Source organism: Lates calcarifer, linkage group LG10, assembly GCF_001640805.2.
Source record: "Lates calcarifer isolate ASB-BC8 linkage group LG10, TLL_Latcal_v3, whole genome shotgun sequence".
Taxonomy (NCBI): Eukaryota; Metazoa; Chordata; class Actinopteri; family Centropomidae; genus Lates; species Lates calcarifer.
This window is the reverse complement of record NC_066842.1, coordinates 21,785,255-21,857,343: the sequence shown is the minus strand read 5'-3', so window position 1 is coordinate 21,857,343 and position 72,089 is coordinate 21,785,255. Positions and strand designations below refer to the sequence as shown.

The window sequence follows — 72,089 nt, the reverse complement described above, 5'->3', positions numbered from 1 at the left end:
TCCTCCCTCTCACCTTTCCCACTCTCACTCTTACTTGCACATCTCAAACTCACTGGCTCATGGCGTTTATCGCTTCCTTTTTATTCTCTCCTGTTCCCCCACTGCTTGTTGTACCTCACCGTGTCTCTTCTATTTTGAAGCTTGTCAATGTCAAAACTAAGGAGAAAGCACAAGGCACATGTTTCGATTTGAGTGTGGACAGAAACATATTTTTGAGTTTGGAGCTAGTTTCTTCCTAACATCCTAATTATTTAATTGGCCCAAATTTCCACTTAACAGCCTTAAATGGGAAAACACTTGGGTAGTCGTTAAAGAGTAAGTACACCCTTGAATTCAGGAAGAACCCTACCTCCCAACATATTTTTAAAATGCAGCAGAGCAGAGGTGGGTTGGCAGGGGGTTTAAATAACTGTATGATGCATGGCGTAATGGCTGGGTAGTGTGTAACCAAGCAGGTGGTGTGGGGACACATGGACACAGTGAGCACCTGCAATCAGTTTTCAGTGTGAGACACAGAAGTGTGGTAGTACTTTAACCATCTCTATAAGCATGTTTATGCCCCTTTGGAAACATTAAAATTTCTGCAACAGAACACAGATGCAAACACAAGCAAAAATAATGTAAGAATACATTATTAGGAGGAATACATAATAAACACATGGAGGTGAATTTCAGTAATGATAAATCACATGAGCTCTACTGATCCCATTTAAAAAACAGGTGAAACAAGAAGAAAGAAGAAGCTGAGGTCTCAAAGAGAGAGAAAAAGACAACTTTTCTTTTCCTCTTCTGCATAATTGACACTTTTAATTTAACTACAATTTGTTAAAAGTCCACTCATATAAATACATTTAATACAAAAACATTAAACAGTCCTCATATCCTAGATTCATATCCAGAGATTAGTTGGTATTTAGAAAAATGTACATGAGCATTTATCATCAAATCCTGGTGTTGTGTCCAGAGGTTTGAAATAGTTAAAGAAGGTGCCTGCACTGTGCCAGATATACATAAAGCATGCAGGATTTTGGAGAGATGTGAATGTTATCCTCTGTTATCAATTTGGTTCAAGTAGAAAGAAACACAGTAATTGAACATATTCAAAAAACTGGGTCCTGTTCTATAAGGCAAGTTTAACAAACTCTGACTGTGAGTTAAGTGAGTGTGTGGTGAATGAAAAAAAGCTATCATCAGTGGAGCGCAGTTACTGTGATTCACCATGGCAACTAGTAAATAAAGAACAGAGCTTCCTTTTGATCCAGTGGATCCAGAAAGAATAATTCATGACAATGTACATCTATCTTTAAAAAACAACTTCAGACATGGAAGAGTCTGAATTGGAGAAAAGAGTCAATAAATTAACATTACATTGTATTTAGTATAGTCCACTAGACCAGATTTTTAGCAGCCTTTAATTTCCTTGATGGATGCTAAACTGGCAGCTTAAAATTAGATTAAAATGTAGATCAAACAAATAAGATTTTAGTTTATAGATCTATGATTGTAACCTCTGACCCTGATCTGATAGCTTCATGATTTTGAACTATTTTACACTTCTTATCCATCTTAATCAACAGCATTTAATGGTTATATTTAAACATGTAGTAAATTTAAATACATAAACTGACACTAAACTGTAGATGGGCAGTGTTATTCTGAGCTGAAGATGAAGCCACAATTTGTAATAGACTATCCGAATGTAAGCGATCACTGTCTCTGTCCATACACTCATGATTGATTGATCATAAAAGAGTAGTAATGTTATGATAATAAATGTGAATGTCTATCCTGATATGTGGAGGAATTTGTCAACTCTTCGGCCAGAGAGGAGACATAATCAAAACCTGCTAGCAGTGGCCAAATGGAATGCTGATCTCCTAAATCAATGCACTATCTGTTGATATCGAGCTAGATATAGAATGAGGACAAGTGAAACACATTGGTGTATCAGGAGTACAGGTCTTCTTCGGTGTTCAGCACGAGGGCAGCATTAGAGGACATCAGAAAATACAGAATGATCACAGCAACAAATGGACATCAAACTGTACAGACTGCCTAGCGTGAGCACACCCAAAGAGACATGCCAAACCTTTCTAGATAACCTTCCCCACCCCTGTAAGTAGGATGACATAGTTTAGGTTGGGTTTAGGCACAAAAACTACTAAGCCGTGGGTTAAGAAAATATCATGGTATGGGTTAAAAATAGTTTATTGTTGTATTGGGAATGGTTAAAAAAGAAGTACTTGGTTAAGGGAAAGATTGGTTATTTTTAAAAAAGAAAAAGAAAGAAAAAAATGAAAAGATTGTCGCAAATAGCAGTCTCCCATGCCCAAGTCATTTTTCTTGTAAAGACTGGAAGTGCAGTAATGAAACACTGCCCTCAGCCTGTCCACAATAAAGATTTGACAGTTTAATTATTTTTAAAGATACTGAACAAGACACTGATAATTTTCTGAAATCTAGTTTAAAAAATCTTGTCATGAATCTGTCCTTACATGCTCTAAAACCTTGATTTTTAGACTGATAATTTTTCAGATATATTTTAAACATTGTCAGTAGTTTTCATTGAACTTTCATAGATTTTTCTTCTCAGCCAAAATCTGTCAAAATCTGTTTTCCCTCCCCTTGTATTTCTCTCTCACTCTATTTCACACCTTTTTTTTGGAGAACAGAATGAGCCAAAACGCAAAAACCCTGCAAATCTGTGCATGTGTATTAGAAAAGGACACACAAAAATTTTGTTGTAAAGGATAAATGATAATTATTAAAGATGAGAGGGGAAAAGTGTAGAAGACTGCATCTGTTAGCATGACAGTTGGAAGGCAGAGGAAAGATGGGACTTGTGAGACGAGTGTGAGAGTGGGAGCAAGGGTGGTAAATTGAAAGAAGAAACGTGGGAGAGGTGAGAAATACTAAGATATATATAGCTGTAAGGCAGGTGCAGCTTTGCTAAAAAGTGATAAGGGTGGAGGAATTGTTTTCCGGTTCCAAATGTGAGAAGAAAGCCAGCTGTGTCTGAACAGAAGATTGAATGGCATATGAAATATATGACATGAAGACCTTTGACTGATTGACTGATGGACTGATTAGCTGACTGACTGAGTGTCCAGTTAACACACAAGTTGGGCTGACAGAGCTACAGAACTCCAACTTATCGCTAGTAACACACACAATGTAAAATTATTTGCTGTCAGAAAAAGCTCTGATGCCCTCTAGTCAACTGTCCCAACTAGTTCTAAATAGAATTAAACTAGAATTTTCTACAAGTCCTAGAGGACGTGTGAAGTGGGCAGGCTCCGAGAAAACAGCTAGAACAAAAATAGACTGACTCCTTCGCCATAAGCTGCTGAAAAGAGCGATTCAAATAGATTTGAATGGGAGGTGTAAAGTGGGCAGTCAGTGAAAACACTGTTGTGCTCACAAGAGGAAGCCAGACATGTTGGAGAACATTTGGTAGGCAGCACACCCCAAAGAAAAACATGTCACTGTGGCCAACACTGAGTAGTGGATGCTCACTTTTCTCAGATTAGTGTGAATCTGCCCTGAAGACAGCAGGTGATGTCTTCAGTCCTAACAAGGTGAGCAGGACACAAGACTGTTTTGCATCTCTGTTTATCTAAATGAAAATCTTGTCAGGTCACAGTGTCATTTCTATTTGTGTGTGCGTGTGTGTGTGTGTGTGTGTGAGAGAGAGAGAGAGAGAGAGAGTGTGTCGATAGGTCAGTGCTGGGGTTCCTCACATTCATTTTTTGATTGTATGTGTGTGCTTGTTTTAATGTTTGTTTGTACCTGTGTGCAAATATCAGAGAGGCATGTGGTGTTGTGTTGACTCTGGAGATCGATGGTTGATCTCACAGGAAGAGGAAAAGGCCAATCTTCTACAGTAATAACACTGGCACACTACACCTCTGTGTGTGTGTGTGTGTGTGTGTGTGTGTGTGTGTGTGTGTGTGTGTGTGTTTAGGAGAAAAAAAAGTGATATAAAACACAGTCTACACCTGCAAGAGATGATAACCAAGGCTTTCATCTGACAGTGACAATACACAAATGAGACCACCATCATTCTTGGTTCTTGGCTCCCTTGAATTTTATGCTGGAATCCGTAATGTTTTGTCCTTCACCCAGCGTGTCCCTTCTACATTATGCAACAGTCAAAGACAAAAAAAAATCATATTCTAAAGCAAACGAAGTCAAGATTTTGCTTTTTTTCCCAAACCGATGTGGTTGGAAATTCATTTGTAAATTATTCACTGCTGTTCAACAGATTGTATGGACCCAGGGGTAACAAATTTTGTAGAGATGCAGCTAAAATAAGAGAGTCGGACAAGCATGCAGCAGTAATAAAATATTTTTCAAGAGCATTGAGTTTGGCTTCACAAATACATGGTGTGTTTACTTAAGGGGTCGTTACACTAAGCTTTTTTTTCCCTGTCTGAGACGTAAGTTGACAGTCATGAAAGAAATGTGGTGATACTGGTGGTCATCAATCCTAAAGGGTGGTCATAGGATCAGATTCTCACAATGTGAGATCCACAATGCACAACCACATCAACAAACTAACCAATCAGAATACAACATGACATGACATATAATACGCTGATCAGTGCAGCATTTAATTTTTCATTAAAGTTTTTTTTTTTGGGGGGGGGACACAAGTGTACACATACAGACATAACAAAATGATGGAAGCAAAATGAAAAAGAAGTCTGTGGGACACTGGCAATGTGGTTTTGGCTGCAAAAGCAGTTAAATACAAGCTGGTGACATGCCTCTGCTCTCATACACTTATTTCTATTTGCATTGTAGCTATGCAATTCACTCTGCAATTCCCTCTGCAAGTCTGTTGGTGGGGAGCAAAACAGAGCTAACAGGACAGTAAGTATTGGACTAGACATCCATCACATGGTCAGACACTCAGCTCCAAATGGATGATAATGTATCACTCTGTCTTACTGTGGGTTTGCACCAGTTTGCTCAGGTGATAATGTGTCAGTGTCTGCAGAGTCACAGTGTGATAAAGATGTTCACAGCTTGTTTAGTTATGACAGATTTTACACTAGTTGACAAATAGTCAGTTATCAATAATTAACGAAATTGCAGAAGTTAATGTGCAAGCATCCAGTAATAGTATCCACAGGCAATGGAGCACTGAGTGTATTGATTTGACTGTTGTATAGGAACAAGTATGATGGTGTCCTATGCATACAGGTATTGTGGCAGCTAGTGTGGAAAGCAGAGCAGCAGTTGGTGCATATAACTATAGTAAGCCACAAGTGGAAAACATCTAAAGCAGTAAAAAGTCTCAGTAGAAACATTTTCTTTGTTGCCACCACTAGGCCTTGAAAGGTTTCAAAAAGCAGGGAACAAAACGCCCCCCAAAAAACTAGGAATTACACAATGCTACAAATCATTGAAATTAAAATGTAAATTAGCAGGCAAAAGGTGACAAACATTTGTTGATAGGAGAGTAACTTTGTTTCCAGCTCTCTTTTTTAAAAAAAAAACAACAATTTCCCCATTTAATAGTGACATTAGTGAGGTTGAAAATATGTCCACAACCATAAATTAAGGGGAAAAAATATTCCATCTAAATCTCCTTCACCACAGGTATCTTTAACTAGAAGGCACGGCAGTGTACAGGAGTGGCTCAGCACACTAATTAACACTCCCAGCATGTGTGTATGTCTGTGTGTGTCTGTATTTCAGTCTGTTAGTGTGTTAAATGTACCTGATGGATTGTGAAGATGAAAACTTGAGTTTGCTTCTCACGCCCCCAATTACTTTAAATATATGCAGGGAGGAGAGCCTGACTGGCCCATTCACTTCATCCACACATTAAGGGAGTTGAGGTAAAGAGGGAGAGAGAGCTGCTGGGGGGAGAGCGAGTGGGAGAGATTGCTGAAGGTGTGATGAGGGAGTTAGGAGAGAGGCAGACAGAAGGGTAGGCAAAAAGACATTCACGCATTACTGGCATTGATACTGAGGATTAAATAACACTCATGTTTATAGCAAATAAAATTTGATAGAGACATTCATGATCCCCAGAGGACGGCCTTCAATGACCTTGGTGGTCCTCTGACTCTTCATATATCACCATCATCAGGTAAAAGTTTCAATTTATCAAAAAAAGTATTGACAAATGCTAGCAGTTGTGACAGTGGAGCTGAGGATGCTGAGAATCTAAGGAGTCAAGAGCAAGCTTCAGTGTTTTTACATTGCACTGAACAGTATTAAAATATGTGAACACCGTTGTTTAATATTATTAGAAATTCAGATTATTTTATCATTATAACAAAATATATAATTTTATTGACTGGTTTCTTAAATACATATGCAAAACACTATGAATATATTATTATTTGTATTTTTTTAAAAAAACAAAAAACATGATAACTTAATGTGAGGAAATTGTCATAGTTGGTAAAATCTGGTAAAAGATAGCATAAAATTCCTGTCAGTAGTAATCTTTTGTAAGATGGAAATTACCAGTCAAACCATGGTGTTCATTTTCTTTATTCACAAAGCACAAATAATGCAATGGAAACAAAGACTTATTTTCCCTTAAATCATTAATATTTGGGAGGAGAAGTCAGCTCTATGGTTATCATGTCAGTGTATCCACTACTTTGCCTTATATGCAAGTGCATACACTTTCAGAGGACTATTGAGGGGTTACTAACCATGCACATAACTTCACTCATCAGTAACTGTAAACTACCAAAAACAATGTAAATAATCATCAACAGCTATAATGATTTAAAACACAATTTAACTTAAATTTATGTCTACAAGTGCATTGTCTCAAAGCATGCTGGGTTCGGCCCACCTTCTCCCTAACACACTACAATAACACTGTGTATGTCCACAGAATAAAATCTGTTTGCAACATAAAACTTTATTTATTTAATTTAGTACACATTATTGGAAAATGATTGCTATATTCTGTAGTTGCCCCCACCAATTAAGTGCACAGTGGGCTGACTCAATGACATAACACGGTTGAATGTGGTAAAATTATACAGTTTTACAGTTTGTAAACTGTATTGTAACACTGTTTTTCCCCCACATGATTTTGCTGAATGTTATTTGTAATTTGACAAAACAGGAAAAACCTGTGAAACAACATTATTTTTTTTTTATGGTGTAAAATCAGAGCACTCTTTTTTTCTTTATCATTCAGAAATGAACTGAACTCAGAGGCATGTTTTCACAGCAGACACACAAGACAGAAAGGCACTTTGTGTGGTTGTTATTTTTGCTAGCAGGTAATTTAGGGATTCCCCTTGCACCACTGGGAGGGAGGAAAGTAAGAAAGCACCTAAAAATGGAACACAGCGGGAGATGGAGAGACTCTCTGTACACATTTTTTACCAGGGTCGCTGGATGCTGGATCTATCCCAGTATAAAGTGGGTGGATTGCAGTAGTCAGACAGGTTACACAGTACACCACAGTGATAACACACAATCAACACAAATACTGTGACGTCTGTAGGCAACTAACTTACTCATTTGTTTGTAAAATTTGGAAGTGAGCTCATGCAAACACATTGAGGACATGTGAAATCCACACAGAAAAAAACTGGGGCTAAAGTTACAACAGCATCACCAGTGGTAATCACTGAGCTGCTGCGACAAATACTGAGGGGAAAAGGGGGGACTGGATGAGCATGGATGCTGGGGGAGAAAACATGGGAAAGATGTGGGTAGGGCAGCTAAGAGCTCAGAAGACAGAGGCCAGTGAAAAGCAGAGTTATTTAAAACACAGTGAAGAGAGGAGAGGACCGATTCAACTAGCACTTACCTTCAGGTCACATGCTGTTAATGGAAAAGATGGAGCGATGGAGAGAGGGAAGAAACGATTGTAAGTGGAGGAGGAAATGGATCAGGGGTCAAGATGACTCCCCAAAAAGTCAGAGCTAAGGGAAGAGAAGGAAATATCTGGTGTGTAGCAAGACAGATTAATTACAAACAGAAACATCTAAACACCTATTACATGAATTGTCATTCAGTTTGGTACTTTCATGTTCCCCACAGCATCACTCTCACAAATCTCAGTGAAATATTTGCATTGTGTCTGTTACATAGCTCAAACAGCAATAGTACATTTATTCAAAATACATGCACACTCTCACACAAATACACACAGAATAAATAATGAACATTTGTGTGGGCCATACCATATCAGTCCAGAAAGTACACTTGAGTGAACTACAGTAATTGTGGAAATTGGGTTAATGGGAGTTATACTGACTATAACCACAATTTCTCTACTCACAGTAACCAAGTAATTTTGTGCACAAAAACACACTACAACAAAAGAGGGAGGAATGAAAAGTCATCACAGCCTACCCACATTTGACTGCTGTGGCTCACTTACACATGGTTACTTTCAATGTGTCCTATTTCAACAATGCTTTGATCCAAACATGTTTGTCTGTACAGGGACCCTGAGAACATGCTGTGTGGAAGCAGAGCAAATAAAATCCAACTTCATGGACTGAAAAACACTCAGTAGTCTGGTAGACACTGTTAGCGGAGTGTGCCTTAAATTGTAAGTGCACTCTAACACAGTAACACTGACACCGTTTTGTGCTGTTCCCTTATTATCTGTTTCTGTCAAAGGGAACATCGAATCAACCTCAACTGTTGGTGAAGTACTTTCTCTGGGTGCATTTTTGGCACTATGCTATGATGTCATATTCATTATTCATGTTTTTCTCAAAGCTAAAATGGAGTTTAATTCCTGTCTTACTGTAAGTTATCTTTTGCTTGAGAAGTGAAAGTCAGTTTTTAACAATTAAAAGCACAGGGAAAAAATCACAGGCATCCATTTCTCCACCAACCAGAATTCCCTGCAGTCACAGGAAGTATTTTGAGTGTGATCTTCACTCTCTCTGCACAGGAGTTCCTTTCTCACTGCTAGCACAATTAGCAGTGTTCTGTCTCCACAACATGTAGCTGAATACAACAGGTTCAAAGTCATTCTGTGATGTTTGGTTAACCTCATTCTAGGAAATGCAGGAAATTACTGTCAGAGGTAAATGTCAGGTAAGAGAATGTTAATAGGACCAAAGAGCAAAAATGGCTCACAGGAAACACCCCCTTGGAATGTACTGAGCTTTATATAAGATAGTAAAGTCAGAAATATTGATAAATATTGGCACATACTTCATTTGTTGTCGCAGAACTGTGTTGTGAGTTGTGAACCATGTCTATAGGTCCATAACTGAAATAAAATATGAATAAAATGAATTTTTTGGCAACCCCACTGCAGTAGACAGCAATGCACACTGCTACCCTCCCATGGATCTGACCCTGGAACACCTATTCTCTATGTAGGGCCTTTAGTGAAGTTTAGTGAAGTTGATATTTTGTTTTTTCAATTCATATTGAATGGCATAGAATTTACCATTTAAGGAATAGTTTGACCATTTACAAAATACAGTAATTGGTTTTCATGGAGAGAATAAGATGAAAAGATTGACACCACTCTAATATATGTATGATAAATGTGAGAAATATATAGCAGCCAACTGAGTTAGTGTACCACAGAGACTGGAAGTGGCAAGAAACAGGTGGCTTGGTTCTACCCAAATGTAACAAATGCAGCCTACCAACACCTCTAAAACACACAAATTAACACATTATACAGATAAACAGCAATGTGAACAATTTGTGAGCAAAATGTACCTGGTGCTAATAGGCTTAATTAGTTTTGTGTGATCTTGTTTGAAGGGCTTGGATGTAATCAACATTCATTTATATGTAAATGTTGTAAATTTCCTATGTAAATGTCTCCATTGTGGGACTAATAAAGGATTATCTTATGTTATCTTATGTTAGAGTCCCTCACTCACTGGGAAACCAAATGCCCATCCAAGAAGTGAATGGGAAAGGGTTTAGATACTCAAAGCTCGGATAAAATGTTATGGTTTGGGTTAGTTTGTCTTTGTGTTGTGTTTTTTCTTGCTTTTTCTCTCTGTTCCCCCTTCCCTTTTTTCTGTTTGGTTGCAGAGCTGGTGTGTTGCTAGGGGTGTGGCTGTCTCCTCCTGCTGGCTGATTACACACACCTGTTTCCACTCCGCTCGTTCTCCCTTCGCCTTCTTAAGCCCGGCCTTCACCCCAGCCCTTTGCCAGAGTATTCCTTGCTGTATCCTGTGTGCAAGCTCTCAGCGCTACCTGTGTTTGGATTCTCCTGTTCTCTGTGGCTACCTGTGTTCTCCAGTGGCAGCTTTTTCTGTTCCTCGTGTCCTCAGAACTTTCTTTAGTCAGCCAGTCGCCTGCCACACTGTCTGCCTATTGTTCCTGTGTTTTCATCGGTGCCTGATTAAAGAGCCTTCTGCTGGAACTTACCTGTGTGTGTTCTCTGCATTGGGGTCCTATACTAGAGCTCATAACATAAAAGATGCAGATAAAGGTGTCAAATAAAATGACCTCTGCTTTAGTTTCCCCTTACACACTAATAACATCCAATTAATAGAGACACACATGGATGTCACAAGATTTAATCAAAATGTTGCAGCAGTATTGCCATCAGGGTTGTTGTGTTTTACCAAAAAGGTTGAGAGGCAGTCAATTAGCAGGATGCGTCACTGCAGTGTCCCGGTCACAGCCTCTCTTTGCTCTTCTCCGTGAAAAATCACCAACGTGATGCAGCAGGAAAGCTGACAGCTGTGTAAAGCAGTACACACTTACACCTGTCCAGTCACATTACAAGTCCGATTATTCCCAGAAAATAAACAGCAGTGCTCAGTGTAAAAATCCTGCAGTCTGTCATCCGCCCTGTGTTTGTAATATAGCAACAGTCCTTATAGATGTCCCCTATATTTTGTTTCCAATTTTCATTCTCTTGTCACACCTGTCTATTTTTTTTTAACAAACTGTAATACCCGCAGCAGCAGAGTATAGACCACTACTTTGCTCTGTTCAACAGATGTAGCATTCACAAAGCAATGGAAATATATTTCCTCATATATGGTCGTTAATATTTTTCTCTCTATGAAATCAGTTTGAATTTACTTCAGCCTCAGCTCCCCCTTGAAGCTGATACAAACTTTGTAAATGAAACATCTTCATTGTGGTGAAAGAGGGAATTGCAGGAACAGTGAGTTCAACTGAATTTTTATCTCATAATATAACAAAAGGTCATTTATTGGTGTTTCAAGCTTAAGCAGACAAAAATCAATACCTGTTGTCTGCCTGGCTCAACCCTCTACTTTTTTGTGTTTTTGTTGTTTTGTTTGTTTTTTTTGCACCTATCTTCCCACACTTCCCCCCTCTTCTGTAGCCTTCTCTCTCCCTATTTCTCTTAGTTTTCTTCCCTAATTGTTTGTTAGTTCTTCTGTAATTCACTGTATACAGTGGGGAGGTGAGAGCATCTCCACCTCTCTCACCAGATTGTGTGTGCGTGTGTGTGTGTTGGTGGTGGTGAAGGGTTTTCGGGGGGTGGAGGGGGTACAGGTAAAGGTCAAAGCTGACAGCCTTTTAGCAATGCTGCCAACGGCGCTCAGAGGAAAACACATAGACAGACGGGCGGATGCAGGGAGAAATGTGTGCAGAAACAGACATAAAGAATGAGGGAGATGGATGGCTGAGGGGTGGAGGAAGGAAGGGGGGCTTAGCTAAATAGCTGGCCAGATGGATGATGAATGGAAGCAAGATGAGAATAAAGGGCAGTCAGCAAATGGATGGATGGATGGATGGATGGATGGATGGATTGACTTCGAGATAAACATTTTAATCTTTACCTATCCAGGTTAGTCCTATTGAGAGGTCTGGAAACTGTTACTTGCTAAGACTGAAGTAATGTGGTGAAAGAAAGAGAAGAGAGACAGTTAGACAACAGCTTTACTTTCAATGATGTAATTACAGCAACAGTCAAACCCCAAACAGTGTAAAATCAAGAGGAAAACATGACATTTGTATTTTATTTAATGTATTAATTTGAGGAACATTACAATCTCCTAACACAGATCTGATATTTTTGCTTTTGTTTTCTGTTAAAGCATCCACTCCACTGGAGAAGATGCGTTAGTGGACGCCACATGCTTCATGTGCATCATGATTAATTCCTTGAACTTGCTTCCACTGCATTTTTTCTAGTTTATTTTTTATCAGTGTGCAACTTTTGTGTAAGAACCTTTTCATAGTATTTTGACTTAATTTCTGGTGTTTCTACTCCCAGTTCTTTTAATATGCATGTTGAAAATGTGCATAAAAGACAGAAACACATTTAATGTTGGATGATCACAAGTTGTGTTTGTGTCTTACTGAAATTTTAAGTCCAATATCTACTGTCCTCTTAGGGTCTGCTTCGTCTCCACTGGATTTGGCTGTATCCCTTTGACATTATACATAGTTATTTGAACTATACTGATGAAGATAATTCAGATAATAGGACAGGTATCATTTACCATTTCATTTTTGAGCCTTAGGAAAAATAAATGATGAAGTGGGTGTCACTAAATCTACAAACAGACCCATACTCACACAATTAACCATGAGGTTATCTGGACATTCTCTCACAGCTGACATTAAAGGCTTATTCACAATAGATGTCAACTGACAAGCATTGCTTGACTAATCACTCCACCCCTCTACCTCTGTACTCTTTAAATCTCATGAGAAACAAATTTTGCATTACGCTCGGTTTACAAGTTACAAGCAGAGTGGTAAAGGACAAGAAGAAACACAGAACATGATGTGATTGTGGATATCCATCTTTGCAAAAAGAAAACTGAACATTTTCTTTTTCTTTTTTATTAAAATACATATATAACATCTCCACTTCCAGAAGCTGGAGTAAGCTTTCAGAGTAGAAAATGCCATCCATTCTTGCAGCTGTAACGACATGAAACAAATAGTGTATTGTACTATTCCCAGGTTCACAAACCAGCTATTGACTATGACTAACCATAGGTTTCAAAGCTGCAGGATTGTAGGTTTGCAGGCTGCTCCTTGCAGACCCCTCCCCTCTCCTCTTGCCTCCATTTAAGTTCATTTATTTTGCTATCAGGGATGTTGTAGCAGGGACACAAGCGAGCCGCATCCCACAAATGGCTCTCAGGGGAAACACGGGAGCAGGAGAGCAGAGAACAAGGCGAGACATGTCTAAAACCAGGAAATATGGGCAAGAAGGCTAAATCAGGATCTATGTATGGAGAGGAGGAGCAACAGGGAAATATGAGCAGAGGAGTGGTGCAGAAAGAAGGAAAGGTTGTATGTGGAGGGCATGGGAAAAATGTCAGAGATAAAAAAGAAAGAAAGAAAAAGGCCAGTGAACTTGAAAGAAGAAAAGGAGAAGAGGAAGAAGAGAAACAGAGAGGAAGGAAAGATGAGGATTAAAAAAAAGACATATCTCAGAGGTCTTGCTCAACCAGGTGTGTGTCTGCATTTACACGTGTGTGTTAAGGATGAATCCACTTGCAAGAGGGGGGAGACAGATGAGAGGCCCTGACTGAAGTGACATTGCATCCCTCCTCTCATCATTCCAAAGACTCAGGGGGCGCCACACACACACACACACACACACACTTATACACACATTAACTACAAACTTTGTGTAGAGAGAGAATCAGAAGGCAAAGGGAACAACGAATGGAAGAACAGAGCAAGGAGAGAGCAATGTGTCAGCCCACAGGGAATGAAGACAGAAACACCATGAACATCGTATGGTTGAGAGACCCAGTTCCACCGCATCAAATTACACTTTTATTCCAAAGGAGGGAAGGCATTCAGTCCTGCTCTTGTATTCTCATGCTATATTTAGAGTCATGCCAGAGAGAAGAGGGTCACAAACATAGTTAGGTGCCATTTTCAGTTAGCTGACATGGGCAGTTCAGTAAGTATTTGAGAGTAAAATGTGTGCACAATAAATAGAATTTAAGACAGCTGGATGCAATGTATGGAAGCAAACATTATTTCACCATCCTTTTCTAAGAATGTATAAAAACACATTCCCTGTGGGCGACAAGAAAAAGTCCAGCAAGAAGCCATGTTCAGCTAAAAGAGCAGCAACACAATACCTTAAAGGGTTACTTTATCTCTCCTGCAGGTCCCATGGCTGCAGCTTTGGGAATGGATATCCAAAGAAAAAGAATTAGAGCAACATAGGACTGATAATTCAGCATATGTTAGGACCATTCTGCAGCCCACAGATAAGATTGGGTGGACCACTTGCCACTTGTGAACACCTATTTTTTAATGTTTACCGAGATCTAATCATGTTAAAGCGTTAACGTTAAAAAGCAACTTCTCCTCCAGTTGATTCTTTTATCCCTCCACCTGGAGCTTAACTCCCACTGCCACGCTGTTACAACTGTTACAAAGATGACTCTTAGATTAGATCAGGGCCTGTACTTTTCCAATAATCTCACAGTTGCTCTTTGGAAGTGTACTGAAAGCTAAACTGGGACCAAAAATCTTCTTTCAGTACAACTTGAGGTATTGATGAATTTTCTAAAACACTCAGACAAGGAGTTGAAGTTCTTTTCTCTATGCCTTTTGTGACACACTTAACAATGATAATAGTTCATGAGAAACAATTTAATGCTGGCAAAACATAATAAAAATGCAGTAACTGCTAATATGATCATTGTATTAAGAAAAAAAAACAAAGAGCTACTTATTTATGTCTCTAGCAGTTAGATATCAATATAATCATTAATTTGGAGTCAAGTTTGTGTAATGGGTCCAATAATCACTCTCCTTTAGTTCTTGTTTTCATCAATATGTGCCCATCTTTAGTTGCTAATAGCTCCACTATGATCACTAGGGGTGGGGGGAAAAAATCAATTACACAATGAGCTCATGTGATAACAGCTAGAAACCAACAGTTAGCCTGCGAGCTAACCAGTTATTCAGTTAGCATTAGCACAGGACTCGGAGAGCAGTTGTTTTGTTCAAACAGCAGCGTTGGGGAGTCTATGGTGGTTGTCAGGTGATAAATTGACGTCAACTACTGTATTGACTACTCTGTCAAGAAAACGAAATATTTTCTTGTGTTGTCGTTCTTTACCTGATTTATGTGTCATGTAATAGCTGGTATGTAACAGGCTTTGACAGGCCGTGATGTCAATGTGAAAACATGAAAGGCAATATATATATATCCACTGTTTGGTTCAGTTTGTCCCTTCTGGGCTACTGTAGAAACATGATGGCAAAAACATGGCGGACTCTGTGGTAGAGGACCTAGGTATAAATAGCTCATTCTAAGCAAACAAAAAAGCGACAATGTTTAGTTTTAGGTGATTACACATTAATAAAAACATGTTTTTGTATATTATATTCCATGTCTGCCAACAGATTCCCATAAATGTTACACACTGGACCTTTAACTGTAGGTGGGCGACCGTCTGTTGACCAGCAGCTTTAACTTCACAGAAACACTTCCAGCCCAAGATGAGTCAGAATAAAAGCACTAGTGGTTCCACTTTGATTCATTTTATTACCACAGTAATTTATTTTCTTTTACTGTAACAGTGTTTATTTAGCTTTATTACAACACTATTTTATTTAACTAACAGGTAGAAGACCTCTATACTGGCAATTGTCAACTGACCTTGTAAGTGGTGGTATTCATGACACATGGCTTTAGAGGTTAACAGCAAGGATGTTGCTGAAATAAAACTCAGAACGACAGAGGTGATGTACATTGTTTTTGGGAATATGACTCATGGTATACATAGTCTCTATGTGTATGATTAAACTTCTTCCCATGGTCTACTGTTTAAAAAGTACACATTGATCACAATAAAACGTAATATCAAATTGCATACATGTCAAATCAGCACCCAAGTACTGTGATAGTATTGAATCAGAAGGAAATATTATTATTAATATAATATATTAATCTGAAAACAGAAGCCTGCCGCCACTGAGCATAATGCTAAGAGAGCAAAACAGTATAGCAAAACACTAAAGTTGTGGTCTGGACAGCTAAATGACAAAATGTAAAGCTCCATAAGGCAGAGAAGAGCTTCAGGGTGATAATCCTCTGTATGTTCATCCTTTTACCCGTACTTTCAACCTTTTACATTGTCACATCACTTTCATATTGTCATTTGATACATTGGTAAGAACAATTTCAAAATGTTTTTCTGAACATTCAACCCTCTTTTCTCTCAACTTGGTGTCTGTGGAAAGTCCTGTGTGTGTATGTGTATGTGTGTGTGTGTGTGTGTGTGTGTGACTATGGTGCAGTGTAGCTTAGATCAGGTAGCTGTGCCTTTAGCGTTGAGGCTTATCAGCTGCCACACAGGAATACACACACAACGGTACACACACATTCCCACATTGCAACCCACAACATCTGATCAATACCTGTCATCTCTCTGAATACAGTAATGCAATTTCTAGTCAAAGACTCAGACACAGACTTTTTGCTGGTGGTGGTGGTTGTGGTGTGTGTGTGTGTGTGTGTGTGTGTGTGTGTGTGTGTGTGCGTGCGTTTGTATGCATTGATGGTTGTCCATGCGTGTATTCAGGAGCACCTGCACTTCATAAATCATGTGTGACTCATATTCAGGTAGATTGAATAGACACATTGGTTTTTGTTCTGTTTTTTCCTCACTCACTGAGAACATATTTTCATTAGTTGTTACAAAGCAGTGTCATCTCACAGCAAGAAGGTTCTGTTGTGGGTTCAAACCTGCTGGCCAACCTTTCTGTGTGAAGTTTGCATGTTCTCCCTGTGCATAGCCTGGGTTTCGTCTGCGTGATTTTTTTTTTTATCTATTTATTGTTATGTGCATCTTTTCAGCTTTTCTGTTATGTACAGTAATCAGCCATCAAAACAGTCTGCCAGACTGTTTTGTTTTGTGACATGACAAAGGTGTTGACCTGGCCTCCAAATCCAGAGTGCCAGACACCACAGGACACCCTCAGATGTCCCGGTTCCATGCCCTGATGGGTCAGAGCTGTTTTAGCGACACAAGGGGGACCAATGCAATATTATGCAAGATGTTTTAATGTTGTGGCTGATGGGTGTATATAGTATGTTGATGTGAACAACTTGCTGTGAGGGTGTGATGCATTAACATTTGGTCAGATTTTTTTTTTTATCTGTGCATTTTATGGTATTGTCCACTAATTACTTTTTGAGCTGGAAAAAAGGAGCAATTAATTTGCAGAATGGAGACATGCATTAGTCAGGGATGATTAAAAGCTACAAATACTTCCCAGTGTCATCACGTTTTATATGAACACACAAAATGAACATGAATCATAATGATGGCAGTTGAATGTTTTAGTACAGAAGTAAATTTTAAGGATAAATAAACCTTATTTGTTGGGTAAATAAAATTTGTTAGTGTAACCTGCAGCAGAGATGTGGTTCATTTGTTTTTAAACTTTTAGAAGTTTCCATTGTCTGTTTTGTAAGTATTGTGAGATAGCTTTTGGCTACCCCTTTTTACACACATAAGCCAATATATAGAAATGAATATACAGGATTGCATTCTAGGAAATTACTTTTTTTTTTTCTCTCTTTTTGCATTGATGAAAATTTTACAGTATCTTGAATACATGAGGGCATTTGTCCAACCACAGATAATGGATTTTAGCCTATTGCGGCTTGGTGAAACTCCCCATAAAACATAAATGGCTATAGTCAGAGTTAGACGAGCAGAACAGATGGTCAAATTCAGACTGTGCCTGGTATTTCAGAAAAAATAAACTTAAGCTGCTGATTTCTAATATTACTTTTCTTGGAAAGGCAGGTTGTGCAGCATCTCCTCAACATTCTTATAGCTGCTAGCTCAGTGATGGAATGACCACTTGGTGTTGTGTTGTTTACAAAGTTAAAACAACAAAGATAATAGAGGATTGGACAGTGGGACTGGATGGGCTGTGGCTGAGGGCAGTGACCGTGTAGTTGTGACATCAAGTCTTGGTTGTTCATTTACAGGAATAGTTTGTGAATATGGGCTGTGTGCATTTCTGCCTGGATTGAGCATTTTGATACTTTCACTGTATTTCTGCAGCACCTAGATCTACTTTATAATGAAAAAGCCCAGAAATCTGCCTTTCTACAAAAAAATAAAATAAATAAAAATAAGCAGCAAGATCACAAATGTAGTAGAAAGACTGAAAACTGACTAGAAAGACCTGTTTGACAGCAGTGAACACTTCTGTCTCAGTATTTCATCTGTTTCACAGGACATCATTACCTGCCTGCCTCTGGTCTTGGATCTGCAACACTTAGTTCCTCCTCCAGCAGCTCCACTAAACAAACAGATATTACAGAATCACCCCCATCACCACTATCTGATGAAATTTAGTCGCAGTAAAGATTTCTGTTTTTGTTCATCTAGTTTTGAATTACATAACTGAAGGGGTGAATGAGGTAAGATGAGATGCTGGGTGACATGATCAACCCCACTTATCTGGGCGAACAAAAAGAAACTAAGTTACTGTTTCAGTGTACATCACTCTACTCAGTCTGTTGTGGAAGTGAGCACATGGAGAATTTGTCTTTTATGTTGGAGAATATGTTTCTCTTTCTAAGTGAATTCTCCAGGAGCCCAGCCAGTGTTATCATGTCACAAAAAACAGGGGAGAGGAGTAATGAATGACTCATGGGGAGTGTGTGACGATATGTTCTTCTTCTGACAGGCTTGTTCAAAGATTTAAAGGAGTGTTACCGTGGCAACGGATAATTCAATCACAGGTGTTTGTTGTTCCCAATATTGCAAAATTCCAGTAGTATGCAGCAATTATGAGAGTTATGCCCTGTGACTCTTTTTTTTACTGCTGAAGATGTCATTTTTGTAAAGACACAATTCTGAAAAGTGTGGAGCCACAAATCATGAATTAAGCTTTAGTTACTCATTAAAAAGCTACAAGTATAGAGAAATTTAAAAAGAACAGATGTAAATAAAAAAAAATTAAAAAGTCTTTTTTCATTTGTTTTGTATTGTCTTTCCCCCCATTCTGCAATAATACAGCACATTTATCATATATAGGTGAGGGTAAGGCTTCAGGTCTGTTTGGTCAATAAATGCTCCTCACTTCAACTTGAAAATCATGACTGATTTGCCATTTCGTTTGACTCCATTCATTCAGCCTGGCACTGCAGTTGATAATAGTTGATTTTATGTTGGGATGGTGAGCTATTTATTCTTTTCTTTTTCTCTCTTTGCCTGTTTCAGTCAAAACAGAAGCTGTCAAAGCGATTGCAATCGTTAAGGGTTTTTTTTTTTTATCGATCGAAGAAACATTCAGTGCAAGAGAATCATCTTCATATTATAAAACATGAAACATGAATGAAGTCTCTCCTAAAGATAATCATTGTGACTATTTTAGTAAGCAGCACACTGCTTTATTTCAAAATGCAGGTGAATAAGATTACATGCTAATGCCAGTAGCTTGTGGAGCCCTGCACAGGACAGTTTTCTTAATCCCACTCCAGCCTGCTACCTGCTGCCGCAATGTGTGTGTCTCTCTCCCACACACACACACCAGCAAACATTCTGACCATTCACAGAGTACCATTGATTTTGTGTCCTCTCTTATCCCACAGGGAAAGCACACACACATGAGTTTCTGTAACAGCACAATGATCTCTCCTGTTTTTGACACACTGTCTTTGAAGGGAGCAGCACGCTTGAAATTAGACTGAAGTTGTTGTTTGTTTATGTATGCTGCTGGACATGAACGATTTTTCGTGGTTGTTCTCAATCTTATGACCCACAATATATTTTTGACAACCATATCTGAAGTAAGGTTCAAAACCACCTGTTACTGTGAGATTTGCATTGGGTCCCACCGGGATCCCATTCCCAGTGCAGTCCTCTAATAGGGTGAGCACCTGTACACCTTTGTTAGGAACAGAAATATACAGTTTATCAGCTGACTATAAAAAGGTAACACAATTAAATAGTTTTTCTGAGCTTTTGTTGTGTCTCCCTGTTAAACAGTGTCAGTGTGTTTGTGTGTGTGTGTGTGTGTGTGTGAGAGAGAGAGAGAGAGAGAGAGACAGCGAGAGAGGGTGTGTTCATTCTGCCCCCTCCTGTCACATAAGTCTTTGATCAATCACAGTGCTTGATGACAGTTACCATGACAGCTAGTCACATGATCAGAGTGCACCACAGGTGTGTGTGTGTGTTTGCACAAAAACCCTGAAGGCGTGACCTTGTAGCACACCCCACACACAAACACTCACTCACACACATACAGCAGACTTATACATAAACCTACAGAGAACAAAAAGATCAATACTGATCTTATTAGTAATGAGTGGTCAGCCAATTAAAGAGCTACTAGATGGATATAACTATTGTCTGGTGGGTCTAACACACACACACACACACACACACAATCATACACACAGAGAGTAATGGGCAGATAGTGCTTCTTATTAGTTTAGATGTTAACATATTTATATTTATGTGATTTTAATATGTGCATGTGTTATTTGAATGCATATGTGTGTGTGTGTGTGTGTGTGTGTGTGTGTGTGTGTAAGAGAGAGCGAGAGAGAGAGAGATTGTTGGTTGACATGGACGGCTAACCTTACTTTTGTTTTAGCTGGGAGCCTGTTGTTCAGTCAGTCCGTCAGTGTGCGGCTGAGACTCAACAAAATAGCTTGCGATCAATCAAGCTTTTCTCTCTACTGATCCACTTTGTGTACGCACACCTTCACACACACACACACACACACACACACAATGTCAGCACAGGTAGAGGAAGGGTTTGCGGAGACTATGGAGGAAGGAAGAATAGCGAAGAGGAGAGGAGGGCTAAAGTGAGACCGAGGAGTGAAAGGTAGAGAGGGAGGTGAGTTTTGTCTCAACCTTTGTGTTTGCCTCAGCATTGATCCCTGCCTCACCTCAAAAGTAAGGTCAGCCTTGCATACACACACACACACACACACACACATATTTGCTGAGGCCCTGGCTTCGACCGCCTGACTGGTCAAATTAAACCCAGATCACTGCAAGGCCCCAGGGAGACATGCACACACACACACACACACACACACACTCACACACATGAGTCAGTCACTGTCAGTAGAAGATTTTAACAGAGAGGTCTAACATAAACTGAGCACATGTATTTGACAGTGTGTATTCTGAAGAAAATGGCAACACACACACATTTAAAACAGCTTTATGACTTAATGGTTCCTGTAATTGATGGATGCAGTTGTACAAGTTTGTGTGTGCAGGCATGTTCATGTCTGTTGGACATTCACATGTGCATACTGTATGTGTGTTTAAGAGTGTGTGTGAATGAATGCGTGGGTGCGTGCATGTATGCATTAGGGTGTGTGTGTGTGTGTGTGTGTTTGTAAAATGTTTCCTCGTAGTTCTGCTGTGTCAGCACCTCAGACAGACAGCACTGTTGTTGTGTACCCACAGAGGAAATAAAATAACAGCCCACGTCTTTTCAACCCACAGACAGCTCTCTCTCTCTCCCCACCTCTCTCTCCACCTTCCTCCTTTTGTTCCCTCTTTGTTTATTAGTCCTCGTTTCACCCTTTTGCATTCATTTTCTCTCCTCATCTATCTCTGCTACCTCCGCTCCTTCCTGCACATTTTTGCGTCTTTACTGTACCTCTTCTTCTCTATGTAAACAGTTTCTCTATATTCAAATAACCTTTTTTTTATATTTAAAGACATAATTACGTTTTGTGAGAAGGAAATCAACACACACAAAAAATATGTGTTTGACTTGTGATTAAAAAACATCTAATTTACATCTCTTTATACCTGTTAGTCTACATGTCAAAAATAAACATCAGATCGTGTTTGAGTGCAGGTTTAATGTTCATTGTACAAATGTAGCTGTCAGTTTTAAAATTTTATGTGTTATATATAATTTAATATAAGAGGACTGAAAATACATTTTCTGTGATATCATAATCGTTTTGGTTAGATTACTGTAAAATTCTTATGATGGTATTAGAACACAAAGATACACATACATATCACAACGGTCACTGTCTAATTAAAAGTGGTTCCTTTGCAAAGTGTATTGAGTGTTGTTTTTATCTACTTAATAAATTTTATGATTTTTCTCTATTTGTCACAATTCGGAATGCCCAGTTTCCTTTGCATAGTCAAGTGTTTGTGCAGTGGACACATAGTGGAAAAAGATCAGTGGATTGATGAATGATGGAGGTAGAGGGAAATATCTGTCCAGATTAATGATAAATGTGTGAAGACAGAAAGAGCAGATGGGTAAATGCAAGAAGGGATGGATGGATGATGGACAGATGAGGGGCCTTGCCAGATTCAAAATACAATGATAGCACAAACCAGATTCATTTAAAACAAGTGAAACTGGTATTAGATTGAGCCACACATTTGTTTTTCTTTTTTTTTTTTCAGTGGAAAATGTGTATATGTGGAGATGAAATAAATCAAACAGAGGTTATTTTGTGTCCAGCTTTTGAGCCATGTTGTGACTGTCCACTGGTTGAAGTGTACATACTACAGTTTGAGGTGCAATGCTGCCATCTGCTGGACCGTTAAAACCACAAAGAGATGTGTCGCTGTTAAGCAACCTTGCTTGGTTTGTAACAGATTCCTTTTTTTTAAATTGAGAAGATGATGTGAAACACTGTGCAAGTCGTCCCATAAAGTGGAGGTGTCTGATGTGTGGTGTCCCACTGAAAACTCTAATTACTTTCTGAAACTAATCAAACCATTATTGATTAAGTGACTGTATTTCATGCATTCAAATGGTTAATAAATTTGTTATACTTATGTAATGTGTACATAAAATTCCATTTCTTCATACACCTCCTTTACTGATCAGCTTCCAACAGGAACTTATTATATCTGTCATGGAATTGATTTTTAAAGATTCACACATATATTGTGAAACAGGAAGACATCAACCATTCAACCAGTGTCAGCTATTTCGCCATCATTTGGCACCAGACACAATGGGTTTTCTCCACTGTTTCAAGCTTTAAGGTGATTGAAGTTCTGCAGCTGTCTCAACTAACGCTTTTATTTCTTTGTTGCCTTTTTGTCTGTGACCACCACAGTAGGCAGACAGTCTTTGGGTATTCTGCTCTGCTGTCAGTCACCAGAGTAACCTGTTTTTGTTTGTCCACCATGAGTCCATGTCGTGCTGATAATGATGACTCCATTTGTCCCACGTGTGAATCAGTTCCTGATTTGACGGATGAAATTAAAAACAGCAGGAGTCCTGACGATCATGACTGAGAACCACTTCTCAAACACCCTAACCCTAACTGCATTACCAAAAACTGTGACAAAAAAAGTGACAATCACACTTAACCATTTTCTGATGGTTTGTATTTCACTGATAGTCAAGAGGAACCTCTTTAGATATCAAGAATCTGAGAGCTGTAAACTCTGCCAGGAAATCCATTTGATTTTTTGAGTGATCAGTTAAATAAACGACCAAAACCTGCCCCTTATTCCTGCAAGAAACTTTGACCTTCCATAAGCCCCAGGCTGTCACATTATACTTATATTTGTCCTCATCTGCACACTGAGGTTTTGTTTAAGTTAGGTTAGGTTCAATCATTACTTGAGTTAAGTTAAGTTGTGATATGGTTTTGGTCAGGGCCAACAGCAGCAGGTAAGTTTAGTTTCACATGAAAAAACTGGATACAGGAGGAAACAGCTTGCCAGGCTCTTTCTACAGATAACAACATCCACCTTGCATCAAATAAACATGTTACATATTAATTGTTTACACAACACATTTCTTTAAGAGTATACCAACTATACTCTTAAAGAAATAGTACAGCAGTAACTATTTTCTGTAAATCAGAAGAAAGTTGATTTTAGGACAAATAACAGCACATTTCTATTGGGATCAGGCTGAAATCTACCCACTTTTTATTGGCTGACTGTAAAAATCAAGTATGAAAAGACAAACATGTATTATACTGTATATGATATAATATACATGTAAAATAAAAGGGCAAAAAAAGGGCTTCCAGTTGATAACAAAAAGTATTATCCAGTTGGGAAGGCAAATTTAATTTATTTGTGAAGCACACTCCAAATGCAAAAATATATAACATAAAAAATCTCTGTCCAGGCTTTTAGTTTTTGTTTGTTTGTTTGTTTGTTTGTTTGTTTGTTTGTTTGTTTGTTTGTTTGTTTGTGGAGCAAGCAAAAAAATCACACAACCACATACAGGAACTCCACCCTGATACACCCACCAATGTACAAGCTAGAATTGTTGGTACATTGTCACAGTTTAGGACATCCGATCAGAGCCACATAAATTAACTTATGCTACTGTGTAGTTGCAGCTGAATCAATTTTATTTCTGACATAATTAATAAATCAACAAATTTATGCATGCATCATTTAAGGAGTACTTCCTGTCCTCCAAATAAAGACTGGATCACTAAGCTTCTTCTTAAAACACCAGGTTTTAGTTTGGAAGGTTGGAATTACTCTGAAGTTGGAAGCTGAAATCACAGCCCATTTGTTCACAATTGAGCAGAGGGTGGAAGGTCAACCACTGTCACAACAGTGTTTTTTGGGAACATATGTACAAAATCCTTTTAATTCTTAGATTTTATAAAGGATTTACTCCGTAACAACTGACTCTGACTCTCCTCAATCATGCTGGCAATGACACAAGAACAGTTCCAACTCATGAGTTCATTGGTCACACACACACACACACACACACACACACACAATGCACATGTCTAATTAGCATTCCCAGCCTGTGTGAGTGGGAGTGGTATGACAGTTTGACAGTGCCCGGGTCCCTGTAGCCCTGTGTCAGCTATTCATCACCAGGTCCCATGATACAAACAACACCCCCTTTTTCCCACCCTGATCCTCACACTCACTCTCCACCCCCTTCACTCTCCTTATCCTCACCCATCACCCCTACCCTATCAGATTCGTCTACCGCACTGCTGAATACAAATATGACATGCGACTAATTTAATTGTTTAGATACTAAGAAAGACATACAAAGTATGCATGGAATATTGTTTTAAACCTGTCACACTGTTTGTTTAAATTTACATATTTGGCTGTTTCTGCTGTCAGCAAAATAAACAGTAATAAATAACTGTAACACTAATAGTAATGGTAGCATTTGAGAAAAATTAGCAGGTTCCTACATGTAAATGAGCTGTGTGGTTCGCACCACTTTACAGTAAGACACATTAATATAGCCATCAATCATGTTCTTCATTATGTTAGCATTTCTTTATAGATTAGTAATGAACTGTTACCATACAAAATAAAAAAAAGTACGTTGAAGTCTGTTTGCAGGCACTGGGTATTACCAGAGGAAGCTGTGAGAAGTTTAATAAATTGCCTCAGCTGACAGTACTTCAATAAGTGCCAGAAGATTACAAGTCTAAAAATGAAGCAAACCAAATCATAGTGTCCAGTGATGTTTGTTCTGTTCTGTTCACTTTATCCTGTTCTCCTCATATACTGACATTCCCATACCCTCACACTATAAAACATTATGAGGTGGTTCAGTTTAAAATTTTAAAAAAAGTTACTCCACTGCCTTGAAAATCTCAGAAAACTGAACTAAACTTGAATCAACTCTTCAAAGTTAGCACGCAACTTAAGTTCAATAAATATAAGATATTAAGTTCAATCAACGACTGATTAGTCACACTGATATGTTACAGTCAGATTTCCTTTGTAGAGTCTTGGTGGCACCTTGTACCAGAGATCACTCATCAACTGCTCCCAGTAACCTTTATCATCATTAATTTTAGTGGATACTAGCCTTCCTTAAGATTAGCAGTGTTTTCATTATCATCAGAAGAAACATCCATTACTTTACTACACGTGTTGTAGACACACAGCAAGCTTACAGTGGTCTGGAAATGAAAACTATTAAAAATTGTGTAAAATAATACAACTATGAAGCTACATATTTACCTTAAGCTAAACCACTAAACACATGTATACTGTTTTATAGCTGCTCACACATTGCAACCTACAGTAAACACATCCATACTGTAGTGTCAGTGTTTTGAATGCAACCAGCAGGTGGCATCACAACAACTTGGCCTGCTAGGCTCTCCTTCATCAGTGACAACAGCATTGTGTGACATTCTCCACAACTCCTCTCACCCCTCTCCACATGCCTCAGAAATACAGCAGCAACCTACGAGACCTATGAAAATCCAGATGTGTGAAAATATATTTTTGTTTGTTTGTTATTTTTGTCTCCCTAGCTACAGGAGATTCAGCATGGAAGGAAAAGCAACAGGAGCGAGTTTATTTAACATAAATATAATGGAGACATGTATTTATGCAGGTATAATTACTAGTTTTATTGTCTTCTCAAAAGTTTGGTGGAGCATATTTTGAGCTGCGATTTCTTGTTGAAAAATTACTTGTTCTTAACTCATTTAAGCTATCTCTAAAACTCAGCTGAAGTATGTTAGGCCAAGAGGAACTCCCAGGGTGCACTGTGGTTTTCAGGAAACCAGGGTGGTTCAGATAGCTTCTTTCCATGGAAATACCAGAACATTCAGTCTTAGCATGTGTCTCGTTTGTGGTGAAGTTTCCATAAGAAAATATATTTTTTTGTTTGTTTGTTTTTTGTTAACTGTTTGTTTTTTGGTTCAGTTCAGTTAAAAGGTTCACTAAAAAGAATTTAATGCTCATTAAATCACTCACTAATAGGAAACGTCAGTGATGGTTTGTAGAAATCCAGACAGATGAGTGTGTCAGCCTGGGTCAGACAGCTGGACCTGGAAATGAAATCATTTTGGTTGTTGCTATTACATGACTATATAACTTTTACATTTTATGTATTCATCTTTTATAGTGTTGTATCTATGTAGGAATAAAATGTTTAAACACTGGTCCATATAAAAGTCTGTTATGTCGTTTTGTGGCCCATAATTAAAAGAACTGTATAGCCAATTATTAAGTTGTTAGTTGCTTGAAAATATATTAATAATTTTTTTTTTTTTTAAATGTGTCACCTGCTGTGAACTCTGTAGAGATGGCTGAAGATTTGTACTTATTGTGCTGAGTGAAATTCTGTCATTAACAAGGCCACTGTAGTTTTTTTTGCGTCACTTCCACATATACTGTCCTGCTGAAGTGTATGATCACTAACTCACCAAGAGTATTAATCTTTGAAAATAGTCTCAAACAATTGCCCTATCTCACCGGGTTGGAATAATGTGTATTAAGAGCTACAGTGCCCAGCTGAAATCATTTAGCCTTTTTAAAAAAGATAAATAAATAATGCAATGCAATTGTGAGCCTTTTTAAAAATGTATTTCTTCAGTAGGAGCTGATTGGATTGGAGCTGAGTGCCATAGGCATGAACAGGGAGTCAGAGAGACAGACATTGCTGGTTTTTGTATTTAACTAGATTTATCAACAATAAGAAGACATAGAACATCACCAGACTTTAAGTTAAGTGCATTCAGATTTCTGGAGCGCTTCCATTTAAGAGAACTGCAAACAAAACTCAGTGAGCATTTCATTTTGACCAAAGTTGTGTGTTGAAGGTGATAAGTCTCTGATGCCTCATTGTTTTAACTGCCAGGTCTCATAATTGGCTTTCTCACTTGTACAGGCACCTGCAGGTGAGCCACAGACACACAGCTCAGTCTTCAGACACACACACATACATCCACACCAAATAAAAAATTGCAACACTCAAACACATTCTTATATGCATTCAGGTGCACAGACACACACACACACACACACACACACACACACACACACACACACACACACAGCAAGCCACTGTGAAGGGTGTGAACACACCTCGATCTGAGGATCACACCTCACATCTCTGACAAAAGTCACCTGTAGCCACACTTACAGATGTCATTAGATAGGAGTCAAGGTTCTGTTACTTCCACTCTTCACTTTTTTTAAACCCTGATGAACCAACTTAGACACATCTGGGATGAGCTGGGCTGAATCTCTCTAATAGCTCAAAATTGTATTGGAAACAGATGCAAACTATCTTTTAAAAACTTTATTAGGAACATCTGTTTACATACTTGCATGCAATTTTCCAATCAGCAAATCATGTAGCAGCAGTGCAGTACATAAAATGATGCAGATACAGATCAGGAGCTTCAGTGGTTTGAGTATTTCTGAAACTTCTGTTGCTTTTCATGCACAACAGTCTCTAGAGTTTAAAACCAAAAACATCCACTCAGTGGCAGTTCTGGGAACAGAACAACATCATGTTGATGAGACAGGTCAGAGGAAAACGATAAGAGTGTTTGGAGCTGACAGAAAGAGAACAATTCTTTACAACTTTGGTGGGCGGAAAACAAAAGCAGAAGACCATGTCGAATTCCACTCCTGTCAGCCAAGACCTGGAATCTGAGGCTGCAGTGTGCACAGGTGCACCAAAACTGGACAGCTGAAGAATGGAAACATGTAGCCTGATCTGATGAATCAGCAGTGTCAGAGTCAACAGCACAAACCCATAGATCCAACCTTCTTTCTGTCCACAGTACAGGCTGCTGCTGACGGTGTACTGGTTTAGGGAAATATTTTTCTAGGCACACTTTGGGCCCCTCAGTACCAATCAATCGTGGTTTGAATGATAATGTCAGTATTGTTGCTGACCATGCTACTTCCTGCATTACAATGCACCATGTCACAAAGCAAAAATCATTTCAAATTGTTTTTATGAATGTGAGTTCAGTGTACTTCAGTGGCCTCACCACTCACCAGATCCAACATAATCCAATAGAAAACCTCTGGATGTGGTAGAACATGAATGTGCAGATAACATATCTGAGGATGATGATGGGATGCAGTCATATCAGCATGGAGCAGAACATGTAGCCTCTTGTTCCCAAAGTTGCAAAATAGCCAGTGTCTACAAACCCTGAGGGGTCACCACAGTGTCTGTGATAAATGTACAAGTTACACTGGTGAAGACAATGAGTACACACACAAGTGCACACACCTACAGTGGAACAGTTTACACCTCTGTCCCCTCAAACCAAAGACAGTAGATGTTGCTGCTACAGCCAGCTCCAATGAAGTTTTCCGAACTTTCCAAAAAGTCATTATCGTGTTGTTTTAGAATTTCTGGAAGACAAAAGCTGCTTTGGTGAGCCAGTGTAAAGAAATGCATTTCACATACACTTCCAGATAGATAGATAGATAGATGGATGGATTCTCCAGACGGGCTAAGATCTTATATTAATTACATAATGTGAAGTAGAATTTCTATGTGACATGAAATGAGCTCTACGGCAGACATTTAATCTCTTTGCGCGCTGCTTTACCACTGCTTGGTTAGAAAAAACTGTAACTTTCATATTATAATGAAGTATCAACTTAAAAGCTGCACATTCATGTCTCTGCATCAAACTGCTGCAAGTGTTGCCATCAACCCTTGTTTCTCAGTATGTCTGATAGAAACTTTAATAGCTGCCAGCATGAGGCACTGATCAGCCAAGCACATCAGCATAGTGAGATCCAATATGTCACCACCATGCAGAGAGAGCGGGGGTGTGTGTGTGAAGAAGAGGAAGGTCTTCTTGCATGCGTGTCTTGTTAGCGCTGGGTGTAACAGTGGAAGTGATGGCAGTAATGTGGGAATGACAAAGGAGCTCTTACTGTGAGCTATATGAAGATGTGTGAGATCAGTCAGAGTTCTGCAACATGTCATATCCCCTGGTGTGTGCACATGTTCACACTCAGGTACAACAGAAAAAGTCTCTATGTTTGAGTGTAGGAGATGCTAATATACAGTTCCCTCTTATACTACTTTACCCAACAAAGGAACTGATCTGTTTTTCGTAATGGGATGAATAGGAAGGAAATCTTCACATTACAACTTATAGTGGCTGCAGTGACTGTCCCACCACAAACATCCAGATACAGGCTTTCAAACATTTCCTACTGTATGTAGCAACTGTTACTATTGCAGAACTCAGAGAGGCTGACTTGCTGGAGAATAATTGAGAACCTAAAAATGGCAAGCTTAAATATTGAAAACTATGTCAACATTTTGCTAATCAAATTCTGAGTTAGCAATCTTACTAGGCCAAATAACTTGGTGAAATGATATGAGGTTGCAGCCTCATTTAGAGTGTCTGTGTTTTTCCTCAGTGTGACAATCCATCACTTGTTCACCTCAATCATGTTTGGAACAGTGATTGATGATTTTAAGTGTGCTTGAATTTAGCTTTTGGTTCTAACTAATATATAGTTAGAACCAAACATATACGGTCCCCAGAGGATATACCTTAAAAACTTTGATGATCTTCTGACGACCATGAGATAAAAATTTTTGGTTTCTAGTGAAATATCTCAGCAACTTTTGGATCAATTGTCATGAAATTTGATACACACATTTATGGCCCCAAGCAGGACAAACAACTCTGGTGAGATAGTTAACATTATACCTGCTAAAACTCACATTAGTATTGTCATTGTGAACAAGTTAACTATTAGATGAAGCACTGCTGTGCTTAGGTACAGCCAGTAGGCAATAAAAGGAAGATGAGGTGGGATGCTCTCCCCCTTGTTATCCTCCTCTCTTATCCCCTAGTAGCAGAGAGAGTGCGGGAGCAGACAGGTTGTTGAATTTGCAAGTCTGTACCGCCAGACTCATTGATCCTTTATCTGACTTAGGTTTGTTCAAGTTAGATTCTATGGCTCCAACCATGACTCTGAAATATCAGTAGTGTGTGCTGTGTATCTGATAAATCCATGGTGCTGTCCATGGTGCTGAATTAGCAGACAGATTTCTAATTGTGTCTTTTTCTCTCAGTCCCACCCTTTGTCTTGTGTGTGTTGGTTGGTGGTGTGGAGGCAGGGGAGGGGGTTGCTCCCATTGGGCCATCTCCCCTCTTAAAAAAACAATAAATCACCTACTGAGTACAGCCTCACAGAACAGCTGGCATGGTTGTAGGTTTGTAGTTTTGTTCATAATGGATCAACAAAATTCAAATTAGATGATTCATATAACATTCTCTGGAATTAAAACAGTTTTACAGTTTTTAAAGCTCTGCAAATAGATGACAGTAACCTAGTCTTTATTTTTTTTTAATTTTCTATCAATGTAATATTTTTCCATTCTATGTAGCAACAGCACCTTTGGTTAGCTAATACTGCAATATCATGTCATTATGTTTCTATGATATATAAATGTCTGGTATAGTCTCTATGACTCTATGACTGGATATCACTACTACTACCACCAACTAAAAACAATACATTCATCTTGCTATGATATCACTCAGTCCACTAGCAGGCAGCAGTAATGCTGGTCAGATGAATCCAACAAATTCCTCAGTCCTCCAACAGTCCACACACTCTTAACCCAGGAGGCAACTATTATATTGATGCATAACAATCTTCTCTTTCACTCCTGTCAGTACCTGTCTCTGCCCCTCCTCCCACCTATTTGCCTCCCGTCCTTGTCTGTTCTTCTTTCTAATTACCTTCCTGTCCCTCCTCCCTGGCACTGGCCCTGCCTTCAGCTCACAGCAGGATCCACAGGGGCTGCTGCAGCAGCTGGGCCCCAACAGGGGCTCTGCTTTCTGGGGAGATAGCTCTGGATGGTGAAAATCACTGAACCTATCCGGGAGGTCATGATGCCAGACACCACATAGAGCAGAACGAGGGTGAATCTCTGACCTCGGCAGTCAAGAGCAGAGACTTGAACATGACACTAGAGGGCGCTGGTGGTTCAGCAGTGGCATTTAACTAACAGTGCATTGCATTTCCCTCAAATCAAACTTTTGAGCAAGCACAGCATTATTCCTGGACAAAAAAAATATGCTTTAAGATTAATGAAAAGTGCTCATCCAGTAGCCACATGTCTGCACATATCCTTGGATCAACAGGCTTCGTAAACTTCCAAAGCTAAAGAAGGCCAAATAGGACTCTCTATAACAGCATTAAAATCATGTGACACATAAAACTTAACATTTTGTCATCTGAGCAGTGCAGCTCCTGCAGATCCTGGGAAGATAAAAAATGGCACAAGGTTTCTTATTAGATCAGACTGGTATTTGCTGCACTGTTGGAGAGAGGAGTTTGCTATTCTGCTCTCCTATATCCAAGGTACTTACTGAACAGAGATATCTTCAAATGCATGTTCTTAACATTAAGGATAACCAAAGCAAGTGAACATTTGGAGTTAATAAACCTTTATTTAAATCAAAGAGCAGATAAAAACATTAAGGCAGACGAGCAGCGAGCGTTGAGCTGCAAAATGGAACGTCAGAATTTAACTATACAAGGCTTGATCCGTTGATAAAAAAATAGAAAATTATGAAGCCAGAGAAAACAAGAGAACACAATGTGAGAGCATGTGTGTGTATGTTTGTCTGTTTGTGTATGACTGCATTCAAGAGATTTAGTGTGTGTGTGTGTGTGTGTGTGTGTGTGTGTGTGCATGCAAGTGATACATGATTTTATCTGTATATATGTGATCATAAGTGAACAGGTGCTTACAGGACAACTTTTTCAAACATTTACTTAGTAAAACAATAAAGTGCTGTTATTATTGACCTTCTATGACTGAAGGGATTTCCAGCCTAGAAATAAAACTACAAGTCAAGCAGCTAGACTCTAGTACAGAGTTAGTAACAGCCAACTAAAGTGCATGTGTCACAGTATGAAATGTAAACAAAAACCAGAGATACTAAAGACATTATTTGCATTCTATAAGCAACTTGGTGTCCAGTTTTTTGTTTGTTTTTTTTTTTTGCTGAAAAATAATTAAATTTTGCTCTTTAGTGCAATAAAATGTTTTTTTCTCTCTTTTTTCCCTCCTTTCACATCAGTCGACACAAACTGATGGAAAAATGTTGCCATGCATTCTTCAATGACTCTGATTTAAGTTTAGAAGTTTGTGACACATTTCTTTTTGTCGAGTGTTTAATATTTACAGTTGCAGTCACTTATGCAGCACAGTGGGTTAGACTGCGGCACCAATTAACATCTTGCAAAACAGTTTACGAGGTTTCTTTTTCATTTCTATGAGAGGACTTGGGATATGAACACAACATGGATTGAAATTTCTAACATGATTTGAATGACTGCAACTGTTTATGAATGGCTGCAAATGTTTGATTTTTTGTGATACAAAATAGTTTTCTGTTGAGAAAAAAGTAACAAAAAGTATTTTCAAGCTTTCCTATGTATAGTGAAGTGAAAAGAAGCAGGACTTGGAGACAATGATCAGCTAAGCTAACCCTGCCCTGAGCTGTCCAAGCATGTCGGTGAAAAGCTAATGCTAACACACATGTAGGACTAATTTTATGGTCTTTGGGGGCAGCCACAAGCATCCTCCAGGAAACAGAGCTCCTCCAAGAAAGATTTCTGTCTGCAGGCGTGTTTGGGGTACAGTAAGAAGAAGTCACTGTTGCCATGAAGGTTTAGCTTAAGTCCCTGCCACTTCAGAACATATATATCGTCAACCTGTCATCCAAACTTCATGCCAGACCCTCTGAATTTTCATCCACCTTTATTGCCAAGAGTCAGAGGAGAACATCTAAACCACTCTCATGTCTGTACGTAAAATATGAAGCTACCGTCAGTAGCTAGCTAAGTTAGCTTCACACAAAGTCTGGAAACAGGTGAAAACAGTTACCTTGGTTCTGTCCAAAGGTAACACATTCTTCAGTTTTCGTAGGATTTTGGAACTAAACAAAAAGTATTTATTAGTGAGCTTTAGAGGTGCTGGTAGTTGGACTGTATTACCTTAGGACAGAGCCATGCTAGCTGTCCAGTCTTAATGCTAACCAGCTGCGGGCTTCTCATCTAACTCTTGGCAAGAAAGCTCAGAAGTATACTTCCCAGAGTATTCCTTAAAATCAAAGACTCTTTCAGGGTCTTCATGTCTGCCACCTACTTTAGACCTGCTTCAACTTGCTTAATCACTATTTATAAATATATCCATCCAAAGGTTCAGCTGTGGGGGGTGGGGGTGGGGGGAATTGCTTCTTTACTACAGCTAACTGATCACCTGTGCTAAAAATTCTAAACTAATGGAGTCAAGTGAATTACAGCCTCTAATTAAACCTCCATTTAATTCTTGATCTCATTTAGAAGCTTTTGATGTTCGTACATGAAGATTTCTGTATTCCTCAGGTAACAAAAACCTGGACTGCCAAAGCATCTCTCAGTAATAAACAATCAATGAAAAGTGTCTGCATAAGAAAAGTTCTACAGTTTGTCAAAGCACACGTAGGTTGAACAGTGCTGTCAACATTTAACCAAAACTGAATGACATGATTTAAAGTTGTACTTAGATCTATGCAGTGTGTAAGTATGCATCTGCAGCTTGACTGCTGTTGTGTGTATATATCAGTGCTAGGAAATTTATTACAGAAGCTACAGTGTGTGTTTTGTCAAACCTTTTTTTACATGTCTGTCCTCACCAGTCTTACACTGCCCGGCTCTCACTGTGTGATCGTCTTAGCTGAAGCACAGGCACAGAAGAAGAGTCTTAACTGTGTATTAGGTCTGACTTTTAAATTCTTTAATCTAAAGCACACGATCATCAGATTTTCACCTTCTTGTGTGTAAATGCAGCCATGAGAGTTTAAAGAGGATGGTGATGTTTCTTGAAAGGACTTTCAAAAAACAACCTTAACACTTAAAAAAATAACAGACAAGAAGAAATGACAGAACATTTGATTTCCAAACTTGTTTCTGTGTTATTGTGCACAGGTGTGTGTGTATGTGTGTATGTGTGTGTGGTGTCACTCCTGGAGAGCCCAACCTCCAGAAACCTCCTACACCTACACACCACCACACCTCATTGGTTAAACAGGCCTACAAAGCTGATTGGCTGTTACAGCAGAGCGTTCTCGTCTAATAATGTTTTTACCTTCCTGCGTTCAAAGCTTGTTAAACTACAGACTCCAGCACATACAGCAATCAATCTTTGATTTTTTTTTTTTTAATTTTTTTTTTTTTTTTTGCAAACACGGTTTCCTAGAATGTTTGCTCTTTAGCAAAAAAGCAAGAAGCACAGAGACATGAGTAAATTGTAAGTGAGTGTATGTGTGTGTGTGTTTCCCCTCAATCCATCCATCTACAAGACCATTCCTCCATCCATCCTTGTGTGTATTTGTGTGTTTATCAGTCGGTCTTCTTGGCCCATGCCAGGTCATCTGACCGAGGTTTCTGCCCTGTCAGGCATTCGATCAATTGCTCCATCCGTCTCCAAAAGCCCAGCTGATCCAGTGGGTAGTTACACCAACCTGGGATGTAAGGAAAAAAAGAGGAGGAAAGGAGTTAGCGGTGGGAGAAAGTCAGGAAGGTGGAGAAATGAGGAGAGGGTTAGAGAGAATTGGGAGAAATCTTCTATAACAAGTTAAAGCCAACAAACATAATTGTATGTTTTGTTTTATGTTTTTTTTTTTTTTTTAAGATTTTATGGAATGACATGAAGGATGAGCATTTTGGACAGATCACTCCATAGTCTTGCACCCCTGAAGGGATTTCCCTCCTGCATTTAGACCTCTGACCCCACCCACAGCTCCAACTATACCCACAGGACGCACACAGGCTCATATTGACCTGTTTCTAACCATCCTTCCTCCAACACCGCTCCCCTTTTCCCTCCAGACATCCTGAACTGGTCTTGCTAACTTCCTTCTCTTTCAGTTTTTAATCTCTTTGCTTTCCCTCAGATTTCACTCTTTTGTCCTTAACTTCCTCCTGCTTGTATTCTCTTCTTTCTTTCCCTCCTTTATACCCATCTGCACCCCAATCCTGAGTTTTTCTGCCTACTTCTAACCTCTTGTCTCACTCTCATCATCACGCACAGATTTCAGAGGAGCAGAGGGATAGACTTCCTTAGCCCTGCACAAACACACACACACACACACACACACACACACACACACACACACACACACACACCCCTCCATTTTCTTCTTTCTTCTGTAGTCTACAGAGCTTTAATGGCTATAGATACATGTGTTTGAGGTAAATACATAAATGTATGTATGGCTGCAGGCCAAAGTACACATGAACCTGTGCATTTACGTGTACACATGAATGCATGCATGAATAATCAGTATTCTCTGTGAACATGTGTGACTGCTCTGACTTATACACACTCACATCTTCACTGAGTGCATTACTCACATGTACCAATGTTACTGCTTTGGAAGCAGCCGAGCACTCCCTTGACATTTGAGATGAAAAGCCATTTTACTATTATTACCAAACACACACACACAGCTGATGCATTTGTATGTGGAGTAAAGCACCTGCATAATTGCAACTCGTGTGAGCCTACACAGTCAATAACACAAGCACACAAATGTCAAAATAAAAAAGAAGTCAGATGCACAAATCACACAAAAACACACACACACACACACACACACACACACACACACACACACACACACAGACAGGCAAGAAGCAAATAGAGACATCCACATAAGCTGTGTGTACTTAGCCTACCCTTGTCTGATGCTCACACACCACCACCCATGATGTGTTTGCATAGGGTGCATGCTATAGCTGCGGGGATGTGTGCATGTGTGTGTGTGTCCCTCCAGTGACCCTCTCTCTGCTGGAAGACATATAAAGGAGCCAGCAGTTTTGTTTGATTTCACTCTTTCCCTCCATCTCTCCCTCTTCCTCTTCTTTCTCGCTCCATTTCTTCTTCTTTTGCCACATATTCCTCCTTTTTGTTTTTATTCTTCCAAATCCCTGCTTCCTACCCTCCCACTCTCTCCCCTCCCTTCCTCCCCTGTCCTCCACCCCCCCCACCCCTGCCTGTGAAGTCCTATTTGTTAGAACAGACAGCAGGTTAGCATTAAATATACATGGGGATTGTCAGCCAGTGGCGAACACAAAGGCAGCTAGGCGAGCCCCAGTGGAATCCAAGCCCGGCCCAGGCAGCCAGGCTGGGGGAGCAGGGGGCCGTCACCGTCCCCTGTGGGCCCCCCGACTGCCACCAACCCACCGCCCACCACACACACACAGGTTAGAAACTGAAGAGGAGGTCAAAAAGACTAGTGCACACACAGATGCTCGAGTATGCAGATGCATGAGTATGAGTGTGTGTGTGTGTGTACAAACACACACTTTTCCCAGTGCCCCCCCCCCCCCCCCCACAAACTCGCTCACCCACACATCTGTCGTCCGCAGGGGCGCAGGGTGACGTACAAGCTGAATCCCCCTTGTGTATCCTCCCTCTTTTCTCTCCCTCCCTCTCACCCAGATGCACACAGAATACTGAATGTGGATCTATTACGGAGGCCTCGTGTCTCTAAAGACACACATGCACGCAAACAGAACATTTTCTTTTACTTATTTATAAGAAGTCGACAGACATGGCCGCCATTTTATTTGAATCTGTGGAGAACTGCAAGGGAAATCATTCTAGAGTCATCAGCCTCAATTATGGCGATCTAAAATGGCCGCCCACTACATAAACACTAATAAACATCTGATAGTATTCAAAAGTTATTTGGACCCATCCAGTGTCTAGTTGTGTGATACAAAACAAAAAAAGTTTTTATATTGGAAATGTACAGTGTTAGAATAATCTTGGTAAATGTTTTTGATCTGTTCCCCAATGTGATTTCCATTGAAGGCTAACTGCATGAACAAGGTTAGAAAATAACCTGTCAACACCACAGTGTCCTCAGTTTTGGCCTGCCACGTGTCGAATGCAAAATGGTTGCACTTGGTGAGGAACTGCCTGATAAAGTCAGAAACCAAACTGTAAGACTTCAAGATAGGAGAGGGTGCAACAGCATCAGCAAAGTAGTAATCATGAGGAGGAAGGGGGTACAGGAAGAACCATACTACCAACTCCATAGACCGCACTATAATTACAAGTTTCTATTCAACATTATATATATATTATAAATATATAATTCAAATTCTGAATGAAAAGGCGCTGACAGTAACAAAAAAGTAAAAACTATAATCCGATGCTGAATGATGAATAGAACACTATAGGAGTATTTTAAAGCAGAGGGTAGCAACAAAACATGCTCCAGCAAAGAGAAGAGTCTGAGAAGAGTCATCTGTGAAGAACAGCAGAACTACAGAATTTAGACAAAAGATGCAACAGTTCATACAATTTAGTGTTTAAATGACAAATTTCCAACAAAAGGTTATGATTAATTACCATGTTACCATCATACTCTGATGATTAAAAATGTTTTTGACTGTGTTTACTGCACTGATTTTATTTCACTATACACATAATTTATCAAATATGGATAATTTACTTTTTACGGTGAAAACGGAACTGTGATAATTTGATGATTGTTCAGTGACTGACTGTTAATAAAATCAAGCCAACTCATTTATCCACAAACAGATATCAAGGCCAAGGTTTTGTTTATCATTATAAACAAAGATTATTTATGTTTCTGGTAATATGTAATCACATGATATGTATACACACTAAAAGAAGTAAAATTTTGCCACTCTACAGCACTGTACTGAGGTAGTGCCAGTTCTCACCTGTAGTAATGCAGTAGTATGTTTCGTGCGGCGAGACGTGATGGATGCGGTGGTGTTTCCGTGGCAACACCAGATGCCAGTCCTGGAGCAGCATGACCCAGCGTGGGAGACCAAAGTAGGAGTGACTCCACTTATGAATCTGATTGGTCAGCGTTACGAAAACTGCCAGGGCAAAGACGTAGCAGTCCCAGGGATAGGACGCCGCCAAGGCCTCTAAAAGGTGAGAGGAAACAGACAGCTATTTATATAGAGAGAAAGAGAGAGTAAAGTTAATAGAATAATTGATCAAACTGTTTAGTGTAATGACGAGGGCCAACACGAAGGCATAGCACTCCCACAGAGAGGATGCTGGCAGGAGCCTCGGAGAGATGCAGAGGCTGAGGGGGAGGATGAGGAACGGAGGGGAAAGACGAAAAGACAGGGAAAGCTGGGGAAGAGTGGTAGCAGGGGAGAGAGGAAGAGATGACAAAGACAGATAAGAAGGATGATAAGGGGGGAATGTAAAACAGCCTGAAATCTAACATACTTTAACATAAAACCAAAAAGACAGTGAGCCGTGACATTGTCTTCCAAAAATCACAGACTGCCAAAATCAGAGAGGCCAAGAGGAGATCAGTCATCTGACATCAATGCAACCGATTATTCCAGACTGCTTTTTTTAATCACAGTGCTATCACTACTGCACCGCAGGCATCAAGAGGAAAATTTAAATCAGTCAGGGGTGAGACACTTCATCCCTGTACTTCTGTGTGCCATTACACAAGAAAATCAGTCTCTACAAATTCTGTCTGTTCTTTATTGAGCACGTAAAAGCCCTTCTGATGTTAAAATGTAACTATGAATCATCACTCCTCACCTTTTAATATTTTAACAACTTCTGAAATCCCATTCTCATACTCAAAAAGAACTGCACATCATTCCTATAGAGGCGTCCTGGGACTGGACAAAATGTGTGCTGTGTTTTTATATGATATTTAGATGAAGGTGGAGCTGGAGTTAAGATGGAGGTTGGGGAACAGGGGACAACAGTTTACAGGACTCTGTGGGACTGTCGCACCGATAGAGAATTTGAAGTTCATCTTTACGCAACAGGAGGTCATTCAAAGCTGTAGACCAATGGAATGAGTAAGGAAGTGAAAGGTACTCTAACTGAGAAACAGGGAGGGAATGTTCAGAGATCTTCTATTCAGTGTAATGTGAATTTGGGTCTACTTTGAGGTAACTTTTAAAGGTCTGCTGTTTTACAGTGAATAAAAGAAATGAGATCGAAAAAAGTAGAAAATCCAATTTGTGTTCTCAATTCATGTGTAAATGCCATAAGATCTTGTGACTTTGCCTTAGTTTGAGACACTTTATTATAAGGTAACAATCTTTATTCCCAATTTCTTCTGTTTCACGTTTATATCCCATAATATTTTAGAAAGAAACATCTCTGTTTTATCTGTTCCATTTGCATTTCCTCCAGTTTAAGAGCCATAATCCATTCTAGTGGCTTTGAAGGCTTTTAGTGTGAAAAGCCAGCAGGAAGTCTCTAGTGTCATTAACAGCTGAAGAAACATCCTGCTATCATTTGAACACTGACTTACATTTACTCTAGCTTTGTAAATCTGGGATATTTCTTAATTACCTCCTTGCTCTACTTAACTTCTGAAGTAATACAGTTGAGAGGGAAATTTTGTACATTTCACTCCTCTGTACTTAATTCACACCTGCAGTTACCTGTTACAAAATAATATTTTACATACAGAACATATATAATAAAACATTTATTTAATACGTTATTTAAACACATTGAGATTGTGATCTCTCTGTGCACAAGAGTAAACGTGTACACTTTAAATATGAACAGACAGAAAATGCACACACATTCTGCTGAACTAAGTTTAAGATTTATTTTCAAATATGACAAAATATGATTTACATCGCATCTACTCAGGAGGCGTAACATGAGCAGTATGTTAGCAGAGCAGCAGCAGGTTCAGTCCTCAATCTGTGTATAAACAGGATCCAGGATCCAGGTAGGTCACGTGCATTTTGGCAGCACTCAGAGCCCTACACATGATCACTCTGGATGTGGATGTAAATTGAAATGAAGTTGATATGAAGTGTAAAAATTTGCTTTGGTTTGCATTTACACATTCCTACAAGTAAAATGTGAGCTGTTATGCAGCCTGTGTAGACAGCCAGTGTCTCACATGTGCACGAGATGGACATGGCTGAGACACCTCCTGTGTAGACACACCATTAGAGTCAAGTCAAAATATGTATCTATGTGGCTGTTCTTTGGCACAGCCGTGCTTTGTGCTAAATTCTAATGTCAGCATGCTAACATGCTCAAAATGATAGTGCTATCAAGCTGATACTGAGCAGGTAATGTTAGCATGCTAACATTTGCTAATTAGCAAATGCTAATTAAATATCTGCTGGGAATGTCACTGATTTCACTGATATTGGCCATAAACAAACATTTTGGACAAATGTTTGCCCTGATGACAATGAATGATATACCCGTCTGGACCAAAGACATTGCCATCCCCTCAGCTATGCTACTAGTGTGGCTTAAGTGTTAATTAGGTTTCCTAAATGTAGACTATTGCTAGGCCTGAAACCATGAAAACAGTTCTTGAAGATGCCATTGGTATCTGGGGATTGTGTATTGTGTCAGTGTTGATTTGAGCTGACAGGTGACAAACATGTCAGGACTCACACACAGGAGCAGCTGTGTGCAGCATTTCTGGAAATAATTATATGGATGAGAACAGTCTGCGATGTGGCCGTTGTTGTTGTCATTTGAACATTTGGATGTAAATGAACTGGCCACGCCTGCTTAATGAAATGGACTTACAGTACAAGTGTGGTTTCCTTCAGTGTCATCTGCCATCTGCTAAAAACCAAACAAAAGTCTGCAGTCTGTCTTTCACACTGCTCACTCTTGTTATTCATTGGAGTCTTTCTGTTGGTATGACTTACAGCTGTCCTCTCTCTGTCTACCTCCATCCCTCGTTCCCCCTCTTTGGTTAAAACAGCGATCTCTTGACCCCAGTTCAAGTGCAGACATGACAGTTGGAGATGTCACCTCGCTGCTTTCAGCTTTCCCCATCTACTTCTGTCTCTGTCTTTGTCTGGTGACCGCTTGACACCGTGAGGAGCTTGACATGACAGGTTTAGATGTCATCTTACCGCTACATGACCCTCTACCGCCACCACCCCCCGCTCTCTCTTGCTGCCTCTCTTCTCCATGCACTCTCACCCTCTGTCTCAAACTCTTAGCGGTGACCTCTTAAGGTGCAGACATGACAGGTGTAGATGTCACTGCATCTCTCCCGGTCTCCGTCTCGTGACCTCTTGACTCCATGCGGTGTGTGACATGACAGGTGTGGATGTCACCTACAAGTGGACCTCGCTACCGCCATCACCCCTCTAATCTTTCCTTCCCTCTCCCCCCCTCATTCACTGATCTCTCCCGTGGACAGGCAGCTGACCTTAGCATGTTTCCCTTCTGCTCTTCTTTCCACCATATATGTATAGATATGTTACATTCTTTCCATTTGTATCAGAATTGTCAGCAATCATCATCATCATCAATTTTTTACATCTGACATTTCTCCATGGAGAATTCTGCATTTAGCCCAAGTTTCCATGACTGTGAGCTAAATACATGAAAAAGCCTTCATTAACTTGTTTGTTCGATGTATATAGTTATAGGTATATATAGTTATAGGTATATATATATTTAATTCTGTTCCATGAGCCAACTTAAATTTGTGGTGTTGTTCTACCATTTGGAGTTTTCACCACAGCACCACAGGTAACCTCGCCTTTAACCTGGGGAACTGATGTCAACTCCTCTCCTGCTCCACCCATCAGTGACCTTTTGGCTTCAAGCTAAAGTGCAGACATGACAGGTGGAGATGTCACCTTCTTAATAACAGGTTGCTCTGTTTCTCCTGCTGATCTTCCTCCTCCAGTCCTGCCACGCACTCATAAGGTCAGTGCACGTGATTACCAGAAAAACTTCCCCATGCTTTCCCATGATCAGTGGACACACTTCACCCAGCTCAGATGCCAAGATACCTTGGCATCCTGCAAAAAGTTACTGCTAAAGATGGTTAGACCCTTTGTAGCTGACCTTCTAAAGTCCTTACATTCACATTGCTTATATTCAGGCATAAAGCTGTAAACTGGCAGTGTTCATAGGTGGGAAGCCAGTGAGGGATCACATCCTTGCACTACTGATTCCCACTCCTTTGTTGGCGAACCAGAGTGAGATCTTTGGGGACAGCTTAAAGCTCTGCAGGTGTTATGGCCCCAAGCGTCTCACTCACAGGTGATAACGATGTGAAGGAGAAAAAATATTCACAAGGGATACAGAATTCCAGAACTTTGGCAACCTCAATTTCACAACAGCTAAAATGTTTGTATGTGCCACATCTGCATTTGTGTGTGTTTCTCTGCTGTGTGTGTGTGTGTGTGTGTGTGTGCTACCTGCTGTATATGTGAGGAACTTGTAGGCCATGTGAGCCAGTGGTAGGATGGGGATCATACAGTTGTCACCATTGGTTTCGATGAAGTCGTGGCGAGTGATGGCTGTTGGATCGATGTGGTGCTCCCTGAATGGTCGAATAAATGCCTGCAAGGAGAGAGAGCCAGTGAGCCAGAGAGAGAGAGACATTATGGACTGTAAAACAAAACAATTAACTCTGTTCCTTTACTTAGTGAAGCCTAATGTTACCTTATACAATAAGGAAGTTATTTAGACATTTCTTCCTTGATACAGGACTTGCGTTAAATTGTGAGGAGGAACAATGATTAACCAAACATGAGCTTACTTTTATGTCATGGCAGAGAGACATTTAAATGGACCTCAGTGAAATGGTAGTTCTCCTCTCTACAGAAGACAGTTAAATATAGGACTGTGTGCTTCAGTTCTCTTCTACAGTCATACGGTCACACAGAGATTATAAACCCCAAAGTCAATGTTTTTTGTAAGTGTACCAGTTTGCACACTGAAGCATGCAATGAAATGCTGTATGATTATTAAAATCTGTTCAACAACAGCACAACAGATAGTATATGTCTTATACTTTATATAAGAACAAAATTACATTTGAGTAATAGGGTACAACATTTTAAACAGAAAAATCCTCATGTTCTGGCAGTTTGTTCTTTTAGTTAATATTACACACATTCAGCTTCTGTGCCATGGAACTGATGTGAAAAACAACAATAAGCACACATACAGAAGCTGAAAGTCACTCGTAGATTTTTCCACTTAATTTACATTCACTTTAAATAAGATGCTGGAAAACATTGTTTACAAGCATTGTTTACAATGCAGATCAAATGCGTGCACACACACACAGCGACTCAGCAGTGCCCAGCATCCTGCGCAACCCCAAAGCTCATATCCAGCATCCTAATAAACCACAGAACAGTAGTCGACTTGCGCAAACACACTCATACACATAAATGACCCGTGGACACCCAACACAGACTCAAAAATGTGAGCTCCATACACACACATGCACACACAGAGTCGCAAACCCCACTTGCACTGTGCAGAGGCAGACACCAGTCTGTGAGAGCATGGGGGTCTCAAATGAAAGACTGAATCTGAATCCCGCAAGCACAAAAGAGGACAAAAAGAAACACACACACATGCACAAACAGGATAAAGGTAATTTATTTCCCTCTGTGGAAAAGGCTTGCATCTTTATTGCTACAGTGTACATGTGTCCGTGTGCACGCAGCCATGAACACATCAGCATGAAAACTCATTATAGTCGTTTTAGCTGTTCGCACCAATCACACACGCCTATCTGCAAACATCGTTGGTAGGTGCCACTGCAAACTATCTGTTGCCATCTTGACAATTATGTACCCTTCTCCGTTCTCGTGTGCCTCCCCCCCCCTCTCCCATCACCCCCCTCCTCTCGCTGCAGCCCTCAGTCAGATGAAAGGCCGGCTAAGCCGTGGAGGTCGTGCCGAGCAGGGCGGCATCAGCGCTCCCAGTTAACGGTGGGCCACCGGTCGCTGCGTGTCCTCTAATCCCACACCGTTTAACAGCCCGCCTAGCACGACATCCGTTAATCACCAGCTCACATCGCCCATTGCCCCAGCAACCAGCGCTGTCCCACTGACTGGACAGACACGCCCTTCCACCCCCTTCTTTTTTTATGTCCTCCCGACCTTTTTACTGTATTTTCATCTCACTTTTTTGTTGGTTTCTCTTTCTCTGTCCCACTTTTTTTTGGCTAAATCTCTCTATCTATGCCTTTTTCTTACTCTCTATTCCCCTTTTGGCCTTTAACAAGAGACTGACTTAAGTTCAGTTTGAATTAACCCTCCTTCAACGCTCCAATCACGCTCATTAGAGAGTTGCCTTGAAAAAGATATGTCTGATAAAGATGAAACAATACAGGAAGAGGGAAATTAATACAAGGAGTGAAGTGCTGATGATTTTGAAAGACAACTGCAGAAGAAAAACAGATAGGGAGAGAGGATCTTCCAACATATATCCCTAAACTGTAAGCACATCTGGCAAATTTCAATGTGAATTGAGCATCATTGGGAACTAATGAGCGTGACTTTGTCCTCAAAGTGGTGTCATTAGAGGACTGCTAAATCCTTGTTGAGTCAATTAAAGCTCAACGACATGATGACGACAAAAAACAGCAAGGCCCAAAGCATCAAGAAGGAATAGTTGTAAACACTACTGGGAAAATGTAATGCACTTTTTAAGATGTGATAAGAAGTGCGGCACTTTTAGTTCTATGGAGAAAAAAGCCTTTCATGGATTCAAATCAAAGCAGATCGTCATTATACAGTTCCTAAAGAGGAGCATTAGCAGTATATGCTGTGTGGGATAATACACAACACCATCTTGCAACTGAAGGCTGTTTGATGGAGACAAAAAATAAATAAAAAAATAAATAAAAATAAAGTTGAATTTACTGAATATTATGATTTTTTGCTCCAACATCTCGTCTTTCACTGTACTGGATTTTCATTTAAGCAATTTTACACACCAGAGGTTTGTTTACAAGAAAATCAATGTCTTTTTGCAAAAATGCTTGTTTACTTTTGGAGGAGTAACGTTAATACGCTGTTATTATAACTACCTTAGATGATCTGCTGAGCAACAGGAGAGCAACAGATATGTTTCCATTTAATTGTAGTAATAATATAGTATTATTAATAAAATCTGAAATGATTCCATTACTACCTTTATGCAAATATATTCAAGTGGATGTGAGAAGATTACATTATTAACATTTCTTTGCTGCTTTCCATTTAAATTTGTATTTGTGGGCTGGTGGGATGGTGATATGAAACAAGGGATCTCAACTAGAATCACACCGAAGTGTTGACAAATGTACACCACTGACACTACCATAGATTTTATTGACAGTAGTTAACAATGAGTGGCAGTATGACATGAACTGTGACTTGTCACAGAAGCAATGCAACATCACTTTGTATTTGATCTGTTTTTGTTTGATATGCCAACTGTTTTGGGGTTTTTTTTTGTTTGTTTGTTTGTTTTTTTGCATTTTTCCTGTATATGATAGGGACAGTGTAAATAGAAACTGGGAAGCCAGGAAAAGGGTATGACAAAGGCCAAAGGTCTTGGCTAGAATCCAACTTCAGACGCTATCAGTGTTTCCATTCGGGTGTGTTTACACACAAATCAAAAATGAGTATAAAAGTGTAAACATACCTTATCTGTGACCTGCAACAAAAATATCCCTCAAATCTTGGAGACCACACTTGCCATACTGCTACCACAGACTGACAGATAGAAAACTCAGTTTTCAGTGGCAGCTGTTACTGCTCCATGGCTGTCACTGCTGGAAATATTATTTATGATGCTATGACAGCACTCTTACAACTGTTAGGTATCCCATTATGGTGAATTTATGGAGGGCAGGGGTCCATATCGTGCATGTCTGCATTAATGCCTCTATGTGGTGTCTATAGTCTGACAATGCCTTTAAAAAGGTCTTCACAAATAAAGACAACAGGGACCAGAGAACAAAGTAAGGAGGTACACATGTACACACACAGTATATACATACACAAACAGTAAAAAAAAAAAAAAAACAAGTAAATGACAGAACAAACAACTAACAGAGAGGGAAACTGGCTTCAAATATTTCATCTAGCTTTATAACCGCAACCACTATTAGCCTCAGGTGTTCTCCATCATGTCTTTGATATTCAAACTAACCTTAACTGGGAGCACAGGCCTGCTTTATTCTCAGTCTCAAAACCCACATAGACACAAAAAAAACAACTGAGGAGTATGCTTTGCTTTTTTGTGTGTGTGTGTGTGTGTGTCTCCTTCCACACGCATGCACACACACACTTTATTTTCCACAAGCCTATTGTCATCCCTCTGTTCTCCGCAAAGGTCCATTCTTCTCTTCCAGTTAAAGTCTTTATTAGAAGTCTCCTACAGTGTCCGACACACCATGCAAATCTGTGACTGCCGCTGTGCTTTTGGTCCCTGTAACTACCCCAAACCCCAATAAATTCCACATCATAAATAAACATCAAAACACATAGTACCTTCAGCAAACACAAAAAGTAACACAGGGCTCCAGAAATCATTCCTTAGAGTCAACTGAGGGTACAGTGTATGTACAGAAATAACAAAATAACCTTCACTGACAAAAACACATTAGGTTCAAAGACACACACAGGATGATGTGACATAGTGATATAACATTCACCTAAGAAAAAAATTGTAACATTACAGCCTAATCAACACTGAATCAAAAAAGAATGACATCAACCATTAGAATTCATCACACTAAACAGATTGTCAATAATGTGGTATCTGGAGGTAATTAGTGTCAGACTGAATTGCAGTAATGGGATTTATCTAAAAGCTGTGATGACAAAGCCTCAAAACCACCAGCCTCCTGTGTAGAGATATTAACTCATGAAATATTACCATTTTAGAGACTGACAAGTAAAAGTATGTAAATCAATTAAATGCTCCAACTCACTATTAAGCAATTAACATTGATTTACTGTTTTGTGCCTTTGCAACTAATTTATTATCTGCTTTTAATTTGATTCACTAGATGCTGAATCAAATTAAAAGCATGCCACTAAATTTGAACATGATTCATTTCACTAAATCTACAGCTGTCATCCTACCCAAAATATATACATTTGATGTTGATGCCTACTGAGAGTGTCTCCTTGAAAAACCTTGGGTTCCTGCTGTTTGTTATGTCCCTTAATTTATTTTTTTGGCCACTTGGGGGCAGCAGAACAAGATGTAAACACAACACTGATATATTATCACCATATAAAGTCGCTGTGCCTTACAACTTATCCAGCAAAGAAGGAGCACCATTGCATTCATATGTTCATTCACCCATTCACTCCAGTGGCTAAATGTTCACCAGCTAGTAGCTAACTTTATCTTTGCCACTGGTGCTGGACAGGTTGTGTAGAGTGGGTTTATCAGAACTTTCTCACTTATGAACTGAAAGACACTAAAATGCTCTGAAGAACTGAAGAGAACAGCAAAGTTAGCTAATAATTAACTATGGATTTGTAACTGCGAGTGAGCCTTGTCACATTATACTTAGTAATTAGATCTAATGTTAATATAAAAAATGATTAGCGTAGCTTTAAGTTAAGATATTTTGTATTTCAAATCTAAACAGCATCATCACCCCTATTCTGAATTTTACACATACAGGAAGTATAAAGAAGTATAATACAGGACCGGACGTTAGCCAGACATGGCAAACAGCCATCAACTGGTTTTGTCAATTTATACAACTCTAAATGTTCAATAGCAGACCAGATTATTGATGATCAGAGCTGGTCCTGAGTAACTGCTTCAGCAGTGAAGAATTTAAATAGGTGAGGAAAAAAAAAACTCACCAAATGACGTAAAAATGTTACAATCAACAGTCTGCTTATATCTCACAACTGTCAGTGTTATTGTAGTATCTGCAGAATTCATACATACACACACACACACACACACACGTGTGTCTGCATAAGAGTAAGCAATAGAGTACTGCCTGGTGATAATAATGATATTACAGATAATTAACTTTCATTAAGAGCATTTGTAGAATGAGGTTCATGCTAACAAATTTTAATTTAATTAAATTCATTAAATAGTGAAAATATTATTACTCGTACATCAAATGTAAAAATAAAAAAAACTACTGTTATAATTAGGATGCTTCAGGTCACACAACATCTTCAACATTTCAACTCATTAATTATCAATGAATATTTCATAAACAGAAGAACTAGAAGATAACACACACATACAAACACACACTAAATTCTTATCTCATTAATCAAAACAAAGTTCACATGAACCAATCTGCATGCCGCACCTGATCACACTGATTTTAATTGGCTGAAATGAGAATAACCTTTACTCTAATTGGCTGTGGGAAATGTTGTAAAATCTGTGTGCATTAATGTAGATGATGCGTTTTAATGCAGAAAGTAGGCGTATGTGCATCCATCTTAATACACAACCGCATACATATGTGAATACACATCTTGGGCACAGCATGGTGACAGGCTGTGGAGGTTCAAGGTGAGATCATTCACAGTGCGTGTCCATGAGTGTGTGTGTGTGTGTGTGTGTGTGTGTATCGCCTGCATTAGGGACCATGGACATTAGTGTCTACAGGCAAATTCCTCTGTGAGACAGTGACATTTAGTTTCCAGGTCACTATGGCAGTCCTGTGGCTCGAGGGAATAAGGTGCAACCACCACGCTGCCATGGTGATGCAGCCTAAGGAGAGGGGACACAGAGCTGGAGGGGACACTGGAGCAGTCCAATATCATCTGTCTCGTCTATGACTCACTGGGTCATGAAAATGTTTTACAATATTCTTGCACATTTTTTTCTTATTCTATGTAGCTGCCAGATATTAGCACTGTTTGTCTGAAAAGTAAAGCATATACCAAACTGATGTTCTTCAGCAAGTGACTTAAACACACATTTTTTAAAAAAACAGTGCTGAAAATAAAGTTTGAATTAAATCCACAAGAGTTAACTTTCCAAAGCAGAGCAGCTGCAAGTACCATGCACTGTGCATACAATGGTTTTAGATGTTACAACGCAGGTAAAGATAGTGAAAATCCTTACAGAAGATGGCAGACATTTTTCTCCAGACACAAACAAATTTATTGCAAACTTTTCCTCTATACTTAAGTGGTGCTCCAACTTTTATGCTGGTGCTCCTAAAATTTTCAGTAGGATCCACAGATGCTACTGGCGGAAGTTAGTCTGGAACCCTGCTCTAGTGCCACTTTTTTAGTAGTAGTAGAGGTATTATTATCCAGAGAAATAGTTTGCTGCTTTGGAAAATACACTTATTCACTTTCTTGGCAATAGAAGATCCATACCACTCCGCCTTCTGTGCATTAAATATGAAACTAGATAAGAAAGTTAGCTTAGTTAAAAGAGCTTGTATCAGGACAAACAGCTAGCCTGGTGCTGTTGAAAGGCTTTACAAAGTCCAGCTGCTAGCATAAATGTCCAAAAATGGACAGATGTCTCACATCTCATTTCTTTCTCTTAAACACATACATAAGCAGCCAAACGAACTGCCTGATTTTGACCTGGGGGGCTCAGATAGTGTGTCAACACATTTAAAGGTTGAGCAGTTACATCTCAAAATACTACTTGAAATCCAGCGTAATCTGTCTGTCAACACAGCAAAGATTGCTTCATTAGCCCCAAAATGTCTAACTAATTTCTAGTGTTGATATCAGTAAGAATTTTCAGTTAAGGCCAAATAGGGATTTCATGGGAAGGTGAGGAAAATGAGTATTTACTTTGTAGTGAATTGATAAGAAATGAATACAAGCTGTTTAACACAACCGGACTGTCTGTGTAGGTGTATGTGTAATGATGCTCACCTTGCCAATAACAGGGATGTCCACAGATCCCCAGGTGTCCGCCCCCCAGTGCACCATCCCTGATGCAAAGTCTGCAGTCACTATTCCTAGGACTGGCGGACACAGATACAGAGGAGAAAAAAAAGAAATAACATATGCTGTTATTAGATGTGTAGGCAACACACAAAAACACAATTTTATAAAAGAGCTACAAAAACCTCATGTGGACTAGAACAATGATGAGTGACTGTACATGAACATTTCTAAAAAAAAAAAAATCTTTATGTGACTAACTAATGATAACTGTGATCTGTAGTTTTAAAGTGGTATCTTTACAGAAAGAAGCTTTATCTTAGCTCTGTCATTTTTCTACCATCGCTGTCTCTCTGGCTGCCAGCTCACCGATGCCGAGGACGATCTTGTAGATGTGAACGGTGGAGAAGTGCAGAAGGAGGAAGGAGAAGTTGATGATGAAAAGGAAGAGGCACAGAATCACACACACCCACTCCTGGAGCCGCTTACCTGAAGAAGAAAAAGGACACAATCAACAAGAAAAACTCATAAAACTTATCTTAGCATCATCAATAACAGATTATATATAGGTTATTACTGAGGAGAGGAGAGGAGAGGAGAGGAGAGGATGAGAGTGAAAACAATGAGAAGTTGAGGGTGTTCAGCCCTGATGTGTTGTATTAATGAACTGGGTGAGGTCCCTGCAACCAGAGGGAGAACAAGTCACTCCTTACCAAAGGTCAAAGGACCATTCAAACACAATGACTGTATGTGTGTGTGTATCCAGGGTGTTAATATGTAATCAGTCAGATGAAGACAAGTGTACTCCAGGCTGCAGGGTCACGACCTCTCATATGTGAAACACCAACGCTGATGCAGCACCAAACCCACACGGGCACACATAGGCTGTTTCAGGTGGGAGGTAGACCTCTGCAGGGACAAGACCAAACTCATAGGTCAGCAGTATTAACTGAAGGACAGAGGGAGATAGACTAACTAAAACTACTCATACTCTAAACTCACACATCAGCAATATTAAGAGAGAGAGATGGGAGGGTCAAACTCAAAACCCCTCAGCCACACAGCCCTGAAGATTAGAGATAGTGAATTATTGAACCCCACGCCCGCCACACACACACACACACACATCGCTGATCTATAACTCATCAAATATCGCAGAGCACTATATCCTGCAGGGTTTTCTATTACTTTCCTGATGTCTTTAGTCTTCAGTGAGCTTGCATTTCTTTGACTTGCCCCATTGTTTCCCTCTTCCCTTTGTTCTGATTTGTCTGATCTGCCAGCACAAGCAGGAAATGTGTATCAGTGTATCTTACCAACTTACAGAAATAGACTATAAAACCCACAAATATAAACCATTGTTCTGTTTTTAAGTCACATTCTTTTCTTCTTTACCTTTCATTCCCCCACCTCCTTCTACCCTTCTCCTAATCCTACTTTCTTTGCCAGTCTAATGTGCTTTTAAAACATTAATGTGTTCAGATCCTAATGTATCACATAGCATTAGCAGCCTATAAGAAATTCATGACAGTTTTTTTAATAAAGCACACAGGTCTGGGAGTGTGTGCGCCTATAGGCTTGTGTGACTATGAATATGCTATCAGCCTCTCATAAGCTATGGGCTGAAGTGGTCACAGGAGATTTTAAATATGTGATTATGGATATTTCACGAATCATCAAATGTGACCCTTCACCTTCTAAAAATAGACAGTATCAAAGTTAAGAAGAGACAGATAATTCAGGAGTAGACTGAAGTTCAGCTCCTACTAAGTCTGACTTCTCAAAGATGTTTTGAAAAACTAGCGTTTCTGCTATTGACAAAGTTTAAAGGAACAGTTAAACATTTCGGGAGTACTGCTTTTCGCTTTCTTGACTGATACCCCTTCTCGTGTTTGTATGGTTAGTATAAAGTTACAACCAGCAGCTGGAAGTCACTGCACCTGACCAACCAGTAGTACTAGCCAGGCTAGTTGTTTCCCCTTGTTCCCAATCTTTGTGCTAAGCTAAGCTAACAGAGACCTGACAGTAGATTCATATTTACCATACAGATATAAGAATGGTATCAATTTCCTCCTCTAACTTTTCCACAAAACCATTGCCTGACTAATTACACCTATTTTACCATTAATTGTCTGCCAATGAGTCAAAGTGTACCAACACAGGTTATATAATAGAAATATGCACTATGTGTGTATATGTTGAGGACGTAACCCATGTGTAATCAGCACTATATCTGATCCACAAACATTTTAAGAACATCTGTTACTGATGCAGAGTATGAGTCGTGCATGCCTGAGCACATAAGGCCACTGAACAGACGGAGTGAAAATGTAGCAAAAAGGAAGATTTACAAGACAGAAATCTGCCTTGCTTCAAACAGACTGAATAGAGACACAAGGAATACTTTGTCCAAACAGCTGCTCTGAAACCTACAATCGTCCTAATTTGCAGCATGTTGTACATGAGCATTGTGAAAATGCTACAAGAACGCATCCTAACACATATGTAAATTATATGTTAATTGATTGTTCATAACCTTAAATCCCTCATTCCCTCATTCCAGGGACAAATTCAGCCCATTCATGGATCCTGTTCACAGGACAGCATTGAGCACAGGCCTGAAATCTACTGTCAGTGCCACTGTGAATCATTTTATGGCCAAATCAACCAGTTTGAAGCCTGTTTGATGCAGTCCAGTGAAGACACTGTTTGAATTAAAAATAATTTCATTTGTACAGAATATATATCATTCTATTTTAAGTTGCCTACAAGATGTATGACTATGACAATTAGATATTTGCAACATTAAAAGGAAGCTGATGTAATTTAAAAATAGAATGATTACTCCTCTGTGACTGCAACACTCAGACACATGAGAGCTGGCTGTTGAATACAATGGCAACAGACAAGTTTGCAGCAAAATACTCCTGGAGAATGACCTGCTCCCTCTCAGGTGTGCAAACTGAAATAGGAAAACTCAATTTGCAAAGAAACCTGGCAATAAACATGTTAGACAACACTCACTAGTTGAAGGTCCCAGTCAGAGAAATGAAAGCCACAGCGAAAAAACAAGGGGGCTTGCAAGAGAGGGAGAGAGGAGTTGCGGTTTGACAGGTGATCCGCCATCACAGTGTTCCTCTGTCGTATGGAAATGCCACAAGTTGTACTCTTCTGCTGAAATGCAAGCTTCTCCCCAATCCATAATTCTACTCAAGGTAACTGTCAGTGGTACAATGTGCATACTGCTACATTAAGCTACATCCTGTTGAATTATGACATGTTTACTGTACAGTACTATGTCCTATACATACAACCAATGTCCAGTGTAATAACGTCATGTGTTTACATCATATAGCCCAGGTAATGTGTTTTCAGTTCACACAGCCTCAGTCCATATTGAGGTTAAGTAGAGCACACTTGTCTCTGTTGTCGCCAAGCTTCATGTGGCACCATTTTCTCCATTCTACCCCAAGGTACACGCATACACACACACACACACACACACACACACACACACACACACACACACACACACACACACACACACCTTAAGGGATCAGTACACCAAAATTCACTCTCTCCAAACTCTCACTGCGTCTGCACCCACTCATACACACACATCAACATACAAGTGACCACTCACACACATACCATGATGCTTTAACTGATGGATTTCTCACATCTCTCTCTATTACACATGCACATCCTCTGACACATACACAAATTCAGACACTCCATCTCCGTCACATACACATACACACACACAGTGCAGGGCCGTGGAGCAGTGGGGCGGCTGTCAGGTGATGTGCGTCAGTCCTTGGATCCTCCGGCTCCCTGGTGAGGGGAAGGAAACTAGGACAGGCCTCTACAGAGCGCAAACACACACACAGAGTCTCACACACACACACACACACATACACATACACATAAGCCCTTGTCCCTCAGGCCATGGCATTGCTGGATATCACACACAGCTAAAGACAGACACACAAAAACAGGCTCTACAAGCATGTATGTATGAATGGACATATGCTACTGTGTTTGAACTCATACACACACATACACACTTTCACCAACCATGAACCATGAATCATTCTACAGTGCACACACGCACACCAGCCCCCTTCATTTGGCATACAAATACCAAAATTAAAGTCGTACACTTAAACACACATAAACACACACACACAATAGCGCGCACACACACCTACACACACTCTTAGGGCCAGAGCAGTGCACTCATTAATATCGTTCTGACAACAACTGGCTCCCTGGCAACCTCTCTGCCATCGCTCACCCAGCAGCACCCCCTGCCTGCAAGCGTGCACGCGGGTGTGCACGGGGATTTAACCTGGGCGGAGTCGGGGGAGGGGAACGAGGGGTGCTAATAGGCTGAAATTAATCAACGCCGGCTGATTCGCTGTCTGGGGAATGAGTGGCGGGCAGCAGGCAGGCAGGCAACACATCCTGAATACTAATGGCCTAATGGATAATGGAGAGGGGAGACAGAAAGTAGACCCCATTACCTATCTCTGCTGTTTGTCAGGTAACAAGGAAATAGGGTGTGAGGGACTGAATCATGCTTAAAAAGGTGGGGGTGGGGGGTTCTAACTTATATTAACAGCAAATAGACAAATACGCCTAAAGATGGTAACAGTTACACTTCTCTTCAGAGCAGTTTTTGCTGCTCCCCATTACAAAAATATTAAGAAAAAAATTTGCGGTGCTGGCAAAAGACAGATTGGAAAGAGTTATAAGTATGATTCCTGTTAATAAAAAAAACAAAAAAGGGTCAAGCCTTCTCCACATTAAGCCAGCTAAATCTGAAACCACATCTGTTCCTCCCTCTACGTTTTGGCCTTTCATGCACAACAAGCTTGAGCGAGAAGAGGTTTAACAATTTCTTTACAATCTGGCATTTCAGTGGGGACTTGAAAAAATCATTTTTTCATCAACCTTGTTAACGGACATGCTGTGTGTAAAGCAGCATAACAGGCAGCCAATCAGGAACTTGTTTGACACAGAGCCATTGATTTGCTCAGGGTCAAAGTGGGTGTACAGTGGTCAGTGGGTAAAACCTGAGAGAGAGGTCAACAGCGATGACTGTGGAGACCCAAGGAGGAGTCCAATATAAATTTAGAACAGTTTGTCAGTTTTCTCCTGACAGGTTTGAAGTGTAAGAGGCTCAGCTGGGAAAAGATGATGTCACATGCCCCTGTGCACCAATCAGAAGGTTGCAATATTTGAATCAGAATCTGAGGACAGTTGTTGGCTGTTTCCTTGTGTGGTTAGGCTGATCAAACTACACCCATTAAGTGCTGATGAAGCAGATTAGCTATATTGTTAAGTATTAAACTCGTAAAATTAAAATGATGTAAAACTAAAAGGACTTTTTTTTCAAAACTTCACATTGATTTTTGCTTATTAAATATTTAATATAAAGTTTTACACCAACACACCAGCGTGTAAAACACCTACATTCATGCAATCCATCAAAATCAGTTCATTCAAACTGCAGTGTTGGCCAATAGCAGGTCATCCTGACAGAGAGAATGTAGCACCAGACCATCCAAGGAGGAAACTACCACAGCAACACTATCTTCTCCTTATTTAAGTGCCTATGTCTGATCCGCGAAAGAGCATGGTTTGTAGACAGGGTACACATTCCTTTTTCAAATACACTGTGTTACTTTACTGTCCTGTTAGTGACCAAGCTAACTTTTATTCCCCTTCAAAGGCCATGGGGGAGTAAAAGACACAGAACAGAGGAAACAGAAAGCTGCCCTAATAGTCATTGTTACTGAATAGTGCATGTTCCCAACTTACCAGCATTATTAGCTACACTAGTTTAGCAGCTACCCCAGTGAGCAGTTCCTGCATCATTGAGCTTCTAGAGCCACATATTTTGTAAATATGCCCACATGAATATCAGTGCCACTGTCTGGTGAGGACGTAGAACTCTATTCTGCAACAAAATGACGGGTACACTGATTTGAGGTGCACTGATCCTTCACTGAGTCTCTACATGTTCTACTATGTACTACAAAGCACATAATCTGTCACCTCTGAGCCATGCCAATGCATACAACTATAAATTGTCACTATGTTTCAACCACCAAGGACATATTCCCATCATAAAGTGGCAGAAAAAGAAAAAAAAATAAAAATTCTGTTACACATACACACAGCGAGCGACAAAACCAAAGGCAAGAACACAAAAACAGCTAACAACAAGTGAGCCAGCCAATCTCGCATTCTGAAAAACCACCTACAGAGCCTTTGACAAAAAGAAACTCACACACTCTGAACAGCAGCCTGACAGCCACTCAAAGGCCAAGTCAGAGCTGCCAAAATGCCTCGACCGCACCTATTCTCGCTTTCTCTTCTCTTTTTTTCCATCACCTATCTGTGATATTTACAAACACTTATTCATACTGATGTATAGATTGCCAACGCATTAGGTACCAAACCACAAAGGGTGATAATGTATGTATGAGCAGCATACAGACAGCTCTGCTGCTCTTTTTATTCTCTGTCTCTTTCTGAGTCCCCTGGTTTGCTCTCAGTAGACTGTCTTCAGATGGGACTTGGGGAGAGAAAGGGAGAGAGAGTGATGTGGGTGGTGAAAGTGGGTCACATGCTCAGAGAGAACGAGAATGAAAGAGGGGGAGACAGAGAGAGATGAGGGAGAGAGACACTGAGAGAGAATGACAGTAAAAAGGAAAGATTGGGTGAGAGAGGGAAGTAGAGAGACACAAAGAGGGTGAGAGACAGAGAGAGAGAGAAGGGAGGTCGAATTCCCTTGTTCAGAAGTGGATCAGTCACAGGCCTCTTTCCTTTCATCTGATCTCAGTGGACCACAGAACCTGGGACACACACACATACACACACACATGCAAAATAATAGTACACAACACAGGGACGCAAGCAAACACACACTCGCCCACACACTCACTGGCACACACATACACACAAAACCAACATCAACGCAAAGTACACATACCACAGATGAAGAAACCGATACACACACACACACACAAGCACAAACACAATATGTATGTCTTTATATGGATGAGTGCACACGCACACACACACACACACACAATCCTGCCAGACAAATGTAATAATCCATTACCCTGTAGATTCAACAGCAACAAAGAAAGGAATGTGGCAAATGAGATTCAATAACGGCATACCGACACAATGGTGCGCACACACGCACAAACACACACACGTAGACAAACAGATGCATATAACCAGGCACAATAACACACACACACACACACACACACACACACACAGACATTTTAACCCACATGAGAGCCAGTGTAAGTAGGCCCTGCTCCAGCCTTCCTCCCCTGCGGAGGTACAAAAAAAGGATGGACAGATCCCATCATGTGTGTGTTCCTTTGTGTGTGACTGTGTGTGTGCTGCATGCCATCCCCTCATCTCCTGGGCTTTCTGCTACCACCATATTCATCTGCGGCCCTCATAAGGATAATTACACACACACAGAAACGCACACTCACACACAGAGCCCATCTCTGAAAATGCCCAGCATTCTCTGCTCCTCTCTTGTGTTGGTCAAGGTCAATGGTAAAATCCTGCCTAGAAGGCTCGCCTAAAGCCATATATGGATGGGGTGTGTGTGTGTGTGTGTATGTCTGTGCCTGAATTTGTGAGTGCATCATTTATGTGTATGTGTACTGTGCCTTATCTTTGTCTGTGAAATCACACAAATTATATTGATCTATTCAGGGAAAATCCATCGCCTATAAAAGCAACCTGTGCCATCTGACTTTTTCCAAGCAAATATTTCTGGTTCAACAAATTTAGCTGAGGAATTAAATGTATGGTTGATAAATCCTCATTATTTACTAATTACTATGAAAACTGAGTCAAATTGCCATGTTTTCCCACAAAAAAAGCACATTCCTTGTCACTTTCTGCAACATTTTAACAGGCTCACCTTATAGAGTCGGCTCATAATGTATTTAATACCATGGCCACTATAAATTCTCTACTCTGACTGGCTGGAGGCTGTGGATTAACTTTAACACCCATGACTCAGGTGTTAGTGTGTAGTTCTAAATCAACATGCCAGTATTAAACTCAAGGTAAAGACAGCAATAGTGAGGCTAAGCTAAAGATCACAGAGCTAATGTTATTTGTGCAGCCAGCGAACAGACACAGGAGGACAGCAAGGACTTTTAAAGTAACGCTAGCTGTGATGAAGCTGGTAGCCTGCAGGTCTGAGGGACAGCTGCAGAGGAAAGCATGGAGTAAACGTGAACAAAACCACACAGAAAACAGTCTCAGGTAAGACACTGAGAGTTAAAGAAATAGTTTGCATGACTGTGTGCGTGTTTGTGCAGGTGTGTACAACAGACGACAGGATGGGGTCAGAGCCTGTGTGTGTGTGAGAGAGAGAGAAAGTGCGACATAACATTATCTCTGCTGGTGGAAAGAGAGGAAAGGATGCACATCTAGATCCCCCTCTCATAGGCTGAGTAAGATTTGAGAGTGATTTGTAAAATAACGTTTTCTCCAATTTCAAAGCTTGTCAGGATTTTAAAACTCCTGGCCCAGCCTCATGAACTTCATCCTACTTAGCTTGATGTTGCTTAGCAACACAACTGGCAGCAATTGTGAGGCTCAAAAACTGTATGATATTTTAACAGATCAAAGTCAGGTATAGATGTTCAAGAACAATTGATAAGTTGATTGTATGTTCTTGGCTTGTGCCCATGATACAGGCAGGATGGCACTCTTCAAGTTGCATGACTGTGGATTAAGTGGAGGCAAAGCAATCAAAATCAAAGAATTGTACAACGTGTTGGCTATTATCCCTTACACGTTTGTCGGATAAGGAAGTTATGCATTTTGGATCTCCTGCAGCACTAACATCAGTTTGTTCGTAATAAACAGAAAAACTGTAGAACTGCTGAACTACAGAAACTGCATCAGCTAAAACTTTCACACAAGAACAGTGCACCTTTGGGATAAACACATTAGAGAACTTAGTAGAACTTTCTCAGAAAAAAGTATTTCTTTTCTTTGCTGTGTTCAAATCATGATGACTCTCTTTGACCAAAAACATTATCTCCTGGATCTCCAGTGTCCCGCTGCAGTGGAAAAAAGTGAAAGCCCAACAAAAGGCTAATGTTAGTGGTAAGAAACATTGTAAAGTTAATAGTAATAAGTTAGGTTTGAGGGAACTAAGAAATGGCAGACTGGTTATTTTACCAAGTGTAAATGACACACGATATGATAAACATTTTATAGGTTGGAAAAATATGGATGAAAAAAAACAATAAACACACACTGAACTTGTAATTTCAATAACAATATTATCACCATAATTTCAATAATGTGTAATATGTCTAAAGCAATAATCTAACAGAACAATCAGTATTGTATTTTCGTATTTCTACATCCTGCACTATATATTAGTCTGTTTTTTATATGTAATGATTATTGCTATTGCTTGCTAATGCTCAGACACACATGTACACATATTATTTTAGTTCTTGGTTAATTCCCTTAGTGTCTACACATCCACAGAATACTGTTCATGGAGTCACTGCGAGAAAAAGCAAAAAAAAATGTTATCTGTGCTTCTCTTTTATTGTTATTATTGTCCTTTAATAACAGACACACACACACACACACACACACACACAAACAAGTGCTTGTAGTAACTGAATGGAGCAGTTTAATGATCTGATTCTGCTGACTCTGCTATAGTACTCCACACTGGCCAAACGCACATTGAGGTCACAAGAGCACACACAGACACACACAGAGGTCAAAGCCAAGTACAGCCTATGTTACTCTCAAGGCCCACCACACATGCTCAAATGGTTTCTGATCCCTGACCTTTCTGACCCTGGGGTCGGCAGTTCAGGGAGTTTGGCACTGTGTGTGTGCGTGTGTGTGAGTGTGTATGAGAGAGAAAGAGACAGGGAGAGAATGTGTCAACTGTCACATATGAGAAGTGAGTAAGTCAAAGCTGAACATCTTCAAAGGACAAATTCAGGTCAGTCAGATTTCAGGGCTGAGACTTGTCACTCTGCAGCACAGAGATGTCTCTGTGAGGAAAAAAAATATTTCTGCAAATCAAGTCTGATCTTTATTTCTTCACCACTGGACACTAATCAGCTGGACTAGTGAAAAGCCAACAGTGCACCATTCCTGGGGCTGACTGAACTATGCATTTGCATTGCAGGGATTTTTGTTCCTGAACACGTTTCCTTGAATAAGTAAACACAAATATTTCTTGATACAGACATAAAGGTGTATGATAGTATTGAGGCGTTATTTACGTTATGTTTTGCAATTTTCCTACAATAATTTGGTGCTCTCTTGGAAAAAGTGTCAAGTACTAAATCAGGTGTAAATTAAGCAATTTCTCCTCCCAAAAATAAAAGTTACATAGTTGATGTTACAAGTACATAACCATGAACTGTGTCTCACTGACATTATCAATGAAATTACTGGTAACAAGATTTGGGTAAATATTCTTAAGGACATAAAAATATCATATATGAATACAGTTTCATGTACAATATTCATTTAATGATGTATATTGTACATGATAGCTCCATCTATTAACCAGATATAATGTTTCTGAGACAGCATACTGTATGATGCTTTGCTACTTTTGTTCACAATTCAACCTACCTAATGACCTTGCCCTGCTTCTGTTGTTATGGTATCAAGGTCACAGCCTTTGGGTACAAAGCTTTTGGCAATCTCAACTCTGGTGGAAAAGAAATGAAAATCAATGACCCAGTGGAGCAAAATTCAGCTGAGACTGACTGGCTGGCTGCATGAATGACTTTAAGAATCAACTATATGCAAAAGAAAGGTTAGGATGAATGCAAGGCTTTATGTTATGTAATATAATACAGAATAAAATATACTTAATCCCAGTATGGCCCACTTGCAGCAATTCTGGCCCTTTCCTAAAGTATATACTCAACTTACAGCTATGATGCTAATTAAGTAGACTGAAATACAGGACATTTATAGCTTACTGATTCTGCGTTTAGAAAAGTCATGTCCTCAGACTTTTGTAAACGCAGAATCTGTGCAATCAATGTGTGAAATTTAGTTTTTCCTAATCATCCTCTGTCAGCTGTTTCACCACTTCCCATAACACATTGAGGTTAAAGTAGTGCCAAAGTGCTCACTGCACCAGTCAGTCAGCTAATCAAACGAACTATATGTGTGTGTGTAGGCAGTAGAGAGTTTTTCAAGAAGCTCCTGTGCTGCAAAATGTCTATATGTGTGTTTAATGGGAGCAGGGTGACATGTGAGGAGTCAGATGAGCTGAACAAGGTTGAAGATCAGTATCGCTATTTAGATCACTCAAAGGCACCGACAACAGATCCTCCAGGGTAACTTGAGATGACACACACATACACACACACACACAGATCCTTGTCTTTGTGTGAACCCATCATTGACGTAATCAATTCCCTAGCCTCTTACCTTAACCTTAACCATCACAACTGAATGATTTCATCTAACCCGAATCCTAAAACCTCATTTTAATCCTCAAAACAACCATTTGAACTTGTGCTGTCCAGCATTTTGTTATACAAACATACATGTTGCTCATGAAGGGAAACGATATGAGATTACATGAGAGGAAAGGAGAGGAGAGGCAGTCAGCAGACCGTGACACTTCAGACATATGGGAGGACCGAAGAGAGACGAGGGGATGAACAGAGTCGAAAAGAGAAATGGAGAGACGCAGAAACAGAGGGGGAGGGAGATGCATCCAGCTGTTTGTCCATCCTAGCTTTGCTGTAATGAGCCCATGTTTGGCTCTATGGAGCATTGCCAACGCCTCATCTAACTTCTCCAAACTCTAACAAGCCAAACTGCTATTTAGATTTACCTCCTACCAGCACTGAACCAGACCCAAACAACTAAGCACATAACAGCGTGGCGCTCCCTTAAATGGACACTTTGACATTTTGAATTTTAGCTGTTTATTTTTCTTTAACAGACACTTGTCAGCATGTGGGAAAGATTTTTGCTTTTAAGTTTTCATAAAATGGCTCGGCAGCATTGTTAGCGTCGCTGAGCATATCTTCCACTTGCAGCCTGCTGTGCTCTTTGGCTGAAATGAGGGAAAGCTTATAAGTCATTTGGAGATTTACCTGGTGGAAACACAGTTTCACTCACAACCATATTCTTCTCTGGGATTACAGCCAGTATACATGTTTTTATAGTGCACTGAAAAAGTCTATCCAGTATGACATTTGACTGTATTGTGGTTGTCCTTCACTGACAGAATTTGGATAATAACAAAACAATAAATAAGCTGTTACTTAAAGTTGACTAGATGAAGATAAAATACTCCATGAGTTATCAGAAACCTCTTTTATTTTTTATTCATTTTTATTTTCAAAAATCTTTTAAAAAGCTAGGATGTATTTTGAAAATAAAAAGTGCTATGTTATTAGAATACCGATTTTCTCCCTGAATTTTAATCCCTGTCTGAGCGACATCTATCCATCACCAAAGCCTAAAAATGATTCCTGTGCAGCATTTCTTTCATAATATTTCTAAAATATCAACTGAGACAGTGACAGTTTTGGCTGTATTTATATAGCCTGTCCAACTTTGGCAGAAGCTGATTCTCAATCAGCTTCATAGCATTTTCAAAGATATGTTTTCAGGGTATTTAAGTAAAGCGATGTTAGAATTCCAAAATAAAAGCACTTTAAATTTTGCCTCTTATTTAACCCATGCATCATGAAAACTACTCGCCTAATCATTAGGAACCATTAGTGCCAGGTTTGGTGTCTTGTTCAAGGACACGTTGATATGTGAACAGGAGGAGCCAGGGAATCAAACCAACAACCCTGCTTTTAACAGACAACCTGCTCTGCCTTCACAGCACCATTTTCTAAAATTCTCAAATATGGACATCGATATCAGCCAAGCTTAGTTTTTTTTCATGTGAATTCACCAAGAATTACATTTGTCTATATACTGTCCTAAATGTGGGGCAAATGTTGAAGGATCATGAGTCACTAAACACTTGTTACACCCTCAACTAGGGTTGCAAAATTCTAAATTGCAGGTTGGCTTTTAACAGAGAACTTAAATGTAGTTGGAAAAAACATACTGCAACATTATCTTGGTTAAAACAACCAGATTTAATGCAAATTCAGCTGAATTTCTACACTGCACTGTGCATTTCCATATGTTTAACAGAAATATGCTGCCCCTTTGCAACCCTACCCTCAACCCTTCCCTTCAAGTAGTTACCATTTAACATGATAAAGCTCGGCTAATAGATGCTATAGACACCTTTTCTGAAGAACAAGGTAGTCCCAATAAAAAATGTTTGCAGGGAGGTCTGTGGATCATTCAGAGTAACCAGGACATTGTAGCTGTTTGTTTGGGTTTATTAATATTTGAAAACCTTGACACAAAAACAAAGCCTGCATGGATACCATTTGTTTAATTTGGAGGAACTAACCCTTTAAGAGGAGCTGAGTCACTTTCTTGCTTGTGTCTTTATGATGGCTTTTTAGTGCTTGCACTCCTTAAAGGTTTACTGTTCATTATTCATTGTTGAGCAGACGTGACTGAGTTGATTTGTCTCCTATTTACACATGCCCCATCACTCTCAGTTCACAAGTTCGAAGCATATGGAAACAAGGACATATGTATGATTTGAATAACTTCTTACAGGATAGTGGTTCACCTGGTGAACACACTCCCAGTATAAAGATATGGATTGGTACATTAGTAAGAATGAAAATCAGACAGAAATCCAGAGAGGTTTTAGAAAACATTAAAGTGTGATTTGTCCTTCAGAGTCAACCTGTTCTTATGGTCTTTCTGAAAGCAAGACAGCAGCAGTGCAAACTTAATAAAATAAAAATACTGTCTAAACTACTGTATTTTGCAGTTCCAAATGATCTATGGCCTCCCACTGGTGTCAAAAGGACAATCATGAATAAATCACCATCACTTCAGGTTCAGTGACCGAGTAAAGCTTTAACTAATGATAATATTGTGTAACACTCCAGTTTGGAGTTTAGCAGCAGAGTGTGTGTTGCGTCAGAATTGCTGCCTATATCAAGGCCTTATCTGCGCTATTTTTACCCAGAGTCAGTCTGCTAACTAAGCTCCGTGGCCACTAAGTGACAGGGGATAAAGTGTCAGGACCCCAGATGCATGTGTGATCCTCTTAACCACCAAACAGCACAACAGTCAGCGACAACAGACTGGCAAAGCAAACACGACCCAGGTTCATCACATCACCATCCCTCTTGTGTAGTTTATAATGTGTATAATGTTTTGTGTCTCTTAAAATCCTATCACCTTCATCTTATACATAACACTAATGATGATAATTACACATTTTAAAATGTCTGTATTGATGAACCAAAATAACGTAGTGCTTTTATTTTGGAAACACTGTAATGAGGTTAAAACTGCACAATGACATTTTTTTGGAACCAAAGACAACATGTAATGTGAAGGTTTACTGATGTGATGAACCCATAGAGAATTATTATCCAGCTCTGTGGTTCCTCTCAGCTCTGTGGAGAGTTTTGGCTTTTTTCAGCTCATTTTTTTGGATTTTACAGCTGTTATGATTTAATCTCCCAGCTCTCATCAATCCATATTGTTTTCAGCCACAGCAGGCAGCTGTTCTCAGCTTAAAAGTTCTGAAACAATATACTACCTGTCCAGCTAACAGGTGAAGTTATCATCTCGCTAAATTGGCAACTCCTGTTCATTTCATTCTTCAGATGGTACATCAAGTCTGATTTTTAAAGGTAATACTTCTTCCAGCACATATAACTTGTGTGTTATTTTATTCTGATAGAAGTCACACTTACATTACAACAAAAAAACAACAACAGCGAAAAAAAATTTGAGTGCAGTTAGCCTTCAAGGGATGGTGATTTCTGAACTTAAATTCTTTAGTTGGGTAGTGGAACACCTCCAGATCCTGCTTATTTGGTCATATCTGTGTAAACAGGCAACTATTTGCTAAGACATACACCAAACAAATTTCTTAAGATATAGGTCATTGTTCCAACAAAATGATTTGGCGTGAACAGTTTCTGTTACATCATCAGGAAGTGTGACTTGTTTATGCAGAGTTCTAACTGACTGCCAGTTGCTGGAATGCGTACAGCTAAAGCAAGAAACTACTGGTATTATGGAAACTTAACACTGGCTGACAATGCTGTCAGCAGCCCAGCAGGGGAGACAGTCCGTGGTGCAGTAGGATTTCATAATTTCAAATGCTCATACATGTTCCAGCCATACACTACCTCTGTGAAGAGTTGGTTCTTGACTACTCATTACTGCACAATCAATGCATTCCTTTTCTTGTCATGTTAAATGCACTAAAATCAAGCATGAGCACACTGGTATCACATTTAACTAGCAGATGTATTTTCTGATATTTTCTTTTCTGGCTTCAATAGCAACTCTGCCATCTGAGAAAAGCATTTCATCTTTAACTTGGACTAATTGTACATTTCTGTCAATTTAATGAGCCAGTACTTAAATTATTATTAATTAGTGTTGTGATCTATGAATGAATGAAAAAACACCTCCAGACAAACACAAAGCCTGTTGTTTCTGGTCCAACATCTCTCTTGCTTCCCATCGTCAGTTTGTATCCAGCTTTGATAAAGCTAAATAATTAACTGTGAGCATGTGTGTGTCTGTGTGTGCACCTGCACGTATGCAAGCTGTCTGTTTACAAAGGAGATGGTTATCTCTCTAATGTAATGGCACTGAATAATAGTGTAGATCCAATTCCATTAGTGGCTAAGGTGACTCCTTTACTCACAGCGTCTAAAAATAGGACTACTGGTCTCACCAGCTTCCACTGATATGAAGGTTTTGTTCTGCAAACACACTGAGAGAGGTTAAATGAAAATAAAGTTTTAAAAAGTTTGAAGTCACCGGTCAGGTCATAAGATCCTTTTCGGCTCAGTGGGTCGAGTCGAGGCACGTACACTGCCATGGTCAGTGGTTTGTGAATATGAACTCACTCACAGTGCTGTAAGGGCTTTGGGATTCAAGTGCCAACCTAGTGACACATGTGGTTCCCCCATATGAACTTCACAATAAAGCAGTTCTAGTGGTTCAAACCTTTCTTTTCTCTAATCATCATTCCTATTTTAGGAAGTGTTAACAAGTGGCCAACATGGCTTGACTAGAGGCAATTAAAATGCTCAGTGAAGTGAGAAGAAGGGCAGATGGTCGGGCAAAATGTGGCACAGTCCAGCTTGATGCACAACTGGTAAGACAGGTTTTCCTTGCTAAGGTCTGAGGCACAATGCGCCTTCCATCACCATGCCAAAATCAATGTATCATCAGTGATACATTTTTTTTCTTGTTGCTTACAAATTTGTTTCCTTTTCAACAACTGAATCCATATTTTTTCATACTTGTCAGGTGGGTTTTTTTTATTATCAAGCAAGTGAAGGAGCTTGAATACAGGAAAAAAATCCTGACAAAAGTTGTTATGTTTGGGACAAAAAGATAATGACTAAAACAAACACAAAAGAGGGCAGCAGGAGTAGAGTAGCTGATGGGAAATGTTTAACAAGACCACAATCCACACTATGTGGCCTCAGGGTCATGACACAGAAGCAACACTTTGTTGTGATGGAGGCAGGCAACAATAAAAACCACTGTCATTTTATTAAAGTATTTGTAGCCTCTGCTCCAGTGCTCCTGAAATTTAATCTCTGGGGTCCAGACTGATGCTTATTTTTCATTCTACTGGGCAGTTTTCATTCTAGATGCCTAATCAGAGACTTATTTAGACAGGGACACTAGGTGAATTTAAACAAGCAGCAAAAAAGAAAACCAGCAATACCATGGACCCAAAGGACTGGATCTGAGGATTACTGCTGTAAACTGTGTCACAGACATTGATTTTGTACTAGGACTAAACGCCTATCCAGGCTGAAGGCAACAACTTCACTAGCATCTAGAAAACATACCCATCAGTCCTGTGGGGATAAGGCTTCTGAGGTGTTATGTGTACTTGATTGGGCTTGGCCTTAAAGAACCAACCTATTCTCAGAGACTGATCAATATTGATGCAGCAAATGCCGAAATATCCTGACTTTTAGTGCCTAGCATAGCTCAAGCTTAGTCAAATGACTGAATTCTACATTTCCCATGACACAACCCATGATGCATGGTAGTTTGAACCTCCACCCCCAACTTTAACTTTCTGTGAAAAACATTTTGTCTCCAAGTCCAAGCCAAGATAACCCAGATGACATCATCAGGCTCACATCAACATAACTGTAAACAGGCCTGAACAGCAAAGCCCCTATTTGTCTGGATAACTTTATTTCACAAAGCCTCCTCAACTATGGACAATGGACAGACATCATCGTAATCAGTATTTTTTGGCCATGCATTTATCAGACAGCTGTCAGTACGGAAATGACAGGAATTAAGGTGAGGGAGATGAGGAACAACATGCGACAAAGTTCCCAAGCTGGACACAAATATCACAGTGCATGATCTGTGCCCTCACCTGTAGGCCATGAAGGGGGGCTTGAGATATGGGTTTGTAAGTACAGATTTTTGATGATACTCCTTCTGTTATTTGTAGTAAGGATATTCCTACGCTTCCTGACCACTGCTACAACTGTGTTTCAGCAGTTCAGGCAGTTCCTTACCATCTGGAGCCATGTTGTATTGGACACACCCAGGCCAGATTAGTTTATGCATTTTATCCTTGACTGGACACCACAGGAATACTCACTTTTGCCATATTAAGATTATACTTTGCACAGGGGTGTTCTCAGTTTTGCTGTATGCAGTGCTATATACACCTCAGGAGAAGCTCTAATGTTACAGAGGCCTTGGGTACAATTTACAATGGAGGCCCATTGGAGTTACAGATAAATCAGCTTCTAGCAGTAATAACGGAGTGAAACTGGTGTTAAACACCAGCTTTCAATATTATTTAACCTTATGAAACGACGTGAATACGGTCAAGCAGATAGTAGGAACAAGCTTATCAGTCACTTGCAGACAGAAACTGTCTTCTTGGCTGTGTACAGCAGGCCTTTCACACTTAAATACAATAATTCACAGCAGATTAAATAGCAGGTTGTAGCCTGTTGTACTGCAGCCTTTTAAAGAGCCGCACAGGTTTTCAGGTTTTGCGGTTAGTTGTCATGACTGAGATAATTGCTAAGTTAGCCTTTAGCCTCAGTGTTAGCAGTTTGTCAACAGGAGTGTCTACATCATCATCACCGTCCTTGCTATCATCATTCCTGCGCCTGTCAGCACCGATGTCGCACTGTGGCTTTTAGGCCTCTACTGATGCCATGTCTCATTCTTGGCCCCGTTAACTACAAACCAAGTGAAAGCAGCAACATCACTGACAACGGCAATAAAGGTGTCCTCACCGGGAGAGTAGAGCCTTGCCAGCTGTCGAGCCCCGGCGTGCTGCGGTCCCCAGCGAGGCGCCGCGCTGCGTGCAGCCGCCCCATGCTCATTCCCGTTCGGATCCTCCTCCGCCATGGACCGGTGCCTGATGTCGGTCTCGGAGAGAAGCGACGCCGCCATAACTCCTGTCCGCTGCCCGCCCTGGTGCCCCCGCGTTGGCTTTCAGCTATAAGACATCAATTATAGATCTGTCTCGGTCAATAACTGGTCGGTTTTGTTTGTGTCCCGGTCTCCGGTGGCGGTTGTTGAGGCTGTATGGGGGGAGGGAGGCTGGACCAACTGATGCTAGCTGGGATGTACCGGAGCAGCCCCGTACCACCCGGAAATACACGGACGGAGCTGCGCTGACACACAGACCTATTTTACAGGGTTTAAACCGCAGCCGCTCATGTGATGAGCTGTCACACTTTACAAACGTGGACGAGTAACTTGCACAGTCTCTACATACAGAGTGCGGAAGTTTTTGTACTATGGCTTCTATTGTACAGATTTTGACACACAAACTTTATTTCTACGTCCAGTTGAACTGTCACGTCAGCTTAAGGGACCGTATGCATTTTGCAGTTAGGATAAAGAGGAAGTGGTACCTAAAAATCAGCGGACTCACCTTTACTGCTGCTTTCAAGTGCTGCTTGGAAATTCCCAATTCCAAGTTACCTCCTAATTTGTGGTCAAAAGAAACAAAGTCAGTCTTGTTGAATAAACTGTATAACTTACTCTTTACCAATTTAAGACATCCAATTTCATTTCTAGAACAAATATTACTGTATTATTTGAAGGCCTGAGCTTGAGGGGTCAGCTATGCAGAATGTTTGGCAGATGCAGCATTGTCAGTAGAAAACTTGTGATCTATACACAATACTGTCAACAGAGGAAAAGTTTTACTGTTCCACCAGTGCACAAGCAAGTGTATAAGCACAGATTTTGTAATAATATGCCTTTAACAGTTCCCTCTTGTAATGTGGTGGTTGTTCAGATGGCTGGTTTCAGGAAATGGATACCCACCTATCAGCCTTCTGGCAGGGAGGGTCTCAGCGGCAGCAAAAATTCAGCTGCCCAGACACATGGATGCTACTGAAGCAGAAGGTTGCACTCAGACATGTCTTTCAGTCAGTGAGGCCTCACGGAGTGGAACTCACAACATATAAAAGTTGAAATCTGAAATGGCAATGATCGTTTGGTTTTTGAAAAATCTAATTTATACTAAGTGGGTATTGCAACACAGTAAACCATAGTTTCAAAGCGAAACAGCAGGCCAGCATGAGAGACAGAGTCCAGCTGCAGTTCCAGCACCAAAACAGATCCTGACGTGCTAAACTTTCTCATTCTTTTATTTTTGGTGTCTGTTTGCAGACTTTTGATATACATAATGAAATTTTCAGGAAAGGTCTTATGAGGACATTTTGGTTGCCTTTTTTTGTTTTGTGTACACACCTTTATCATGGTATTCATGTCATTATCTGACTGTTTTTTTTTTTTTAATATTTGACCATGATGTATATAATAAACAGTCCATGTAAACATTAAAACAGCCTTTTCTTGCTGTGATCATTCCTTCTGTTCATACTGGCCATTAAAAGATCCCTTCCTTCTCCTTGCATGTTTCCAATTTAAGTGATACTGGACAAAATCCACAGTTCTTGCTCTGTGCAAAAGTTTATACCAAACTTTATCTGAAGCTGTATAATGTTAATATGAACAGTCAATACTGCAGATCTGTGCAGCTTTTAGGCCCTTCATCCCACAGTTGGGCAGTTTTTGGCTAACAAATTGGCTGCTAGAACTTGCCAAGCAAATGGCATATCAAAGCTGTGTTTGAGAATACTGGGAATTTACCTCCATATTTATGTAATTATATTATCCAAAATAACTGGGAGCTTAAAGGTATGGCTTACACTCTTGGAACTTACATGTATCTTCTCTATTATAAATCAGAATTACGGTTTGTAACTTCCATGTTCTGTTATCATTCAAAGCATTATTATTAAGCACTATCTCTCTCTTATGTTTTTGACATATTGACATGAATGAAACTGAGGACACACACACATACACACAGTAAAATCCCAAACAAGCAGCATGTGTCTTTTTCAAACTGATGCACAGTATTCAGAATTGTTGTGACAAAGCGCGATCAATCCCACAGTTACCTTGTGAAAGAAGTCACTGGTAATGGAACTGCACAGGTGGATAGCACAGTTCAGTACACACAGTGTATACCTTTGTATTGTGTATATTGGTAGACACGACACCAACTTTGCCTCCACTATTGAATCCTTTAGACACTCTGAAACAAGCCTGTTACTGTGATCTAATGTGGCAGATCACATTTGGCAAATTCAGTCTCAGATTCAGATTAGGATGGAAGCATTTATTCTTAAAATAAGACCTTAAAATAGAGACCAGATCAATAATGTGTTTGCTAGGATAGCATTGCTCACAGGTACTTCATGAAGTAACACAGTGGATGTGTAGATGTCTCTGCGGTGACATAACACTGAATCTAAACAGAGAGGATATGAAGACTTGCACTGTGCTGGTAGATGCAGTGAGAAAGACATAAGTGAATGAAGATGCATGCTTGATAATACACTAAGTCATGTTCTCTTCAGATTACGCAGCAGGAATATGGTTTTCTTAATAAATGCACATCACACATAAGTCTTTTATTTGTCATTTATTTATTTGTTTTATCTTTTTGTCTGTACTAGATTATTGCAATCTGGTTAATTCACATTTAAAAAGCAGTCATTGACCAGACGCACTGAAATTGATGATACTCATTTTTACAATAACCATTATAGGCCCCATAGAGACTGGAAAACCCAATCCAAAAAATGAAACATCTGTATGGTTTTCTGCACTTTATTTTGTTTGATGTCTTTTTTTCATAGTAATTACAAAAAGAAAAAAATATATAACAATAATCATAAAAAGGAGAGTTTTGGGGGGAAAAAAAACGTAGGAATATTACGACTGGCAAACAAACAATCACAACACAGCACAAGTACCTACTTACGGCGAGAAATGAAAGGTACAAAAATGAAAATAAAGAAAATAAGCGCATATGGCAGAAAGAAAAAAAATTAAAGAAATTGGCACCTATGAAGTTGAATACATTAAGCAACTGAGGGGACGAGAAAGTGAAACTTTTTTCCTACAGTCTATTTTAAAAAATCTCAAAACAAAGGGAGTTTTCTTGCTTTTTTTCTTTTCTATTTGTTAAAAAAAATAAAATGCATGACCTGGAAGGTGATGGGGGGTAGGAGAAGG

At 39.7% G+C, this 72,089-nt stretch overlaps 1 protein-coding gene across 1 annotated transcript; it reads right to left on the bottom strand.

The window, feature by feature from the left end:
- Nucleotides 1-32,075: 32,075 nt before the first annotated feature.
- si:ch211-212o1.2 (uncharacterized protein LOC492735 homolog) lies at nucleotides 32,076-69,328 on the bottom strand. Its single transcript, XM_018703582.2, has 6 exons — nucleotides 68,777-69,328; nucleotides 50,703-50,822; nucleotides 50,322-50,413; nucleotides 42,885-43,029; nucleotides 38,400-38,612; nucleotides 32,076-35,158 (listed from the first exon to the last, which is right to left on the bottom strand). Exons 1-6 carry the CDS (start codon nucleotides 68,934-68,936, stop codon nucleotides 35,037-35,039), a joined length of 852 nt encoding a protein of 283 aa, XP_018559098.1. The 5' UTR covers nucleotides 68,937-69,328; the 3' UTR covers nucleotides 32,076-35,036.
- Between the last annotated feature and the right edge of the window lie 2,761 nt (nucleotides 69,329-72,089).

Coding starts and splice junctions, on each gene's coding strand:
- si:ch211-212o1.2 (XM_018703582.2), bottom strand. CDS start 68,936: ATGGCGGCGTCGCTTCTCTCCGAGACCGACATCAGGCACCGGTCCATG. Junction 50,823..68,776: donor GGCAAGGCTCTACTCTCCCG/GTGAGGACACCT, acceptor TTTCTTCTTCAG/GTAAGCGGCTCCAGGAGTGG. Junction 50,414..50,702: donor CAAGATCGTCCTCGGCATCG/GTGAGCTGGCAG, acceptor TGTGTCCGCCAG/TCCTAGGAATAGTGACTGCA.